The sequence below is a fragment of the Xenopus laevis genome, chromosome 4L (genome assembly GCF_017654675.1).
Source record: "Xenopus laevis strain J_2021 chromosome 4L, Xenopus_laevis_v10.1, whole genome shotgun sequence".
NCBI classification, from domain to species: Eukaryota; Metazoa; Chordata; class Amphibia; order Anura; family Pipidae; genus Xenopus; species Xenopus laevis.
Genome location: NC_054377.1, coordinates 130,432,031 through 130,492,876, shown reverse-complemented (window position 1 = coordinate 130,492,876; position 60,846 = coordinate 130,432,031). Strand labels below are relative to the sequence as shown.

General features: G+C 41.3%; 1 protein-coding gene across 2 annotated transcripts; it reads left to right on the top strand.

The window, feature by feature from the left end:
• The first annotated feature begins 4,645 nt into the window (after window positions 1-4,645).
• On the top strand, window positions 4,646-36,157 carry LOC108714628 (protein SSUH2 homolog). Of its 2 annotated transcripts, XM_018259021.2 has the most exons (12): window positions 4,646-4,763; window positions 9,091-9,167; window positions 12,595-12,646; window positions 13,673-13,802; window positions 14,738-14,798; window positions 18,444-18,565; window positions 18,665-18,727; window positions 22,258-22,334; window positions 22,953-23,039; window positions 26,181-26,286; window positions 27,323-27,433; window positions 35,659-36,157. In XM_018259021.2, exons 2-12 carry the CDS (start codon window positions 9,113-9,115, stop codon window positions 35,797-35,799), a joined length of 1,005 nt encoding a protein of 334 aa, XP_018114510.1. In that variant the 5' UTR covers window positions 4,646-4,763; window positions 9,091-9,112; the 3' UTR covers window positions 35,800-36,157. The 2 variants fall into 2 exon arrangements, with proteins under 2 accessions (XP_018114510.1, XP_041446739.1); XM_041590805.1 differs by lacking the exon at window positions 4,646-4,763 and having other exon boundaries at window positions 8,731-9,167.
• The last annotated feature ends 24,689 nt before the right edge of the window (window positions 36,158-60,846 follow it).

The window sequence follows — 60,846 nt, the reverse complement described above, 5'->3', positions numbered from 1 at the left end:
GAATACCAGGAAAACTCCCGGTGGGCCCAGGTGTCAGTGGCCCCTCATGCTGCTAAACTTTTGGCCTATTTCATGGCCATTCCCTATTTCTGTGAGAACAAAGAGGCTAAATATAGGGAATAATTGATTATAGTATAAAGAGAACAGATTAGGAGAATAGAGGTTGATTGAGGAGATGAAGAATATTAGTACTGAGAGTGGGCCCCTGGTCTAAGGTTTTTGGGTGGGCCCCTGGTGTCCCAGTCCGACACTGATCCGTCATGTAAATCTTCATGTCCTAGTTTGAATGAAAACATGTGTGGAATTTAAAGGTGGGTACTAAATATGGCACCCCAGAACTCCTCCAGGCTTTTATGTTTGATCTCCAGATGCAGTGGATTCTACTAATATGTATGTCATTTTAAAGTAGGGTATTTCCAGTGTAAAAGCTTTTTCCTTGACTGGTGTCTCAAAATGACATTGCTTATTTTCTTAAATATTACTTGTCCTGTTACAATCATAATGTGCCTAAGTTTCTGCAAAAATTCACTAGCGTATACAATTTTAGTAGGGACAATTTGCTCAAATGCCATATGGGGGATATTAGCATGGAGGGGATTATGTACTGTAGATAACAGGCCCGGACTGGGAATTTATGGGTTCTGGCAAATGCCAGAGGGGTTAATATAAGATGCCATAGACAGTCCCTATTTAGTGGGTTGGTGGGAACAGGTATGGGACCTGTTACCCAGAATGCTTGGGACCTGGGGTTTCCCAGATAATGAAGCTTTCTGTTATTTGCGTCTTCATACTGTACATCTACAAGGAAATCATGTAAACAATGAATAAACCCAATAGGCTGGTTTTGCTTCCAATTAGGATTAAAGGGCATGTAAAGTCTAAAATAGAATAAGGCTAGAAATGCTGTATTTTGTATATTAAATATAAACATGAACTTACTGCACCACAAGCCTAATCAAACAAATTATTTATGCTTTCAAAGTTGGCTACAGGGGGTCACCATCTTGGAACTTTGTTAAACATCTTTGCAAGACTAAGACTGTGCACATGCTCAATGTGGTCTGGGCTGCTTAGGGATCGTCATAAACAAAGCTGCTTGAGTTCTGCATGGCTGGGAAGTAAGGCGGGGGCTCCCCCTGCTGTTCATAAGTATGATTGTTTCCCTGCTCAGCAGTTAGGGACCATCTGACAATTCCTATCCACAGCAGTAAATGAAGGGAGAATTTCACTGCATACAGTCAGGTTTCTTATAAAAATGGTACACATTTTCTTATTAAAGTATATTGGAGATAGGTTTCTTTTTCATTAAAGAAAGTAAAAATGGGATTTTAATTTTTTTGCCTTTACATGCCCTTTAAGGGTTTCAACCCTGGTTGTTACCAGGACAAAGTGTCGCATATCAAACTTTGTGCCATAAATAAGTCGTGGCCTCGAAAAGTATTTTTGGACTAAAAAGTCCTGTTCATAAGGAAGGTCTTCTACCAGCTTGAGTATGTCCTCGAAGTGATTCATGCAAGTTATATCTGTGGAAATAAATGTTTAATAAGAATCAAACTCAAGCTCAAGTTAGTTACAGGTTTTGGTAGGTCTCTTACATATTCAGGTAAAAAAAAGCAAAGAACACAAGCAAGCATTGGAAATACAGTACCTTAAAGGGCATGTAAAGCCAAAAAAATAAAATCCCATTTTTACCTATCTCCAATATACTTTAATTAAAAAATGTGTAGTGTTTTTATAAGAAACCTGACTGTATGCAGTGAAATTCTCCCTTCATTTACTGCTGTGGATAGGAATTGTCAGATGGTCCCTAACTGCTGAGCAGGGAAACAATCATACTTATGAACAGCAGGGGGAGCCCCCGCCTTACTTCCCAGCCATTCAGAACTCAAGCAGCTTTGTTTATGATGATCCCTAAGCAGCCCAGACCACACTGAGCATGTGCACAGTCTTAGTCTTGCAAAGATGTTTAACAAAGTTACAAGATGGTGACCCCCTGTAGCCAACTTTGAAAGCATAAATTATTTGTTTGATTAGGCTTGTGGTGCAGTAAGTTCATGTTTATATTTAGTATACAAAATACAGCATTTCTAGCCTTATTCTATTTAGACTTTACATGCCCTTTAAAACAGAAAAATATTATTTCTACTTGATCCACTGCAACTACCTTGTTTAATGCTATTCTGCATGGCTGCACATAAGACAACAAAGTCTACAGCAGGCATTCCAAAAGTAATTTGCTATGAAGAACACACATTTAGGGCCTTATTTATCAAAATCTTATTTTTTCTGAGTATTTAAATAAAAAAACTCAGACCAAACTAGAATCCACGATGTAAACGTATTTATTAATTAAAAAAGCACGATTTAATCTGAGCGGGGACAAATTTGATAAAATCAAGCAAAAATCCTTATAGCATGAGTTTTTTTCTGAATTGCTTGATTTTTTTCCTGAAAAGTCGGAAATAGTTGGATTTTCAGGCTAATTTCAGAGCAGACCACAGAAACTTTCAAATAGGATTGGGACCTCTCCCATTGACTTATATGCAACCTCAGCAGATCCGAGATGCCGGATTTTCAGATTCAGACTTTTTACATCCTCAAGTTATAAAAATCTCGAAAGAGTTTTTTTTTCCCCACTAAAAATCGGGATTTTATAGTAAAAAAAAACCTCACATTTTTCGAGTTTTTGGCATTTAGACTTTAGTAAATAATTCCTTCATATGTGTCCAGATTAATGTGGCCAACCATCTAGGACCTGCACAGCTTAAGCTTCACTGGAGCTTAACTTTTCACACGTTACTTGTTGTGTGTTTGTTCCAGAAAGTTCCAGGGAGTTTGAAAGTTCAAGGGGTTGGGCTCATAGCTTTTTCTTTGTCTGGTTTGTTTGTCTTCAGTATTTTGTTCTGCCTTGCTGTAGTAGTTGCAGTAGTCAGACAATCTTTGCACAGTATGATACAGCTGTCAGCTTTTCTGGCTGTGAAATCACTGATTGCATTGATTTTCTTTTTGTCATTGATTGTGAGCTCTTTAGTTGTCTTCGTTTTGTCGGCAACATGGCAAAAAAAGGTTTTATTCTGTTGAAGAGGCTGCTGCACATTGTATGGCCTCTAACGCAGAGGAGTTTAGTGACTCTGATTCTGAGTATGTGCCTCCTGAATCAGAAAGTGACTCCTCTACCGACTCCTGGGGTGGTAGTAGTAGCCCTGTTACTGCCCTTGAGGAACCCATGGAAGATGTGGAAGATCAGGAAGAGGGCCATACGGTTGATACTGCAACTGGAGGAGAGGCTGCGTGGGGGGCTTCTAGTAATTACCCCATAGAGATCACCCCATTTACTGTAGTCTCTGGCATTAAGGTGCACACCAGTAATTTTGAGCCAATACATATTTTTCAGTTATTTTTGACTGAGTCCATCCTACAGGATATGATATCCAATACACAAATTTGTATGCCAAGCAATATCTTGCCCCAGATCCCCTCCCTAGATATGCTCAAGCTCATGCGTGGCATCCCACTGATATTGCCGAAATTAAGAGGTTTGTGGGACTCGAAAAAAGCCAATTATTTGGATTCCTACTGGGATACCACTGCAGTGCTATCCATTCATGTCTTTTCTGCCATGGTGCCTACAAACCAGTATCAGTTACTGCTGCAGTTTCTGCATTTCAATGACAATGCTATGGGTGTACCCCCTAATGATCCTTCCCATGACAGGCTGCATAAATTTAGACCCCTTTTAGATAGCCTGTCTATCAGTGTGCACCCTCTCCCAGAACATCTGCATTGACGAGTCTCTTCTCCTCTACAAATCGCATCTACACTTCCATCAATACATCCCAAGCAATCATGCCACTATGGGATCAAATTTTATAAACTTTGCGAAAGCAGCTCGGGGTACACCAGCTACTTTTTCATTTATGAAGGAAAGAAATCACAATTAGACCCTCCTGTTGTCCCATTGTCTTGACTGTTAGTGGCAAAATTGTATGGGAACTCATCTCTCCACAACTGGGCCAAGTTTTCCAGACGAGATACACAGTTGTATTGCCCAAAGGGCCCTTGCAACCCCTGGGTTTTGTTTCAAACCATGTTTTGAAATATAACATATTCACTGAACTGCTGAAAAGGTTTTAGATTGTTGTGTATTGATCAGATTTATAATAAGAATTGGCATCCCACTTTGTGCAAAATTTATATTCAGGGCACTCCTAGTATTTTATGTTGTGGTTAATTTGGGATTTTCTTTAAACTAAAATGTTTCTAAGGTTATAGATAGCACTATAGATGGCATAGATAACTCATAAACCACAAATAATAAAGAAAGACAACCAATTGCAAATTGTATCAGAATATCACTCACTACGTCATACTAAACATGAACTCAGATGCTCCTTGGGTTTCTATTCAATGCCCGACAAAAGATTTTAAAAACCTGAGAATAAAATGATAGAACCTATATGAGCTCACGTATCTGCAGGATGGTTGTCCCGTGTATCTTTCAACCTGTCTGTAAAGCTGTCCATGGCATATAAGGGTTAAGTGAAACACTATAACTTATACATAGTTATATTCACTCATGTGTTTCCAGTGTGAAGCTAACAAAACATATAAAGGGACACCCGTCTGTCTTGTTTATTTAGCCAAACCTTCCCTGGGGGGCGAGGTTAAAGGTATGTACAGTAAATGCGTGGGAGTCAAAAAAGTCTTATTCAGTGTTTAAGGTAGAAGCAAAGGTGCTGCACGGGAGTCTATCCCCGAAAAGTGTAAGTATTGTTAATATTCTCCCGTTTGCTTCCCCTGCTTTGCCAGTAATAGACAGCATTGCTCAATCATCTTTACTCGATCATCTTTATTTCCCTGAACTATAAGAAATGAATTATCTGCTGGTTGTAGGAAATCATAGGCACATAAAGGAGTAGGTGGGAATACAGTACATAAAGAGAGAGAAGGGAAAAACTGAAGGTGAAAAACAATGTGGAGTTAACTTTTAATATGTTACAGAATTGCTAATTCTAAGCAACTTTTCAATTGGCCTTCATTTTTTATTTTTTTTATTTTTATAGTATTTAAATGATTTGTCTTCTCCTTCTTCCAGCTTTCAAACGGGGGTCACTGACCCCATCTAAAAACAACTGCTCTGTAAGGCTACAAATTTATTGTCATTGCTACTTTTTAAGGATGCACCGAATCCAGGTTTCGGTTAGGGATTCGGCCTTTTTCAGCAGGAGCCGGCCAAACCGAATCCGAATACTAATTTGCATATGCAAATTATGGAAGGGGGGACATTGTGTGACTTTTTGTGACAAAACAAGGAAGTAAAAAATAATTTCCCCTTCCCACCCCTAATTTGCATCTGAAAATTAGGATTCGGTTTGGTATTCGGGCGAATCTTTAGCCAAGTATTCGGGGGTTCGGCCGAATCCAAAATAGTGGATTCGGTGCATCCCCACTACTTTTTATTTCTCATCTTTCTATTCAGTCCCTCTCCTATTCATATTGCAGTCTCTTATTCAAATCAGTGCATGGTTACTAGGGTAATTTGGACCTTAGCAACCAGACTGCTGAAACTGCAATCTGTTTGATAGGGGTCCAAATGACCCTAGCAACCATACATTGATTTGTATAGGAGACTGGAATATGAATAGGAGAGGCCTGAATAGAAAGATGAGTAAAAACAAATAGCAATAACAATAAATTTGTTTTTTTGAGAGGGTCAGTGACCCCCATTTAAAAGCTCGAAAGAGTCAGAAGAAGAAGAAGGCAAATATTTTAAAAATCTATATAAAAAAATTAAGACCGATTGAAAAGTTGCTTAGAATTGGCCATTCTATAATGAAATAGTTAACTGAAACCACCCTTTTGAGGCAGAAACAACAAGGTTGCAAGGGAGGGAGAAAAATGGAAATAACATAATTAGAACCTTATGAGATTTCTGGAATGTGGGAGTGTAACGGAGAGGGAATTAATTCCCAGCATTGTCAGATTTACCAAAGCCAATGAAGTCATTTACAGGGGAAATTCTCTATTATATATATACACTGAATATGTTATAAATTGACCAATTCTAAGCAACATCTCAACTACTTTTCATTTATAATGGATCCTGAACTGCTGTGATTTAGGCTTTTTGGGTTTGATCTGCTGGACAAGCCACAAATGGGTTTAACATCACAGACAACTCTAGGTTTTCTCAGAGCCTCATTTTGCTTAAGAAGATATTGATGCCCCTATTAAAGTCATTAAGGAAATCTGCTGTCATGACTTTACCAGGCAGAGCAATATACAACCTTGACTCCTCAGTGTAGGAAAGGTATTTATAACTTTAAGCAAGGCAAATGGTTATTTACATTCCGTTACATATAAATACCTTGTCTCCACTCTGGTCTCTTGTCCTCTGTTCATAAATGTATTAAAGGGTTTGTTTTCCTTTGAATTAACTTCTAGGGGGAAATTTACTAAAATTCGCCAGCATGATGTCATTTCGGCACTTCCCTGATTTACTAACAGTCGCTGGTGTAATTTCGCCAAGGAGATAGAATCTGGCGCAACTTCACACTCTAATGGCAGGCGAATATTCACTCTGGCAAAAGAGACTTACTACGCAAATTCACAAAGTTTTTTATTTTACTGACCGTTGCCTTTATCGACAGACTTGCCTTCGCCACCTCAGACCAGACGAAGTGCAATAGAGTAAATAGGAATTCCTCAAAAAAAAGTCCAAAAAACACTGGCGTCTTTTCCTTTTTACAGGGTGATAGGCTGAAAAAGATTTACATTTTTTTTTGGGGTACCCTCCTTCCCCCCTACATTTGATAACATATGGCAGCTAAAGTATATTTTGGGTACATGTGTAGGGTAATATAACACCTCTATTTTATTTTATTAAGTTTCCCTGGCCTTGAGTAGTGTAATGTATTTGCTGCAACATAGCCAACGCTAGAGCAACTTCGAACTGCTGAGCGTATCTTCGCCAGCTCAACTTCGCCAGCGTTCTGTACCCTGTGCGCAACTTCTTATCTATCCTGGAGAATTGTGCGATGTGCGCGAAGCCAGCGCTGGCGAATTTTCGCCGGTTAGTGAATTTGCCCCTTAGTATGACGTAGACCAGTGTTATCCAAATGGCTGCCCGCAACCCACTCTTGTGTGCCCCCCACCTGAAAGTCAGCCTGCTGTGTCGGTTTACATTGTGTGAGCTTTAAAAGAAATCAGTACTGAGATTAACTGGCCCCTACATTGTTCACACCTTTAACACCTCTATTTTTCACACCCTAAAACCCTGTATTGTTTACACCTCAGACCCAAGATTGTGACCACATTGTTCACCTGTTCACATCTCATACAAACTACTGGAGGGGCACCAGCATTGTGTCACTGTATGTAGCACAGTATAAACTGTTCATCTTAGAGTGGTCCTGATAGGTTTCCCTGTCTCCTGCTGTTTTCTGCCCTATGCTCCCTGTGTGTGTGTGTCATACTCTGCCTGCCCTGAGCTCCCTGTGTGTGCCATACTCTGTCTCACCTACACTACCTCTGGGATGTGAGCCTGGTAGGGGTTTGTTCTTGGGGGTTGTTAGAATCTGGAAATTGATGTTAGGCCGCCATTAGCACCATCCATTTGTTTTTTTTGGTACCATTAATGTTGGTATGGTCTTAACATTTATTGTGGTAACATGGGAGTGGTTCCACTAAAGCTAAGCCAAATGGGTGAAATAGATAAAGCATATTGTCCTAAATGCAAAGAACATAGGGCCTCCTTCATTCATATGATGTGGTCTTGCCCCAAAATAGCTAAATTCTGGGATAAAGTCACCAGCTATATACAGGACAAATAGCACTTCCCAAAATTCTGTCCCCACAAGTTTGCCTACTAGGCATAATAGACAAACTCACTGCCAAACGGAATCTCTGGAGATCCTTACTCTACTACACAAGGAAAGCATTGATAATGACATGTACGTGTGCAACCACCCCTCCCCTTCCAAAAAGAGATGGCTCGGCCTCATAAACAAGAACCTACCACTTATTCAACTAACTTATCTAGCCTGGGGCTGCCCAGATAAATACAACAAAAAGAATGGAATAAGGCATTCTCTTCAGACAGAGGTAGAAATGCCTAAAGTATAATATGTGTAATGCCTACCACTAATAGTGGGAACAAAGCAAGAACACATTGAAATTGAACTGCTAATTTGAGTATTTGCCAGAGCATTGCATATGAATGAACCCGTTCATCCCCCCTCTCTCCCCCTCTTTTTTCTGTACCCCAACCCAAGCAAAAGTTTAAATAAAAACTGTTAAAATGGGTGTGGTTCAAAAACAGGGAGTTATCAACACTGGCTTCCATTATCCACCTGGTAGGCCAGAAAAATTATCAATATCCATTTGTTTTTAATTTTTAATTTGATTTTATTTTGCTTTTTATTCAGCAGTTTGCAATTTCAGCAATCTGGTCACAAGGGTTAAAATTACCCTAGCAACCATGCATTGATTTGAAAAAGAGACTGGAATATTAATGGAAGAGGAATATGCGTAATAAAAAGTAGCAATAACTATACATTTGTAGCCTTACAGAGCATTTTTTTTCGATGAGGCTCCCATTTGAAAGCTGGAAAGAGTCAGAAGCAAAAGGCAAATAATTCAAAACTTAAGAAAAAATTAAGGCAAATTGAAAAGTTGCTTAGAATTTGCTATTCTATAACATACTAAAAGTTAACTTAAAGGTGAATCTCCCCTTTAAGTTCCCCACTATTTGTCTGTAATGTCCTTTATCTTGTCTCTGCACTAATCTGAGCTCTTTAATATTCTTTTGATGGATTGGTGACCACTACCGCACTACGTATTTAAGATAAAGTGTAACATGTATGCATCGGGAGGCAAATGTAGGCTTTCATGCCTTTAAATCAAATTTATTTTTATACGAGAGAGCACATTATAATAATCACATGCCTGTTTATTAAACAAAAAACATCTCTATACCCTCTACACATTATATAACCCCTTTATAAGGTCAATGCAAAGCAAATTGATATCTCTTGTTACTATGTAATATTTTCCTTATTTCAATTGCTTTTTTTAAATGTTATTTCCCAGAATTCTGGATCAGTCGTCCAAGATGAGTCAGCCACCCCAGTTGATGGTTGATCCAAGCGATGCTCTTACTAATCCAGGTGATTTCTTTTATTAACTAGTATCTACCGTATATCTGATACAGGTATGGGACCTGTTATCCAGAATGTTCGGAACCTGAGGTTTTCCACATAAGGAATCTTTCCATAAGTTCAATATTCATACCTTTAGTCTACTAATAAATCATTTAAAAATTAGATGAACCCACCAGGATTGTTTTGCCTCCAATGAGAATTAATTATATCTTAGTTGGGATCAAGTACAAGGGACGGTTTTATTATTACAGAGAAAAAGGAAATCATTTTAAAAAATTTGAATTATTTGATTAAAATGGAGTCTATAGGAAATGGCCTTCCCGTTATTCAGAGCTTTCTGGATAACGCGTTTCTGGATAACTGATCCTATACCTGTACCACTTGCCAAAACTTTATTAACTTTTTGACAATATTCACAATTATATGCAAAGTACATTGCTTTATTACATGCACTGGCCTAACTATAGAGGAAGCAGACCTCATGGTCGCACGGGGCCCGGCAAGTGCAATTATAAGGACAATGGCCGACGGGGAGATTTGTTGCCCGCGATTATTTATGCACGACTGTGAGCGACTCCCAAAATCCCAAAACCCGCAGTCGAGCATAAATAATCGCAGGCGACAAATCTCCCTGTCGGCCATTGCCCTTATAATTGCTCTTGTTTATATGATGAGTGTATAGTCATGTAGAATAGTGATACAGAATTCCCCCTATGATTTATGTCTATGACCTGACTAGGCTAGTAAAATGAACCCCACATTTCCTTGCAGAATGCCCAAATTCTTGAAAAATTTTGAAGCAAATCTAGTTTTTAGGTTTATGTTTCACAGTTGCCTTTTTATTGAACCCAAAAGTCCATCTGTCTGCCATTCTTTTTATAAATAGACATGCACCAAGGTACGTATATATGAATACCTTCATAAAAAGATATTAGAGGACCATCCATTGGATAAACTACGTTCGCCAAAAAGTGCCAATAACACAATGAAACATTTTTTTTTTTTAAAGGTTAATTTTCATTGAATTTTAACAACAGAAAATTAGAAGGAAGAAAAGCAAGTTAGAAAGGAAAGAAAAGAAGGGGAAAGTGGGGAGAAGGGGATACGGCTGAAAAAGTATCTATTAATAGTTGGTCGAGGTGGCTGGCGACTCGAGCCAAGGGTTCCAAATATTCTCAAACTTCTTTGGGCATCCACGTGCTAAGTACGTGAGCTTGTACAGTTCCAGTTGCGAATTAACCAGTCCAATCCATCTACTCAGAGATGGTGGGGATGGGCCCATCCAGTGCAGGGCAACGACCTTCTTCGCGTAAAAGAGGAGCAACCGCATCATGCATCTGGTGTTTACTCTAGGTATCACGGAGTCAAGGAGATCCAGAAGACAAGTAGCAGGGTTAAGTATCTGGGGAAGTTCCAGTTCGGTAGCCATGAAGTTCAAAATTGCCTTCCAAAATCTGAGTATCACTGGGCAATCCCACATTAAATGTATGAAAGTAGCTACAGGAGCACCACATCTCAGACAGCTGGGTGAGGCCACTTTTCCCATAGTAAATAGTTTCTGAGGGGTGAGGTACGTTTGATGACAATGAAACATTTTATCAGAATATTTGTTTTAGAATTTTAGAGTTCTTTGGAAATCCACAAATGAAAGGTGACCCCTGTTTATCTCCTGACTTGCATACACAAAGAAAAATAAATGCAAAAACAATGGTACATAGCAAAAATATTTTAAATTTAAAATTCAACAAATTTTCATTGAAAATATACTTACCGTATATACTCGAGTATAAGCCGAGTTTTTCAGCACTAAAAATGTGCTGAAAAAGTCTACCTCGGCTTATACTCGAGTCAGTATAAAACAGGCATTGTCAAAGTGTGGTCTGCGGGCCAATTGCGGCCCGTGTTTAAATTTAAACCGGCCCGCAGTATCTCTAAGAAGATTAACAATAATGCGGCGTCCAGCCGTCCACAGAACAGAGCAGCCGCATACTCACAGCGCTTCTGGGGCCCCTGGCATAATTATCCCCCATTAGTGTGCGACGCTAAGCTTTAGGCATATCAATGAAGCCAAGGCAGACCCAGTGACAACCGGCAGCGCATACAGGGAAAAAGCCGGAAACGCATTGCCGCCGAAGCGCCAAACCATGTTGCAGCCTACCAGAGTTGCGGAAGCCGGGGACTCGCGTAAACGCGAGCCTGATCCGCTGCCACACCGGAACCACAAGGTGCCCAATCCTATGCACTAGGAACGCTGGGACTTCCCTGGAGGGTGCTACATAGGGTAAGTGAACCCTGAACCCTGGGGGTGCCCCGTTTCAGGCCCTGGGAATCTTGCAACCCTACCCTGCAGCCCAGTACCTGGTGCGGTAAGTCTATTGTGCACCCTCACACACATCACCCAGACCTCTGTCGCCCAAGTTGATCTAACACAGTGACTTAAGGAGCAGCAGGAGGGCCCCAAGCAGGAAGGTCCCCTGCTGCTGAAACCCAGGGGGCACTCCTGCCAATTTACCCCCTGCAGCCTCAGGCCCTCACACAAACGGGCTGAGAGGGAGTTGAAGGCCCAAGGTGTGAACACAAACAAGGCCATCAGCCCTGGCAGCTTCTAACAGCCCTGCATTGCTCCACAATAGCCCTACACTACAACCTAGACTGGCAGGAAGGGAGCTTGGGGCCTCCATTAAACTGCACAGCAACCCGGAGGGATTACTGGACAGACAACATATGGCACCCTGGGCAGACTGCTAAACCATCTAGTATAGGTATGCAATGGAACAGGTTTATCTGGCATTTTATCTAAAACTGGAGCTTTTTGTGGTGTGGAATTGTGTCTAGAATAGAATTTGCATACCGTATATGGGAAAGAATTTAATAACATGCTATAGTCTTGACTTGTAGATTCTAACACTGAAACACTGAACCATTTTATATGTGTTTTACAGCATGTTCTTAGATACTTTCCTATGTGGGCGGTTTCTATTTTGGTTGCAATTTTGCATTGTACACCACAGTAGGCTTTAGTTACCAGTGACTGCTGCATATCTCACCCTAGGCTTATACTCGAGTCAATAAGTTTTCCCACTTTTCATAGGTAAAATTAGGTACCTCGGCTTATACTCGGGTCGGCTTATACTCGAGTATATACGGTATCACAGTTTTCTAAATATGCTTCTTAGTTGAGTTAATCGAGGTATAGTAGTTGTCATATTCCATTTGTAGTCAGGAAGGACTGAAGTTTAAAAGAAAATGTTTTATTTTCTGCAGCTTAACTAGAATTTAAGTAGGAAAAATGGCTCAATGAACTTGTGCTATTTTTTAAACTTTAACCATTATGCAACTACTACTAGTGTATATGTAACAAAAGATTAAAAGATACAGATTAGGTAAGAATACATCAGTTTTGTTGTATTTAGCTTTTTTTTTGCTTTTGCAGAGGGTAAGTTCATGTCTAAAGCTGTGGTTCCTCCCGTAAACCCTAACTGGAGGTGAGATTTCATTTAATTATGTTGCCCTTTAATTGTCATTTACATCTCTGCTTTATCTGCCACCCACCATTCTGCATTTTGGCCATTGAGATTACTATGATTAACCTGAAGTTATTTAGGTCTCATACAGATTTAACTGCCAGTATTTTAATGGTAAAGGAGCTTTGTGTAAATTGTATTGTTGTCAGTATTAGGTACGGAATCGGATGCACTGAATCCACTAATTTAAGATTTGGCCGAATACCGAATCCTTTGTAAAAGATTCAGCCAAATACTGAACCAAATGCATTTGGTGCATCCCTAGTATTAGGAAGGGTTATGTTTGCCTCCTGTGCTCTCAGCCATTCATAACCATCAATTCCCCGCTTGAAACTTAGGGGCAGTGGTTCCCAAACTGTAGGGATGGTCCAAGTGAGAGGTTTGGAGCATTTGTTAGTGATGGGCGAATTTATTTGCCAGGTGCGAATTCACGACAAATTTGCGAGATTCGCCGGCGTCAAAAAAACCTATTTTTGACCCATCACTAGCATTTGTATGTGGTAGGTTCAACCTGAAGGTGAAAATTGGGGAGAATGACCATTTGCTTTCTTTGATACACCTGAAAGTTCAACTTGAAGTCTGTGAGAATTGGGGCAATTATATCTTTGCTGTGCTAATCCTAAATATTCTTAGAACTATGGCAAAATGACAGATGCAGCAATATTCTCCTATATCTGTACTCATTTCATGAGATAAGGGATCTAAGAGGGGGGGTTGGGGGTTCAGGTTAGGCATGCAATTTCCTAATCGCATAAAAAATAGTGCATATGGGGACACGACTTTCCTGTATTTAACAACTGGTGAGGGGTTTTGGCATACAGAAGTTTTGGGGGATTTTGCAGCTAGAGCTGAGCATGCTACAAACAGTTGAGGTGTCTGTACCCTAATAATTCTATGTAGGCATCCATGTAACATACAGTAACACGATAAGAATAAGATTTAACACTGCAGGACACAAAACATAATTATTTTTACTACCTTTTGCAGCCTCCCAGCTATCACCGAAGATATTGCAAAAGAAGCCTTACTGGAATATGCCTCAGATAAATTATGCTATGGCACTTCCCCAGCAAGAAATCTCGAAGTCAAGGAGCTCAGGCACTTTAATACCTATAGGGTGCGTATTTCTCTTCGTCTGACTTAAAGGAGAAGGAAACCCAGTCGGCGCAAAAACCCTCCCCCCCTCCCCTGTGTTGCTTCCCCTCCCTCCTCCCCCTGGCCTACCTGTCCCGCTGGGCAATTGCCCCTAACTTGTTACTTACCCTTCTGTGCAGGTCCAGTCTACGGAGTTCACCGACACCATCTTCTTCCAAGCGATCTTCTTCCTGCTTTGACCGGCGCATGCGCAGTAGGAGCATTTCGCCGGTACGGATCTACTGCGCATGCGCCAAAAGTCACAAAGTTTTCCGATTTCACTTCGTGAATTTTGGCTCATGAGCAGTAGATCCGTACCGGCGAAATGCTCCTACTGCGCATGCGCCAAAACGTCGGTCAAAGCAGGAAGAAGATGGCGTCTGTGAACTCCGTGGACTGGACCTGCGCAGAAGGGTAAGTAACAAGTTTGGGGAATTTGCCCAGCGGGACAGGTAGGCCAGGGGGGAGGAGGGAGGGGAAGCAACACAGGGGAGGGGGGGGGGTTTGCACTGACTGGGTTTCCTTGTCCTTTAAGGTGGCCGTGTAAGGGGCCCTCCAACGAACTTCCCCGATCGTTATCTGTCCGAAAGTCGGCCAGATGTCTATTGGACGGGACTAAAAATCCCATCGGATCGCGGCCCCATCTGTTTGTTGATGTGGTCCCGCGATCGGATCAGCCCGATATTGCCAACCTCAAGGTGGGCATATCGGGGAGAGATCCCGTGTATGGCCACCTTTAGACCCACAGTACTAATGATCTCTTGTCAGTGGCAAATCCTTTCTAACATGCGACATTGCTGATTAAACACTGTTCTGCATACAGACAGATACAGATACAATCTATCTTACATTTTATTTATATGTGCATGAGTGTGGTTCAATTTCAAAATGATCACTTCTCCCTTGGTTATCTTTTAGTACCGTCTGGAAACCTTCACTGAATCACGGGTTTTTGAGAAGCAGATTAAACCTTACGAAGGTTGGTAGATTCTAATATGTTTTTGTGGATTGTGTCTCCTGTTGAGTTGGAAGACCGATCCAAGTGTGTGATGTAGATTCCATGCTGAATATTCAGTCCACTCCTCCAATCATATTTGTTTCTACAGTAAATATGATAGGCTAAACTGGTATCTATGGTGGAGCCAATAGGACATCTTTCTTATTAATAATTATTATTATTAATAATAATGAAAAAGTGTCACCTTGGAGTCATATGATCTGTATAAACTATGAAGAAAGAGGCTACAGCCCTTTGCACAGTTTGTTAAAACATCACTATAAATATTTCTAACTGACTTTGATGTAGTTGGCCAGCTTAAATAAATTGCAATATATGGACAAACAATCCCTGTTTTGTTTAAAGGGTAAGGCATTTTTTAGTATCTTAATGCACAAAATGTCTCAATGTCTTAAATATATTCATATGGGTTGAGTGCAGAGGACTCTTGTATTTGTCTATAAATATTTCTAATTGTATTAATAAAGATGATAGACACCTGCTAGCCTAGAAGATCAATGAACCAACTCTGACACTTGTTCTCAAGTTAGGAAGTCTGAACTGAATAGGTGTCAATTTCTGGACAAGTTTCTCAATTTCCTGGCATCCCAGCTTAGTGCCTACCTATTGTTACTATAAACCTGCATATTGCACAATGAGCAGTTACTGAGATATTGCATTCATAGGAATGACTCTATAATGATAAAAAGTGTATATATATATATATATATATATATATATATATATATATATATATATATATATATATATATATATATATATATATATATATATAGTGCCTTGCAAAAGTCTTCACCCCTTGGCATTTTACATGTTTTGTTGCCTCACAACCTGGAATTAAAATGGATTGTTTGAGAGTTTGCACCATTTCATTTACAGAACATACCTACAACTTTGAAGATGTTTTGTTTGTTTTTTTTATTGTGAAGCAAACAACAAATAGGACAAAATAACAGAAATCTTCAGTGTGCATAACTGTCACCCCCCCCCTAAAATCAGTACTTTGTAGAGCCCCCTTTTGCGGCAATTACAGCTGCATGTCACTTTGGATAAGTCTCTATGAGCTTGCCACATCTTGCCACTGGGATTTTTGACATTCCTCATGGCAAAACTGCTCCAGCTCCTTCATGTTTGGATGATTTTTGTTTGTGAACAAAAATCTTCAAGTCTGACCACAGATTCTCAATTGGATTGAGGTCTGGACTTTGACTTGGCCACTCCAACACATTTAAATGTTTCCCCTTAAACCACTCGAGTGTTGCAGTTTAGCAGTATGGCTCGGGTCATTGTTCTGCTGGAAGGTGAACCTCTGTCCCAGGCTCAAATCACAGGCAGACTGACAAAGGTTTTGCTCAAAAATATTCCATCATCCATCTTTCCCTTTCTTCTGCTGAAAAACATCCCCACAGCATAATGCTGCCACCACCATGTTTCACTGTGGCGATGGTGTTCTTGGGGTGATGGGATGTTTTGGGTTTGCACCAGACATAGCATTTTCCTTGGTGGCCGAAAAGTTCAATTTTAGTCTCATCTGACCAGTGCTCCTTCCTCCATACATTTGGGGAGTCACCCACATGCCTTTTGGCAAACTCAAAACGTGCCTTCTTATTTTTAGCTTTTAGTAATGGCGTTTTTTCTGGCCACTCTTCCATAAAGCCCATCTCTATGGAGTGTATGGCTTATTGTGGTCCTATGGACCGTTACTCCAGTCTCTGCTGTGGAACTCTGAAACTCTCTCAGGGTTACATTTGGTCTCCGTGCTGCCTCTCTCAATTAATGCCCTCCTTGCCCAGTCTGTGGGGGGTCATTTATAAACTTTGCGCAAGGTAGATTGGTTCGCAAAGTGAATATATTTGCCATGTGCATGGTTATATTTATAAAGCTGAATAAGTGTGGTGCAAACAGAATTTTCTTTCACAATGCGAATGTCTATAAGAGCTTTTTAAATATGCGCCCAATGTGCAACAACCTTGCACATTGGGCGCAAACTCAGTGCGCCATTTGCGAAAATGTATTCACAATGTGAATTCACAAAATACGGAAAGACGGGCACAGCAGTGCAATTTTTTAGCGTTCAGGAAAAAACATGGGCAATACAACCATTTGCTAAAAAATATGCGCTGCGCAAACTTTATAAATGACCCCCTGTGAGTTTTGGTGGGTGGCCCCCTCTTGGCAGGTTTGTTGTGGTATCATGTCAGAAAACGTATGTTTATACTGACAGATCATGTGACACTTAGATTGCACACAGGTGGACTTCATTTCACTAATTATGTGACTTTTGAAGGTAATTGGTTGCACCAGGATTTTTTAGGGACTTCACTGCAAAGGGGGTGAATACATACGCACATGCCAATTTTCATTTTTTATTTTTTTTATTCTTTTTTATATACATTTTTCTTGTACTTCACTGCAAAGGGGGTGAATACATACGCACATGCCAATTTTCATTTTTTATTTTTTTTATTCTTTTTTATATACATTTTTCTCATTTCACTTCACCAACTTAAACTATTTTGTGCAGATCCATCACATAAAATAAGATTAAGAAACATTTAGGGCTAGTCCACACGGGGAGATAGCCCTGCGTTTGCGGTCGCGGCGACAAAGCGCCGCGCCAGTCGCCGCGACCGGCGCAGGCGACAGTTTTGTATGGGCGCCTATGTAAAAACGCCTGTGCTAACCACACGAGGCGATGCGCTTTTCAACAGTCGCCTGAAAAAGCCTGGCGAGGCATTTTCAGGCGACTGTTGAAAAGCGCATCGCCTCGTGTGGTTAGCACAGGCGTTTTTACATAGGCGCCCATACAAAACTGTCGCCTGCGCCGGTCGCGGCGACTGGCGCGGCGCTTTGTCGCCGCGACCGCAAACGCAAGGCTATCTCCCCGTGTGGAATAGCCCTTAAATTACAGGTTGGAATGTAACAAAATAGGTAAAAAGCCAAGGGGGTGAATACTTTTGCAAGACAGTGTATATCCAGTATGCAGACACATATGGACATCTACTGGCTTATACAGGTTTTATGTCAGATATAATTCAGTTAAATGATATGGGTGCTTGGATACATCATCATCATCATTTATTTATATAGCGCCGACAAGATACGCAGTGCTTTACCTTAGTTATAACAAACAGGGACCACATATATTGAAATATATGTAACAGCATTCATAAACTTTGTGCGTTGTACTTACTGTAAATGGTCACAAGGTGGTGCTGTGAATATTGTTAAAGGAACAGTAACACCAAAAAATGAAAGTGTTTATAAGTAATTAAAATATAATGTACTGTTGACTTGCTTTGGAAATACTGTATTGTAGAAAGACTACAATAGTTTATATCTAATATAAGTAATTCTAAAACACCCTCTATATGATGCTGGAGTTACTTAGCTTTCTTCTTACAGACCCCATCTTCATTTCAGTTGGTGGTTGTTGTCCCTTATTTATATATAGACTATTTGGTCCATATGGGAAAATAAACCACCAAAAACATGTACAGATAGATCAAAAGCTAATGTTGAAGGGTATAATTATGAAAGGTAGAATATGACATTGGAGTCTGGGTGTAGGAATATTTATTTTGCTGTCCATTTTACCCCACCCAGGTGAGAAAGATGACAAAGGAGCCAAAGTTCCTAAATCAGCTTGGGAAATCCAAGTACAGCGTCCAGTTTTCTTTAAGGATGATGTGAAGAAAATGCCAGTTGTTGGCACAACCTCTATAAAGGTAACTCAGTGCTGGTAAACAGCTGCTACAAGGGGCAGTTGTATAGCTGGGATCAGTTCTAGCTTCTTCATGGCGGTTGACTTCTTCTTTATGTTATAGACCTGTGACCATTGTAATGGGAAAGGCACAATCAAATGCGAAGTGTGCTCTGGATCTGGCAAGGTGAGTTTCTATAAATAGGTGCAGTACAAATACATTCCCATTGGTAGGGCTATTAGGGCCCCTGATTTTCTTAGCGTGATATAAAACATTAATAATGGTGCACACATACCTTTATACAGGGTTGGACTGGACATTGGGGGCCCACCGGGTTACAAACCTACAGAGTGCTGCAAATTGTTTTTTTTTTATGGGGATAGAAGGTTTTTTCCTGGTGTCCCGCTGGCTAGGGCCGGATTGGGGGTAAAAAGCAGCCCGGGCAAAAAAATCAAAGCAGCCCACATGTAAACACGCAATGGTCTTGTACACATCCACTCATATATTGGGGTAAAACTGCAAAAAAATATTTACATAAAGAGCTGCCTTTTTGACTCAAGTGTAATTCATGTAAAATATGTTAAAGATCCTGCAGCCTTGTGCCTTTATATGGTCACAGAACCCCTCAGACTTCTATTATCCCTATATTACAGTAAAGCAACATTAACACTATAGTCTAATTTATAATTAATGGAATTAAATGCAATGTCTCAAATGACCCTGCCTCACAAAACACAAAAATAAACTGAACAAAGCCCACCTGTGTCCACTTACAGGTGCCAACCTACGTTTATCAGAGTCACCTCAAAAATGGGGAATTACTATGCCATAATGTTATGGTACATTTTAGGGGACTGTTCCTGCTGAATTGTGCATAGTACTGGGGAATACCTATGCTGTCATAGTTTTATAGGATATCTCTGTACAGACTATGAGCAAACATAGGGGACTGTTCCTGCTGAATTGTGCTTAGTACAGGGGAATACTTATGCTGCCATAGTTTATGGGATCTTTCTGTACATTTTGCTGAACTAAGCTTCACAACTCTGCAATAATTTTAGTCTGAAGTAATAATCCCTATCAAATTGCTTCGTTTGGTCAACTACAAAAACACTGCTGCCCACAACTAGTGCTTATCCTTTCCAAAACATATACAAATGGTTAAAGGAACAGTAACACCAAAAAATTAAAGTGTTGTATAGTAATGAAAATATCATGTAGTGTTGCCCTGCACTGGTAAAACTGATCTGTTTGCTGCAGAAACACTACTATAGTTCATATAAAGAAGCTGCTGTCTAGCAATGGCGGAAATTGAAAAAAGTCTATATGGCACAGGTTAAATAGTGGATAACAGATAACATTATGTTCTACAGAGCTTATCTGCTATCTGCTTGAGCCTTTTCTCATTTAAATGGCTGCCCCCATTGCTACACAGCAGCTTATTTATATAAACAATAGTAGTGTTTCTGAAGCAAACACAGAAGTTTTTCTAGTGCAGGGCAACATTGCATTATATTTTAATTACTTTAAAAAAGTTTCATTTTTTCGTGTTACTGTTCCTTTAAGCACAATAGATAAATGAAACAACCTTTCACGAATGTGCACACAATTAAAGTAAGTATAAGTACAGTGTAGGTCTAAAAGATTATCAATAGATAGAAGTTGGGAAACTCTAGTACCTAACACTATTTCATTGCCAGAGTTCTGGATCTCTATACTGAAATGTCAGGGAGATGCTACACTTTATCTACTGGAAGAGCACTGTTTGTGGGGCATATAGAGGCACAAAGGGATGTAGCACAATCAGGGCAGGTAGAGAGCTCACGTGTAGTGAATCTCCTCTGTGTATTCCAGCAGCCCCATGTCCTCAACAGCACAGCTTAGCCCCGCCCCCACTGTACAATGGGACCAAATGACACTGTCCCCAACTCATCTGACACCCACCAGCACATTGCACCAACCCTACTGATTTCCCACTCGATAGAGGAAGTCAACTCACACAAACTCAATGCTGACTGTGCTGGGACACACACACGGCACGGCAGCAGCAGCAGCAGCAGCAGCAGCAGCAGCAGCAGCAGCAGCAGCAGCAGCAGCAGCAGCAGCAGCAGCAGCACGAGAGCAGTGGGAGGGGCGGAGCCACAGTGGGACATAGACTGGAGGAGCGGTCCTAGAGCCCGCTGTGTATGCAGTGAAAAGAAGGTTTTAGAAGGCCCAGTCCGACCCTGCCTTTATATCATATGCTGCATAGCAAATTGGAAGAGCTAAAGGCATACCTCCCAACATTTTGGAAGTAAAAAGAGGGACAAAAAATTTTTTTCTGCACGTAGCGCAGCAAATTTTTTGACCACACCCCTTTCTGTGGCCACACCCCCTAATTACCATGTTTGTTTTACAAAATTTGGCAGGTTATGAAAGTTTGAAAATATTTCTCCTTATCTAAACTGTGTTTTTGTGTCTCAAAATTGTTACAAAGTATCTTATTTGCACCTGTTAGCTGTTCTGGGCTCTCTGCTAAAAGCCAATTAAGTGAGAAACTTTGTTTCTTTTTCTGGCTGTTCAGTGCAGAGAAAAGAGGGACTTTCCAGTACAAATGAGGGACTGCGGGTTGAGCTATCAAAAGAGGGACTGTCCCTCCGAAAAAGGGACAGTTGGGAGGTATGGCTAAAGGTCAGTGGTTAACCTGACCAGCTACACATCACATTGCATTGGAAATCAAACGCTTTGTTTAGGGTGATGACCGTTTCTAACATATATCAACAAAAATTCCACGGGAAAAAAGAAGTTGAGTATCTTGGAATACTATATAAAAGTATATGCATTCACGGAGCTTTGTATTAAGCAGATGCTCAGATGTTAGGTACAGGGGCAGTTTCACTCATGTTGGACCTTATCACTACTACTTATTTAAAGGGCATGTAAAGGCAAAAAAATAAAATCCCATTTTTACTTTCTTTAATGAAAAAGAAACCTATCTCCAGTATACTTTAATTAAAAAATGTGTTCTGTTTTTATAAGAAACCTGACTGTATGCAGTGAAATTCTCCCTTCATTTACTGCTGTGGATAGGAATTGTCAGATGGTCCCTAACTGCTGAGCAGGGAAACAATCATACTTATGAACAGCAGGGGGAGCCCCCGCCTTACTTCCCAGCCATGCAGAACTCAAGCAGCTTTGTTTATGACGTTCCCTAAGCAGCCCAGACCACACTGAGCATGTGCACAGTCTTAGTCTTGCAAAGATGTTTAACAAAGTTACAAGATGGTGACCCCCTGTAGCCAACTTTGAAAGCATAAATTATTTGTTTGATTAGGCTTGTGGTGCAGTAAGTTCATGTTTATGTTTAGTATACAAAATACAGCATTTCTAGCCTTATCCTATTTTAGACTTTACATGCCCTTTAATGAGGAAATCACAATGACTAAAGCCAGTGGAGTAACTAGATGTTACTGGGCCCACAGCAAATTCATTTTATGGCCCAAACATATCCAGAGGTTGTCCTGTTTTACCAATATTTATTGAAATTGTATATGAATTAGGGCCTCATGCGGCCTCTCTGCAGCCGCAGGGTCTGTTTCCTTTGTAGTTACACCCTCGACTAAAGCATATCAAATGTAGCAAGAATTCTTACAGTACTCTATCAACTGATACATATCCAACCATTTTAATAATTGCTAGTGAACTGTACCAATATAATATCTCTGTGCAACTGACAGGTCAGGTGTGTAGCATGTTATGGCATAACGCGTTGTGATGAGGTATGCACCAGCTGCGGTGACTTTGGGACCCAAAGGTAAGGCATTATCATGGCACCATATAAATGCCCCATCTAGGATAACTGATTACTGAATGTAGAATGCTATGGAGATGTACACCTACAACTGCTAGCTGAAACAATTTAATTGGCCAGTCTCTGGTTTTGACAGAATGTGCCCGACCTGTCTCCTTATGTGGGTACCAGAATTCTATTGGGGGAAAGTAATAAAAGTCGCAAAGAGCAAAACAAAAATAAAAATCCACATCTCAAATGTAATATTGTTCCTTAAACTGTTATTACATTGCAAATTTTAATTGCGCACTCGTAAGAAGGGCTTGAAGGTGTCGTAATCTTTTGGAGCAAACATAGCGACTTTTTCAGTAAGAAGTTTTATTACATTTACTATTTACTCAAGCTATAAAATTCGCAAACGGTCTTCCACTGTCGGAAGTGGTCGCTAAACAGTTTCCGGGTTCATTAAAGCTATATTAAATTCGCACAAAGCAAAATTTGGTCGAGCAAAGGCATAACTTTTTGCATTGCGAATAGTTTTTCCGTTACTGACTTTTATTACATTCCCCCTAATGTCACTAAATTGTGGAGCAACCAATGGAGAGCCACAGGCTAGTTATCCTTATACTCTTTCCCCCACAGCTGTGTGTGCTACGACGGGACTCTTGTTTGCAATGTCTGCTCTGGTAAAAAGCAACTTGTGTCCTTTACTCAGCTGGTCGTCACATGGTAAGAACATTTTATATGACTTTTTGAATCTTTAGGGTGATTTGGCAATTGTGTAGACAGGCAGGGTGCCAGAGAGTAAGTAACACAAGATTATCCTTGAGGCATCAGCCAATACTGTACATGCAGTTGAAGCAACTTCTGTACAGCTTTGCTGAGATGACATATTGATCGGATCATACTTGATTCTGCCTCTAAGGATAGATCATGGAATATAAGAAACATACAGGGGGTTCATGTACCATTGCTGGAGTTGAATGCAAATTGCAAAAAGATGCAAATCATATGTTTTTACTGTTTTGCACCCTGCCCTGCTTATAACACAGCTTCCCACAGGAATAAAGTGCTGCCTGCATTTTGCAGCACTGTATTCATAAGGCAGTACTGTAGGTATCCTCCCTACCCTTATCTGCCCTAAAATGTGTATCATTCACATGTGCAAGTTCAGAAGCTCTGGCACAAGGTGCAGGGTTTAGAGCCCCCCGGGTACAGGTGCTTATTGAATGAGTTTAAACAGTTTATTAGTATTCAGAATTACTGATGTTATACAATCATTAAAAATTGGCCGGCCTACCTTCCTATAAACCTTTCTTCATAAAACAATTAATAGCTGTATTCAAAAAGTTGCATTAAAAAATTAAAACCATTAATCAGGAAGGAATTCATAAACTATATTAGTCCATTGCTTGTATTTAGTTTAAAATTCATGCGTAGAGGTTGATCATTTAATAGTCTAGTACCAGTAAAGTTTATAACTGGAATTTATGCAGATTTTACGTTGATTAAGGGTAGGACTCCACGAGCGATTTTGTCGCGATCCAACGTGCTGCAGCGTCTGTATCCGACAGTCGTGTCGCGTTCGATCAACGTTGCAACACCATGTGACAATTCTATCTTGTACCTTATTTTTGTCGCAGCGCGTCAGATCGCGGCAAAATCGCTCGTGGAGTCCTACCCTAATAGAGCTACACAGTCTCAGGTCATGTATTACTTAAGCCTTTTTAGGAGCTGAATTCAGGGCAAGATGTTTAGCCCAAAATAAAGTCACATCACACTTTGTAAATATTCAATAGCACCAGCGACCCCTCACGGGGCTTCCCCCTGACGCTATATCCGTGCAAACAATTCAGGGTAAATTAGAAACAATATCTCCCACATCCAAGGTTAGAATTGTGCTCCTTCTCCTATATATTTAGTGGCCTTTCTCCACTCTGCACTCCGTTCTGCCGATCCGCAATCCGCACAATTAGATATCAGCCTCCTCCCTTCTGATACCTTCCGCACTATGGCGTCTTGCTTGCTTTCTGCATGTGTTCCACCTTGAAATGTATACGCAGTTTATAATAAACTTTTATACAGTTGTGCTACGCTCTATAATGAGCTTCCTCCGGCACTTTACCAATTGAAAATTATAAAGACATTCCCCTTGCAACCTACAAAACATTAATAAGGTGGTACAACTGATCATTGGTTGGAATGTTTGTGGGGGCATCTTAACCAACTAGTCTGGACTCCATTAACCTTAGCAACAAATTACCTTCTCTTCAAGAAGGGGGCCAGCTCGAATCCTTCATTCAACCCATAAGGATATATATTTTGCCATTCAGATATAATTTGTTGTTCCCACTTCAATAATAAATTCTCCATATCACCCCCCTTCCTTCGGTCACTATCCAGAATACCTTTAATAACCATTATCCATGTACCCTCAAATTTTCCCCCTTCTTCTGCAAAATGCTTATAAAGAGCTGGTATCTGACATTTCCTATCCAACATAGATATTGATCTTGTAATAGCTCCTTTATGTTCACATACGCTCACTGTAAATGGTCCTATGGTTTTCCCTATATAATACAGGTTACAAATCACACCGTAAACCATATATTACATATCATGACTTGCAGTTATAAAATTCACCAATATTGTATTCCCCATGTCCAAAGTTGATTGTTCTGCCCTTCTAAACATATTTACAATAAATACATATGAACATGCCTAATAAAAGTGGAAAATCAAAACTTTTCTTTGTTTTAATCTTATTTTCTCTTAGACAGTGCCAACATTTTTTTTCAAACTGTTGGTCCTTCTATAGACTATTTTGGGTTTATCCAGAATAAAAAGGTGCTAATTCCTTGTCTTATTTCCACATTTCCCAATTTCTTTTAATTCGTTTTTTTTTTTTACTTTATAGCTATCTGCATTAAAATCTAATACTATAGGGACAGCCTTACCCTTTCTATTCTCTTTTTCTCTAGAGATTAGGGGGCCCATTCATTAAATTAGAGTGAAGGAATAGAAGAAAAAAAAACTTTGAATTTCGATGTGTTTTTTTGGCTACTTCGACCATCGAATGGGCTACTTCGACCTTCGACTACGACTTAGACTTCGAATAGAATGATTCGAACTATAAATCGTTCAAAGTACTCTCTCTTTAAGAAAAAACTTCGACCCCCTAGTTCGCCACCTAAAAGCTACCGAGCTCAATGTTAGCCTATGGGGAAGGTCGAAGGATAATCCTTCGATCGTTGGATTAAAATTCTTCGAATCGTTCGATTCAAAGGATTTAATCGTCGAAGTATTTGCGCAAAATCCTTCGACTTCAATATTCGAAGTCGAAGGATTTTCATTCCCCAGTCGAATATCGAGGGTTAATTAACCCTCGATATTCGACCCTTGATGAATTTGCACCTAGGAGTTATGACCTATCTCTATTCTCTGCTTTTGTTCTCGATTTCTTAATACATTGTTCAGGATATCCCCTTTCCCTCAATCTTCCACTCAAAACAACAGATTGTCTCTTGTGCAGTTCCTCTTAATTCTGAGGAACTGGCCAAGGGGCATATTATCCAACCAGGGGCAATAATGACAACTCCCATAATTGAAATATGAGTTTGCATCTACTTCCTTAAAAGTGGAAGTGACAATTGAATAAGCACTAAGGGGTGCAAACACTTCCAGGGTCAATGACCCCTTTCTTTAAGCTGCAGAGCAAGTTTAGCTTGTGCTAAGAGTGGAATGTTGACAGGCATTTCAGTTGGGTTTAGTAAGCAGTGATGGTCTGTTTAAAAACTCAGCATGATAAAACAGATTAGATAACTGGCAAATTTAATGTGGAGTTTTTTACTAATTGTTTCTCTTTTGCAGGAAAACTATCCTGTATGAGTATGTAGATGATCACAACACAGATTTCCCTACGGATAAGTTCAAGAAGGTGAAGGGAGAGAAGATCTTTACAGATGAGCAGCTGTTGGTGAGAATAGTTTCTTGATTGAGGGTAGAACTCCACGAGCGATTTTGTGGTGATCCGACGCGCTGCAACAAAACGCATGCGACTTGATCCGACGCGCTACAGCAAAACGCATGCGACTTGATCCGACGCGACACGACTGTCGGATGCAGATGCAGCGTTAAGAAAATTGGAAATAGTCTTTATTTTTTGTTGAACTATCTGAAACCAACTGAACTGAAAAAAGTTTTCATCTTGAAAAAAAAATCGAATTATGAGCTAGGGAATAGTCCAAATTCGATTTGAATTTGAAAAAAAAATAGAATATCGAAATTTATCATGTACTGTCTCTTTAAAAATTCGTCCGACCATTTGCCATCAAAAACCTGCCAAATTTTTGTTTTAGCCTATGGGGGACCTCCTAGAACCTGGTTGGACATTGAAAAATCAAAGTTTTTTTTAGGGAAAAACTTTGAATTGAATTCGATCTAATGCGATATCCCTTCGATTGGAACGATTCGAATTCAGCCGAATACGGGCCTATTCGATCAAAAATGGACCTATTTAACCCAAAAATTTGGACTTGATTTCGGTTGGTCTTTTTGAATTCGAATTTTGAAGCTTTTCAAATTCGAAATTTGACCCTTGATAAATATGCCCCTTAGTTGATACATTTCTCAGCAGCATCTCTGGAGCAACTATTTTATCAATTCTAACAGCTGCCTTTAATGAAACCCAGGGATTCTGCTCAGCAGGGACAAAGATAAGAAATGTATCAATTAAATGTAAAAATTTTAAACAGTTTATAAGGTCGGCGACCCCCTCCCAGAGCTGCTTAAGAAGATGAAAAATGGCACTTTACTTTTCAATATTAGAAAAATGGTCACACAAAAAATAGAAAGTAATTGAAAAACGTCTTTATTTCTGGCGATCTATCTGAAACCAACTGAACTGAAAAAAGTGTTGGAAGGTTAACAACCCATGTATTGGGTATAACACATGGCCTCACATTTTGGGCATGCACTGTGCAAATTAAGTGCTTTTTAATCTTGACTCTTAGGTACCGCCGATAGTTAATTTCCATAGACAGTCCATAAATACAACATCTCAGGAGGCTTTGGAATATCATCAGTCTGAGCTCTCTTCTTCTCCAGTCCTTAAACTGAGACAGGTAAGTGCTATGGAAACCAATCTTCCAACAATATTTTTGGGGTGAGAACTTTTTTTCCCTTTAGCTTTTGCCCTCTTCTTCTGACTCTTTGCAGCTTTTAAATAAGGGTCATTTACCCCATCAAAAACAAATTCTCTGTAAGGCTACACATTTATTGTTATTGCTATTTTTATTACTCATCTTTCTATTCAGGCCCTCTCCTATTCACATTCTAGTCCCTTATTCATAGCAATTTATGGTTGCTGGGGTAATTTGGACCCAAACAACCAAATTTCTAAAATTGCAAACTGGAGAGCTGCTGAATAAAAATTAAAAATCCTCAAAAATAATGAAAACCAATTGCAAATTGTCTCATAATATCATTCTCTACATCATACTAAAATCCAACTTAAAATACAATTGGTAACCATTTAAACTCCCAGTCTCTGGAAGACAGTCATATTTACCCATCCTGTAGGGCGGGCCCCCCTAACTTCCTTTGCTTGCCTTATCTGAGCTCTCGCTTAGGTCTCTAGGGGTCAGGGTACTCGAAATCTTTTTAGTTGAGTCCTGCCATAGTCTCTGTTGTAACGAGCCCCAGTCGATTTCACACGGTTCATCTATTATCCAGCCTGGTAAGTCCAAGTCCGGTAACTTCATCTTCTTCAAGAATCTCTCTGTGTCCTTTGGGAAACGAATCGTTGCTTGCTGTCCTTCCCTACTCGCACTTAGAGAGAAGGGGAAGCCCCATCTGTACTGTATGTCCCTTTCCTTAAGGGCTGCTGTCACCGGCTTCAGTAATCTGCGTTTGTTTAATGTACTCCATGAAATATCTTGGAAGAGTTTCAATGAGGAATTCTCAAAGATAATTGTACCTCTCTCCCTTGCCTTCTTTAGTATCTCTTCCTTTAGTGTAAAGCTTTTGATGTAACATACAATGTCTCTGGTTGCATTTAATGGTGCTGACTTCGATTTTTGAACCCTATGGGCTCTCTCAATGTCCATTTCTTGCACCGGTTTGCCTTCCAGAATACCTGTGAACAGTTTACTTAAGACTTCTCTCAATTCCTCATCTTTGTCCTGTTCTTTCATTCCTCTTACTCTTATATTGTTTCTCCTTCCTCTGTTTTCTTGATCTTCCATTTGTCGCTGTAGGTCCTCTATCCGAGAGTTGTGTAGTATCACCGTCTTGTGTATTGTTTTCTGATTTATAATTATCTTGCTTTGTATTTTTTCAACCTCCTCCATTCTATTTGCCAAGGTTTCGAAGTCCTTCTTCAGGTCCTTTAGTTCTTCCTTTATTGTGGTGGTTACTTCCTGCAGCATTAATCTTATATCGGCTTTAGAGGGCAGCCTAGTCAGGTATGAGGCTATATCAGTTTCCCCCTCGCTTTCACTTTCGTGATCAGAGGATTCCTGCAGTGTATCGGTAGATTCCTCTAGCTGGACTTTTACAGGTGTCTTTCTCCTTTGTGTCACTGCTGCTTTCCCTTTTATGAACATTGGGGCTACTTCCGCTTGCCCAGGGATTTGTTGTTTCTCTTTGGCTTTCTCCTTTTCACCTTTGGCTTTATGTAGTTTCCCCATCCTCCTTTACCTCTGTTGATTTCCTGCTAATGCTGCCCTGTAATTGGTTTGTGCCTTAATAACAAGGCCTTCTTCGCCTTTGAGGAGGTTATTTTTTTAAATGCCTTTGTGGGATCTTTCCTCTCCCCCCTCCTTTCCCAGAGAGTTACTTGCAAACTGGAAGTGAGGGCTGTGGATGATTCTCCAAATAATAGTGGGGGTCTGGTAATCCAATACGATAATTGTTGTCAATATTTCAAGTGGCTGCCGGTTAGAGCATACAGTCAATGGTGAAATATAATACTGTCCATCTTACAGACAAACCCCACTTTATAACAATATAGGTTATGATTATGTTGTAGAAATAAAAGTGGATTTTATGCAGAGATAATGCTGAATGGTGTGCAAGCGTATGACCAGGTATTTTGCGCATAGAACAAATGGTGGGTTATGATGCAGTCCTTCTTACAGGCAAACCCCTCTTTATTTCAATATGGGTTAAAGTTGTACTTTAATAGAAAAAGCAGGATATATGCAGAGAGAGTGTTGGGTAGTGTGCAGGGGTTGGGCGAGATGATTTTCAAGCGAGTGTGGCGTTCGAGACCCAATATAGGCAGGGGATTGTAGACTGTACCCTGCTTTTATGCAGATGTCCCACTTTCATAACAGTCTCCACCCGCTTACTCAGACTTGAGGGGCCTTGAGAGCCTATGGCGCTTGCCTTCCCACCGCCTCCCCCAATCTTCTCTGCCCAGATATCGTGGAACCTGCGGTGCCGTCTGTCTGGCCCCCTATTAGCCTTCTTCCCCCGCTTACTTGGCTTTTAGGTGTATTGGTGCCGCCTGTAGGAGTGCCTGACTGTGAGAGCCCTGCTTACTTGCTTTTCTTGGCTCGCTGGCGTGTGGGAGCCACGTGTGAGGACCTCCCCTCTTCCAGCCAGGTAGTGAGAGCGCTCCTCTCCCGGCCTTCTCTCCTCCTTTCTCCCTTTCCTCGCCGCACGGCTGGCACTGTGTATGGGGCTGGCGCTGTGATTCTCCTCCTCCTCTCTCGCGGGACCTCGCAGGGTTCGCCTCGGCACCCGGACTTCAACGAGCGCTTGCCTACTCCAGCTGCCTCGTCCGTTCCCCTCGCTAGGGTCCTCCGAAACACAGCCTGCCACCTCGTCACCTCCTCGACTCGCTCCAAGTAAAAACTTTTTTATTTATTTGTTTAAGGGTACTTCATTCAGCTATCCAAAGCCCTGGCTTGCTCCCATCGTAGTTTAGGTGCGTGCAGCCATCTTGCTGACGTCAACCCCGCAACCCCGGTGTATGCATACATGGAGGGGTGGTAAAGAAATGTCACAAGGGAAGTTTTGTATGTTGCTGCTGTTCTTTTCCTTTATGCTTATAAACAAAGCCTCTATTAATACACAATAAAGGGAGGGGGAGCAGTTCAACCAGGCGGGTGGGCGAATGGGCAGGCCCTCAAGGGGAATTACCACTGCATGTTAATTTAAGGGGGCCACTGTGATATAGACACAGGGAAGTGTGTGGGAAGGAGGATTATTCATAGAGGGATTACTGAGGGGTCAGACAAGCACTTAAAAGCACTACACAAAGACAGTAAGTCGGGCACAGGACAGGCACATAAAGAAGGTTGGAATAAATAAGATTCACTACATCAACACAGGGTTATTCAGGCGAGGGAAGTAACACAGCACGGGCTATATTATTTCACAGGATAAATCACCTCAATTAAGCGAGGTAGGGAAATGGTCACCTTGATCTCCATACACCAAAGGGAATAAACACAGGGGAGGGAAGGAGCGGGACACGGATATAGTTAACCACTAAAAACCCTGGAGGGCCGCTACTCGCTGAACTCGCCCGAGAGGCCCCCAAGAGTTGAGGACTTCTTGTAAAGGTTAAAGAGTAACGCAGATACGCAATGCAAAGTTTTAGAGGTTTTTTTTTGTACTTCCCCTTTTCAGGAGGGGGGGAAGGTAACAGCGAGGCAGTTCAGCAATAAGATTAAAGGATAAGGATAAGCTGGAATATCATGGATAAATAGGAGAGGGGGAAGGTAAGGAAGTAAAAAAAAAAAAAAAAAGGGTAGAAAAAGGTTAAGCTCTGGCAAGCAACCCATCTAGGTTTAGGCTTAAGTGGAAGAAGATCTCAGCTTTCTCTGGAAGGAGACAGCTTAATTGCAGCTATCATTCCCCACAAAAATTGCGCCTAGGCGCACCCTGCCGCCCTTGGGGAACAGCAAGAGGACATCTCCTCTATAAGTCTGAGGCGGCAATTGGATCTCCCACCATGCAAGTGGGATTTCTCACTTTTCTTAACTTTTTTATGTGCTTTTCTTATATCTTATTTTTTGTTTTTTCTGTATGGGGCCCCAAGCTTAATTCCTTTTTCCGGATGGATCACAATTTTTTCAGAGCTGTTGCTACAGGACAAGAGAGAAAAAATATTAGGGTACAGGACAAAGCAAAGCACTTCGTAAGGGAATGTGCTCAGTAGTATGTTATAATGTAAATGGGCTGAACGAACCGGTTAAGAGAAGCCAAATTCTCAATATGTGCAAAAAACTCCAAGCACATATAATATTGCTGCAAGAAACACACTTTAAGGAGGGACACACCCCAAGGATAATGGATAAACAGTACACACAGGTTTATTACAGCAATAATCCCGAGAAAAAAGCAACTGGGGTTTTGACAATGATCCATAAAGATCTTCCATTTGTAATCCATGATAGGAAAACAGATAAGGAGGGCAGATACATCATATTAAAGGGCAATTTAGGAGCCTCCAAACTCACGATAGCCAACGTGTATGCGCCTAACACAGCACAGGTAAAATTCTTAAAAAAGTTTTTAGACGATTTAAATAATTTTAAAGAAGGGACAGTAATAATGGCAGGGGACCTTAACCTGGTGCTTAACCCATTATTGGACTCTTCCAATGGGAAAAGCCACTTATCCCACAAGGGGATTAAAAGCCTAAAAAAAAATTGGAAGAGGCATGTTTGGTTGATACGTGGAGAGTCCAACACCCTAAAGACAAGGACTATTCACACTTTTCAAAAAAGTACAGGGTCTACACGCGGATAGACTATTTATTCGTCTCCCAAGGGGGGCTCCATTGGGTCACGGAGGCTAAAATCACAACAAACTTGTTTTCAGACCACTACCCAATCTTGCTAAAGCTGAATATACCTCAAATAAACGACAAAGATTACACATGGAGGTTCAACGATTTATTGTTACATAATAAAGACACAAAGGGTAAAATAAGGACAATGTTGCAACAAATATTAAGGGAGAATTCAGGGCCAGAGGTGGGGATGGCGACATTGTGGGAAACCAAAAAGTGCGTGCTTAGAGGACAATTGATTGCTCTAGGTAGCAACCTAAAGAAAGAAAAAGAGAAACATATTAATAACCTACTTAAAGAGATATCGCATTTGGAGCAGACACATAAGAGAAGCGCAACAGAAGACATATTAGAGCAATTGGAAAGGAAAAGAATTCAATTGAAAGCAATATTAGATCAGGGCACATATAAAGCATATATGAATAGCAAACAAAAAGGGTACGAATTGGGGGATAAATGTAATAAATACTTCGCTCAAAAGCTAAAAAAAATGAATAGTACAATTCATATCACAGCAATAAAAGGCAAGGAACAAAATTTGTCTTACTACGACACAAAAAGCATAGTCAAAATATTTCAGCAGTACTACCAAACATTATATAGACTACAGGGTGGGGCCGACTATAACGATAAATCGAATCTAATAGACAAATTTATAGAGGAAGCGCACTTACCAACTCTTGACGTAAAGGAGAGAAATATATTGGACTCACCCTTCACACCACAAGAAATAAGCGACACCATAGACTCGCTGGCTGTGGAAAAGAGTCCTGGACCGGATGGTTTCAGCGCTCTGTATTATAAAACGTATAAAATAGAATTAATACCCCTGCTGTGTTCATACTATAATACAATAGATGGAGTTTGCGGGTTCCACAAAGAAGCCAACATTATAATTATCCCAAAAGAGGGGAAAGACCCCCAGCTCTGTGAAAGTTACAGACCAATCTCCCTAATAAATATAGATTTAAAGATATATGCGAAAATAATAGCAAACATATTGAAAAAATACTTACCAGATTTAATACATGAGGACCAGGCCGGGTTTATACCTAAAAGGGAGGGAAAAGACAATATTTATAAAATTTTATCATTACTGAGAATCGGGCAAAAGAATGGGCACAAAGCAGATACTCCAACTATAATTCTTACAACTGACGCTGAAAAAGCATTTGATAGAGTGGGGTGGCTATATTTGGAAAAAGTATTGAGGGGATTTGGAATAGGGGAGATTACAATAAATCGCATCCTAGCTTTATATAAAGACCCATACGCTAGAGTCAAAGTGAATGGTAAACTATCCGACCCAATACATATCTGTAATGGTACTAGGCAAGGTTGCCCACTATCTCCTTTGCTATTTGTTCTGGTAATTGAGACACTCCTCTCACATATCAGATTGGAGGCAAAGATAGAGGGTATGTGGTATGAAAAGAAAGAATACAAGACAATAGCATTCGCGGACGACATGCTAATCTTAGTCTCAAATCCGTTGCCCTCCCTACCTAGCCTCTTATCACTTTTAGAACATTTTGGATCCCTTTCTAATTTTAAGGTGAACCTCACAAAATCGAATATAATGAATGTTAATACCCCAGAAAGCATGATGGACAGCCTAATAGATAACTTTCCTTTTAAAAAAGCAAATGGTTATATCAAATATTTGGGTGTTCACTTAACTCCAAATTTGTCTGACTTATATAATAGTAATTTTGCCCCCCTAATGCTATCATTACAGGAAAAGGTAATTAAATGGAATAAAATAAATTTATCATGGATGGGAAGGGTACAAGCTTTGAAAATGTTCTTGATGCCCAAATTGAACTACTATCTACAAGCTCTCCCAATTAGCCTACCAGCCGCCTTTTTTAAAAAAATCAAATCTATATTTATAAAATTCATTTGGAAGGGCAAACAAGCTAGGATTAAGTATAAACAACTAATTCTACCACTATATCGTGGGGGGCTAGCTGTTCCAGACCCCTGGTTTTTCTATATCTCAACCCATCTTACTCGTATTAAACAATGGGCAAGAGAAGAAGGGAAGAAAGAGTGGGCAGAGATAGAAAATCAGTGGGCAGGGATACCCCTATCAAATTATTTATGGTGTGAGCCAAAAGAAATATCAGATAAGGTGAAAACCCACCCTTTAATATTTACCACACTCTGGTATGGCAATAGAATTAGGCTAAAGTTGACAAGGAGGCCCTATATATTACAATCCTTGACAAATAACATTTCTTTCCCACCTAGCCTGGAGAGGGGTGCATTTGGGAATTGGCGGACCTTCGAGGGGAGAAAAACGAGGATTAGCGATCTTTTGGAAAAAAAGAAATTGGTTCCTTTAGCTGTAATTCAGAAGAAATGGGGGAAACAGGCTAGGGATGTATGGAATTATCGCCAACTGCAAAACTACATCTATAAATGCAGAGAGGAAGAATGGGACAGGGAAATGACTAATTGGGAACTATCATTGGAAAGTAAAGAGGTCCCCAACAAAGTAACATCAAACACATATAAACTTTTAATATCAAATATCTCTCCGGGCAAAGATACAGCTCTTAGCGAATGGGAAAAGGACTTGGGTATCGAGATTCCCTATGCGATGTGGAAAAAGATTGTGATACAAGCCCATAAATCATCTAAAGCTGTGAGAGTAAGGGAAATGAATTTTAAATTAGTCTCTAGATGGCATCTTACTCCAACTAGGCTGAATAAGATGTTTCCTGCACAAACAGATCTCTGCTGGAGATGTGGGAAGGAGAAGGGGACACATAAGCACTTATGGTGCAAGTGTAACGAACTGCAAGATTATTGGGGCAAAATCCTTAATGTAATAAAAGAAATAACTAATAATGATCTGTCAGTGGATAATGCCCCCCTGATCTTGCTAAGTTATGATATGGGCAAAAAGAGTCTATTAAGGGACCCACTTACCTTACACCTGCTGGAGGCGGCTAGGTCAATAATTCCAAGACACTGGAAGCAGAGGGGCCCTTTAAGTAGTATGGAATGGCAGCAAGAGGTAGAGCATATCAGAAAAATGGAAGAAATAACACATATTATCCACAATAAGAGTAACAGGTACTGGGAAGTCTGGGGTCCATGGGTTAGGTATCTTAACAAACCAAGCTAAAAGGGATGCTGTTTAAAACAGAAAGACAGGGAGACTCCTTAGTAGCAAGGTAAGGAACGCACCGGGGAGGGGGCAAGGGAGGTATTTAAAATATTTTGGTTTATAACCGGTTTTAGCAACCTTAAAAGGTTAGACACATGGCCTGAGGGAGTGACAGCGAAGGCAGAGGTACCCAGGGGTGAGCTAATCAGGGTCCCATATACCCCTATATATCTTTATATACTATTACTTTACATTTTTGTATTTCTTTTTTCTCTTCTTTTTTCTTTTCTCTTTTTTTTGTTTATCTGTTTATGTTTGTGGTATTGTAATGCACTGTAATGTATTTGAAAAATTTGTTAAAATAAAAACTTAAAAAAAAAAAAAATCCAACTTAAACGTGCCACATACCTTTTCCCCCACAGAGGCAAAGCATTGAGTGGCTGCCCCTTACACGAGTGCATTACAATTGGAAGGAGAAGGAGTACACGTACTATGTGTATGGGATAGAGAACAAAGTGTACTTGGAGAACTATCCACAGAAGTTTCACTGCACAGTCATGTAAACTGCATGGAGATCAACTGGAACGGATTTTTATTCATAGAATTCTGTTTTAGCAGAGTGCCTTAATACTGGCTGTATTCTCCTGGGTGTAAGGGCTTGTAGTGATGAAATCCATTATATGTAGTATCCTAGGTTTCAATTTCCTTTGGTTAGGCGCAAATGCTGCTGCAATAAGGAACGCAAAATATGCATCTAGTTTGTTGTAAAATGCCCTGGTTGTACCTTTGTCGGCACATGCAGAATATAGAACAGCTCTCAGATGCACAAGAAAAACCAGCGCTGAGCAAGCATTAAAGGGCATGTAAAGTCTAAAATAGAATAAGGCTAGAAATGCTGTGTTTTGTATACTAAATATAAACATGAACTTACTGCACCACAAGCCTAATCAAACAAATGATTTATGCTTTCAAAGTTGGCTACAGGGGGTCACCATCTTGTAACTTTGTTAAACATCTTTGCAAGACTAAGACTGTGCACATGCTCAGTGTGGTCTGGGCTGCTTAGGGATCGTCATAAACAAAGCTGCTTGAGTTCTGCATGGCTAGGAAGTAAGGTGGGGGCCCCTCCTGCTGTTCATAAGTATGATTGTTTCCCTGCTCAGCAGTTAGGGATCAGCTGACAATTCCTATCCACAGCAGTAAATGAAGGGAGAATTTCACTGCATACAGTCAGGTTTCTTATAAAAACGGTACACATTTTTTAATAAAAGTATATTGAAGATAGGTTTCTTTTTCATTAAAGAAAGTAAAAATGGGATTTAATTTTTTTTCCTTTACATGCCCTTTAACTCTACAGAGCGCTCTGCTTTGGATTTTCATTCCTGCGCTGCCATCTAGAGGAAAACAACTGCATCCCTCCAACTCAACACAGCTTTCTCAGTTTTCCATTAGCAAAATACTGGATTGTCTGTGACCTCACATGGGCCTGATGCACTCACTCAACACAAGCTGGTGTTTTGTACCTAACAGTATTATTATATGCTAAAAGCCGGGTGTGCTTATTGGAAGTTGTAAGTATATGGACTGTCATGTGCAGCACTCAAAAATAGACACAAGATGGCGGTGGAGCCCCATTTTAACAGAACACACACTAACATTCAATGATTATTTTTATATTTTGTATATATTGCCCCTTTAATATTAGCACATATATCCATATATCTGCAAACAAGCAGAAGTGCCTCCTGTTCCCTGCCTAGCTGTTGAGATGAATAGTCTGATGGATTCATGTGCGGGATGATCAATATAAATGAAAGGAATGTCTGCTTCACTACAGTTAACTCCTGGTGATATTGACCCTAGTGATGTATATAGAGGTCACAGGATAATCTTTACCGGGGAGTGCAATTTGGGTGTATTTTATAGGTTTCACCCTTTAAGCAGTTGTTTCATTCACATTAGTACAGTAGGACCAGGGCAGCCTTTGGTTGTGATGGGACCCCTGGGCAAAACAGACTGGACAAATCTTGCATTAAGAGGTCCTATTATTCATATTAAGGAGGACTGTCCAACCAATGATTATTCATTTGATTTTGTCTTACTCTCAACATACTGCGCTATTAATGCCATCTTTTTCCTACTATTTCTGTAATCCCTCCACTCTTTCTTGCTTCACTTGCCCTAACTAAAATCTCATAAATCTCATCTGGGGTCATTTAGTAACACTAGGCAATAATTCACTCGGGCAGTAATCCATAGCAACCAATCTTTTGGGGTTTTTTTTCAGTTTAAATTATCTAGGGAACAAAGCTTGGGACAGAAATATTGAATATATAATCGGACCATCTTAAGGAATCGCTTGAATCTGTTTGCAAGATAAATACTGTCCATCCAGTATTAACCATCAGACAATGAAATCAGATGTTTTTCTGCTGAGTAAAGAGCTGGGAGGAGCCGAGAGACAGACACACAGATCTGCATGTTGCACAGAAAAAAAAATAAAGAAATGATATAGACAGTTTACAGATACCAGGAGGCCTGGTTTTAGAGAAAAAGGGGTAATGCTGAAGGCGGGAACTTGTGCAAATAAACATGTTCATTTTAGGTATTGGATTGGAATCCCCGGATGCTGCTGAACTGCAACTGGCACCAATCCCAGAGAGCTAATGTTGTCAGTTGCAGTTAAACAACAGCTTAAAAGTCAAAGGTTAAACATTCCTAAAATATCTTGTAATGTATATTAATATTACTGTTGTCTAATCACTCGTCGTCTCCTGGGCAAAGGCACAAATGCACCAACCTCCCATAACCTTCCTTTTCTTCCATAAACCCTTTACAAACAGTGTCGGACTGGCCCACCAGGATACCAGGAAAACTCCCGGTGGGCCAAGGTGTCAGTGGGTCCTCCTGCTTCTAAACATTTCATGGCCATTCCCTATTTCTATGAGAATAAAGAGGCTAAATAGATGGAATAATGGGTTATAGTATGTAAAGAAAAGAGACTAGGAGAATAGGGGTTGAGCAAGGAAAGGAAGAAAATAATACTCTCAAGGTCTCAAGGTTTTTGGGTGGGTCCCTGGTCTAAGGGTTTTTGGTGGGCCCCTTGTGTCCCAGTCCGACACTGTTTACAAGATTCAAGCTGGGACACCCCTGCTCCACCTTCCCCAATCTCTCTCCCACATTTGCTCCCTGATAGCTTGTTATCCTGTCTACGAAGCTGCAATATGGCTCTGTTCAGGAATAAATCAAGATCAGCAGAAATATCAGACTAAATTTTGCAACTGCAGCCGTTCAGTCTCCCCCTTTACACAGAGAATGTGAGCGTTTGCTGCGGCTGCCAAGGAAGCCCATCAATGCCTGCGTGTTCCCCCTGTGCTTGTGTTCCTGCTAATGTGAGTTTCTGTCTGAAGGCACCTAATTATTTCTGTCAGTGACCCCACTTTCATCTGTGAGTTCATGCGTGCACACATTTGCACCACAGCTTGATTTGGGAGGTGGTGGCTTGCCTGTCAGGGCTTCATGCTCGAGAGTTGAATAACATGTGACTGGGCCCAATTTGGAACAGATTTAAATTAGGAAATGAATGTAACGTGTGTTGGGAAGTTGATAAAAACAATGGGAAAAGATTCCCAGCTTCAGTTGTATTTCTATGAGTCAGAGATTGGGGAAGCTGGGAGGTTCCGCAGTGAAGAGAATTTCTGGGAATACTCGAATTTCTTGAAAGAATAGTATTTCATATGTGAGATTTAAAGTTGTAACTGGATCTGTAGGTTTATAGGTTTAATAGAGCCGTGTGCACTAAGCATAGAAGAAAGCACTTTTGGGTACGTTATTACTGTCTGTCTGCAGTACTCACTAATATTTAGGGCTCTGTTTGCTATTTTAAGGTTTTCCCAGATATTATTGACCAAAGCCTATGAATTAAAATTTCGTCCTTCATTTTAAACTAGCTGACAGCACAGTAAGACAGTGCTAAATCAACTTTTACATTGTAACAAAGTAAGTTAGGTTGAAAAAAGACACACATCCGTCAAATGCAACCTTTTAAGTCTACTGTATATATATATATATATATATATATATATATATATATATATATATATATATATATATATATAACTTGCCTAACTGCTAGTTGATCCAGAGGAAGGGAAAAAAAACCCATTTGAAGTCTCTCCAATTTGCTTCAGAGGGGAATAGAAATTCCTTCCTGACTCCAAGATGGCAATCGGACCAGTGCCTGGATCAACTTTTACTATGAGGGATCTTCCATAACCCTCACTTGCTAAACACCAAAACTATAACTCTCAGAAGTCAATAAAGCAATGGACACCAGTGGTTCTTACAGCCAAAAGCAACCCTTTATAGATAGACATAAATCATACAGTAGCATTACTCACAGATGGTAGCTTCAGAAGTGGTTAGTAATCAATATGTGGATAGTCAACCACAAGTATCAGGCCCTCCGAGTAGAGCTTAGGCAGGAAAGTCTGTACACTTAGGTCCCTGTACTGAGGGTGGCACACCCATACCTCTAATCATTCTGCTTTCTTGGTAGGAGCATCAGGCTGCTCACTAACTACCCTAGCTCTCAATCCTATGGTGAGCTATTATAGACATATCTTCACACTAGATTCTACTGGGCCTGCCTCCACACAGGTGCTAACCTTCATCCACCTTCCTGCTCAGTTGGAATTTAAAGAGAGAGTGAGCACATATGTGCTTCCACTGCATGTAGAATAGAACAATCACCCCTCCTGACCAGTTATGGAACTGCGAGGAGAATACTGTAACACCCAATACGGAAACAGCTTCCCCTACCAACTGTAATTTAGTAATAGGATTGCCACATTTTGCCTACACGCAGCCTGGGCAGGGGTTGAGCTTGGTGAGGTCAGGTGACAGTCTGGGGGGCAGAGTATGACATGGTGATCACTGATTGGCTGATCGAAGCGCCATTCATTTTAAAGCTCTGTCTGGATTTCCTAATACACATATAATATTTAGCACATCTACATCTGATTGTTATGTGGACCCTTGTGTCAGGTTCTCTAGTGGGGTCCAAAGAGGCATTCAATTGTAGTAAGAGGTCATCCTGTAGCAGCCAAAAACATTTTTATAAAAAAAAGTAAAAATCTTTATTAGAACATATGTAAGCCTGACGTGTTTTGTGCCTGAAGTGCGCACTTTCTCATAGAGGCTTAGTCATACCCTGCATTGCCTATGGACACCTGTAGACTTTTTCTGTGGTCTCATAAACCAGATGGATCTTTGGCTTTCTGTATAATCACCTTCCTACCATAGTCTTCTAAACAACAGGAAAGTCTATTTTAAAAAGCAGCCAGTTGACTCTAGAAAGCTTAAAGGGGTTGTTCACCTTCCAAACACTTTTTTCAATTTAGTTGTTTTTAGATTGTTCCCTAGAAATAATGACTTTTTCCAATTACTTTCCATTATTTATTTTTTACGTTTTTTCCAAAATCTAAGTTTAAAGTTGAATGTTCCTGTCTCTGGTGTTTCAGTCTGGCAGCTCAGTAATCCAGGTGCAGATTCTGAACTGTTACAATTTTGCAACATTTAGTTGATACATTTCTCAGCAGCATCTCTGGAGTATTAGCAACAATTGTATCAATTCTAACAGCTGCCTGTAATGAAACCCAGAGATTCTGCTCAGCAGGGACAAAGATAAGAAATGTATCAACTAAATGTATCAATTTAGAACTGTTTACAGGATCGGCGACCCCCCCTCCCAGAGCTGCTTCAGAAGGAGAGAAATGACACTTTATACTTCAATATTAGAAAAACCGTGACACATAGAAAATAGAAAGTCATTGGAAAAAGTCGTTATTTCTGGTGATCTATCTGATAACAACTAGTTGTTTGAAGGTGAACAACCCCTTTAACTCCTGCATATAAACTGTTTGCATGTGTCATTGTGTTCATGCTTTTAGCTTAGAAGAACAGTTGGCTTTAACGCTTTGCAAACACAATGGATTACCCTGAGCTGAGGATGCCATATTAGCAGTGAATCTAGCTACTTTGTTTGGAATAAATGTGAATCAATTTATTTACAAATCGAATTTTCTGCAAGAAACTGCCAGTTGAATGTGTAGAAGGAAAACCTAATTTGCACTCCCTCAGATGTAGACTGCCCCTCTTTGTAATATCTTCTGCTAAGTGGAGCTTCTGAAGTGCAGGGGCAAGCTGGCAAGCGTTTCTCTTGGGGGATGTATAAAGCACAAGCATTTAGCTAAAAATGAATCAGTAGCTTTTTCTCAGGCAGTTAGTTCATTTGTTGAGTTGGTTGCTATGCTTAAAGGGGAAGTAAACCCCTTATTGATGTTTGTTTCTCTTTATTGCTTTTATGGTCCTTTGTCCCCATTCACATTGCCAGCAGCCCTATGCCACTAAAGATGGAGCCCTCTTCCATCAGGATCTCCATGAAAACCAAAACTTACCTTCAGGGTTCCTCTGCTACAGTCTATGGGGTATATTTATCAGAGTTAGAGATTGCAACAGTCCTCTAGAGTGAAATTCCACCTATCTCCATTCATTTCTATGGGATTTTTAAAGGTGTATTTATCAAATGGTGAATTTTCACGTTCACCCTTTGATAAATACCTTTTTTTTTGCAACTTACTGCATTTTTTCTGTTCCAAAGCCAACCCTCTGTTCTGTTGATAGCTGAAATCTTTTCAAGTGGAATATGCTGAGCTTGTGTGAAAATGCAACATGTTGCACCTAGGGATGCACCGAATCCAGGATTCGGTTCGGGATTTGGGCAGGATTCAGCCTTTTTCAGCAGGATTCGGCCGAATCCTTCTGCCCGGCCGAACCAAATCTGAATCCTAATTTGCATATGCAAATTAGGGGTGGGGAGGGAAATCGCGTGACTTTTTGTCAGAAAACAAGGAAGTAAAAAATGTTTTCCCCTTCCCACCCCTAATTTGCATATGCATTTGCATATGTTCGGATTCGGTTCGGTATTCAGCCGAATCTTTCACGAAGGATTCGGGGGTTCGGCCGAATCCAAAATAGTGGATTCGGTGCATCCCTAGTTGCACCTAAACAAACACAATAATAAACTACACGGTGCGTCTTCTTCAGATCCGACGCGCTGAGAGGATGCTCATGCGAGGAGACAGATGCGCTGAATATAATATAAGTAATAGAAATGTTGCACCTACAAACTGCGTGCATCTGACACGTCATGACTGTCGGATTTGAACACCGCACGTTGCGTCTTCATCCGACAGTCATGTCGTGTTCGACGCAAGCAGTTTGTATTACTTACATTATATTCGGCACATCCGTCTTGTCACATCCGCTTCCTCTCATAGCGTCAGAACTGAAGAACGTGCATCGTGTGGTTAAGCCATAACAACCCTTAGTCTCCATCTTAGGGGTAAATTTACTTAGTGGGGAAAATTTGCTAGGTGAAAATTCCACGGCACCAAATGCTGGCGAATTTTCACTAGCGTTACTTTGGCAATCAAAGCGAAGACGCGCTAGAGTTCCATATGTTAGAAAATGTATGGGGGAACCCGGTTACCCAAACATTTTTTAAATGGACTTTTGCAGGCTGAGAAAAAGGAAAAGATACCAGCATTTTTTGGAAACTTTTTCCACTAAAAATATGATATAAGATCTAGAAGAATGAGAAACATCTGTGCACTCCAATGCACTTTGCCTGGTCTGAGCTGGTGAAGGCAAGCCTGCCGAAAGAGGTAACGTTCAGTAAAATCCGCATCTCAATGAATTTGCGGAGTAACGTCCATTAGCCAGAGCAAAAATTCGCCTGTGCGAATGACCACTAGCGTCTGTCTCTTTCACTAGCGAAGTTCCGCCTGTGCCCGTTAGTAAATTGGCAAAGTGCCTGAAAGTGGTAATGCTGGCGAATCTTCGCCAGCGTTACTTACTTCGCCCTTTAGTGAATCTGCCCCTTAGAGGAAGGTAGGAGTGCACAGGGTCCAGGAGCTGAACCTCATCCTCAGGATTAAACAAGGATTAGTAACTAGTATTCATGATAAACCCCATTTGTGTAAAACATGATCACTGACCAAGGGCAGTTCAGTGCCTCAATTTAGGATAATTAGTGTGTGTGTTCACATCTAGACAGGATTAACTTGTGGAACTCTATCCACTGAATGTGAGCTATATTGTTTTATTTCTGCATTGTTATCTGTGACTGCACCTGGGCCTGCCTCACCAAAGGGTCTCTGGAGTCACACCGGTCCCCCAGGGGCAATTTAGGTTGGCACCAAATACTTTACAGGATATATCAAATAGCTTGAGAGACAACCTCTTGGTATTGTGGAAGTGCAAGCTCCTATCTAGAGTGTCCTCAATACAGTCCTTCAGGGGGAGTGGAATAGCATATATCTAGCACCCTGATATAAAGAGCCCACCTGGAAGCTGTACTGAGATCATCTACTTTGATATCCCATCTCCTCAAAGGCTTCAGCACAATGTCTGCCAAAGACAAAGTATGATGGAAGATGACTATATTGCACCTGCACCTGCTTTACCCTAACACCCTGCAAACAGTCACCTACAAAAGGGAATACACTGGACATCAGTTCTTTGAACCAGATGAAGCAATAGGTTTAGGGCCTCGATGTGGGCTGTGCCTCCTTCTGCTCCGACCTTGCACCACAGATAGGGGTGTAAGTACGGCTTTCATGTTTTTTATTGAAAACTAAAAAAAAATAGAACAAAATCTGAACATAATTTAGACATTACTTTCATACATGACCAAAAACAAGCCAACTGCAAGCAAAATAAGGGTGGCAAATGTGTGCAATCACGGTAATGTGAAGCTTGGTCAATTGCCCTTACTATACTGTGTACAAAAGTGTTTGGAAGACCCATAGTTTGCTTTCATTGGAACTTCCAAAAAAGTACTTAAAACCCGGCACAATGAGGTAGGTATGGTCAGCACTGTAGACAGAGTTGTCCAGGATTCCATAGGCCAGGTGAGAATATCCGGCCACCTTCAGAGGAAGGAAACTGCAACTCTGTAACTAGGGAACACCTGATGGTTTTTGACACTGGGCAATAACCAAAAAAATGGCTTTGAGTCACCTTAAAGGCACATCCCCAGGGGCACACCCTGTCTTGTCTAGGAAGTTGATGGTAGTTACCTCTCACCTTGAGCTTCCCATGCAGAGAGAGCCAATGAATGTCATACAGGTAAAGCTTAGTGGCCTTTTCTGCAGTGTGACCTATTTAAGGGGCAGGACAGGAGGAAGCTGGCATGCTGTCCCTCATCAGTCCCTCATTTATATAGTTCTGACTAATATGGCTAGCATTGTATTAGGACCTGCAGTTGGCAAGGTGCAAAAAAATGGCTGATAGCTGACTTTTCTTTTAACTTTCCTCTCTACATGGGGCGCTGTAAATGCGACCTATAGCACACACCTGCAATTGTACCTTGCTCCTGCTATTGACACAGAGCTTCTTTTGTTAACTGTTTGTACAATGTGGAAATGTAGCCTGCACACAATTTGAATTAAGTCCTGTGCTCAGTACCCATTGGTACGTAGCAACATACACAAATATTTATAGGTTTATATCAATGCAGTGGAATTCTGTCAAAAAAGATACTTTGTGGGTAAAAAAACATAACTTTGCCGTGTTAGTAGTATTGGCCTTACATGTTACATGGCAAATGAGTTATGGGGCGGGTGCCCTTATACCTTGTCTTTAATGCATTGCAAGAAAATGATCATACACAGTGGAAGAACAAAGTTTGTTTTTGCTAAATATATGTTTTCAGTGCTTAATAAACTTAGACTTATTTGTCCTTAAGCTAGACATTCCAAAGAACATAGTAAAGATGATTAATGAGGGATGTTAGATAGACAGTCTGTGGCTAAAACAACTGGAGACGGCATGGGCTTGGATGCAACAGAGAAAATATGTATCTGCTTTAGATATTACTGGGAAACTGTGTTCAGCACAGAGACTCTGTAATAATCAGGAGGTGCCTTGATTGTATTTGGCCTTTCATTTGCACAGAGCAGCTTGTCCTACTCCATGGCTGTATATATAAGGGTGAATACTCCATTGCAGGAATTAGGTTGTGAAAATAAGGGTGAATACTCCATGGCAGACATTAGGCTGTGTATATATGGGTGAATACTCCATGACAGACATAAGGCTGTGTATATAAGAGTGAATACTCCATTGCAGACTTTAGGTTGTGAATATAAGGGTGAATACTCCATGGCAGATATTAGGCTGTGTATATATGGGTGAATACTCCATTTCAGGCTTTAAGCTGTGAATATAAGAGTGAATACTTCATGGCAGTCATTAGGCTGTGTATAAAAGGGTGAATACTCCATTGCAGCCTTTAGGTTGTGAATATAAGAGTGAATACTCCATGACAGACTTTAGGCTGTGTATATAAGGGTGAATACTCCATTGCAGCCTTTAGGTTGTGAATATAAGGGTGAATACTCCATGACATATATTAGGCTGTGTATATAAGTGTGAATACTTCATTGTAGGCTTTAAGCTGTGAATATAAGAGTGAATACTTCATGGCAGTCATTAGGCTGTGTATATAAGGGTGAATACTCCATGACAGACTTTAGGCTGTGTATATAAGGGTGAATACTCCATTGCAGGCTTTAGGTTGTGAACGTAAGGGTGAATACTCCATTGCATTCATTAGGCTGTGTATATAAGGGTGAATACTCAATTGAGGGCATTAGGCTGTGTATATAAGGGTGAATACTCCATTGCAGGCTTTAGGTTGTGAATATAAGGATGAATAGTCCATAGCTGACATTAGGCTGTGTATATAAGGGTGAATATTCCATGACAGGCATTAGGCTGTGTACGTAAAGGTGAATACTCCATTGCAGGCTTTAAGCTGTCAGTATAAGGGCGAATAATTCATGGCAGTCAGGCTATGTATATAAGGGTGAATATAAGGGTGCTTTCTCACAAATGTTTAAACATGCATTGGTGTGAGTCTGTACCCACAGAAGCACAGAATTATCCTGTAGGCATTAAGATATGTTTGGGCATGGAACATGGAGTACTTTCAGGCACTTTAAGTAGCCTAAAAACATGGGGCCGCAGTCCCTGAAACCAACACCCATAGCCTTGCATTGAGTGAACAGAAAGCATAAGTAAATAGTAAATACCTATTATTCAGTCCTGAAAATGCCAGGACTGGGTCTTCCAGAACTTTTAGCTCCCACTGTGCCACGGTGTAGGTCTTTCTAATGTACAAACATATTATTTTTTGAAAGTCTACTGCGTGTGTGAATTTTGGGTTAAAATCTGCTAAAGAATTTAAATTGCTTTCATCTGGAGCCACAGCACATGGGGCAGGAGGAAGGAGGGCTGGGTGCCTTATTACACCGCCATACTGAGCAAGAGGCAATGAAACCGATTTCTCTGTCATGCAATTTAGTGCCAAGCACCCAGACCGTGTGGAGCTGCCCTCTGGCAGGGACCAGAAGTAGGGTAGGGAGCAGAGACACCTGCCTACGGCACAACCATTTTTGGTAATGGAAGAAGCTGGTGTAGTTCCAGAAAACTGAATATGGCTGCTGAATAAGTGTCACATACTTGGATAATCCAGCTAGATAAAGGTGGAGGGTTTCAATAGAAGAGCAAAGAGCAGAAAATGCTTTGCAGGAGCAGCCAAAAGGACACAGCAGAGATGATGGTAATCACAGTGGAACATTATGTGAGCTTCTATTCATCACCCCCAGCTCCTTGAGTCTCCTCACCATTGCAATGCAACCTCTCCAACTCTGCTACTCTCAGACAGGGGGTCATGGTGTGCTGGAACAGCGTGTCTGTGTTCTGGGGTTGGGGTGCAGGGTACCTATGTTTATTGGCCCTGCTTTGCTTGTGGGGGCTAGACCAGTGTCTGGGTGGTCCAGCTTGAATGCCATTGGGTAAGATTTAAGGAGAATGCCTGTTGCTCACCTTGGCAAAAAAATAGCATTTTATTTGCATACAGAAATAACAGCAGAATAGGAAACCTATTCATTTATAAACCATAAAAAATGAAAGAGAAGCTTAACTGAAAAGGTGCTTAGGACAGGTCTGATAACACATTTAAATTCCCCTGTGTGCATTCTGTATATAGAAGGAGAGAAGCAGAGGAGAGCTGTGAGAGTGGCAGCATATCCAAAGATAACATTGACACAGCTGGGCCAGAACTCAACCCAAAGCATTTCTAAGAGAAGCCTGGTTTGAATATAGTCATCAACACTGTGCAGAGCATGTTAGTGCCTTTATCAGCACCGGGCCAAGTCTATGCTTACGATCATATTCTGTTCAACGTTAGAAGCTGCCCAGAACTCCCCTGTAACACATGAGATTTCCAGAAATAAATTCTGCTTTATCTTACGGTTACACTGTCACTGCCCCCAGTGTAGCTTCCCAGAAAATCCTCATAGGAACACAGCTGTTAGCACATAACTCCACCTATAGGTTTTCCCAAAGTTCAGTCATTACACAACTTTTAATTAGAGATGGTCAGTTGTGGCTCCCATCAGTAGAGCACAGTAACCCAACCTTGAGGCCCATAGAGTCCCAGTTTCAGGTAGTAACATGAATAATTCTGCCATCAGCTGAAGATTGCCATGGGGATGCCTGTGCTGTAGCTTGATAAGTAGTTAAAGGGATACTTTCATGGGAAAACATGTTTTTTTCAAAACACATCAGTTAATAGTGCTGCTCCAGCAGAATTCTGAAATCTATTTCTCAAAAGAACAAACAGATTTTTTTATATTCAATTTTGAAATCTGACATGGGGCTAGACATATTGTCAGTTTCCCAGCTGCCCCAGTCATGTGACTTGTGCCTGCACTTTAGGATGGAACTACTTTCTGAATCAGTCTCAGTGGGACTTGGCTTTTACTATTGAGTGCTGTTCTTAGATCTTCCAGGCAGCTGTTATCTTGTGTTAGGGAGCTGCTATCTTGTAACCTTCCCGTTGTTCTGTTAGGCTGCTGGGGTGGGGGAAGGGAGGGGGTGATATCACTTCAACTTGCAGTACAGCAGTCAGGGCCTCTTCTGCCATGAGGCAAGGTGAAACCCTTGCCTCAAGCGGCAGGGAGCGGCCAGTTACAAGGGGCGTCAAAAATCCGCATCTTGTAACTTTAAGAGCTGAACTTCCGGGTTTTAAGCCGGAAATTCGGCTCCGCTAGTGCAAAGAGCGATATTGTGCTCAATGCACTAGTGATACAGCCCCCTGAAACCCGCTCCGACGCTAATTTCTAAGCCTCAGGCGGCAGCAGCCCCAGAATCGGCACTGACACCAGTAAAGAGTGACTGAAGTTTATCAGAGCACAAGTCACATGATTGGGGGCAGCTGGGAAACTGACAATATGTTTAGCCCCATGTCAGATTTCAAAATTGTATATAAAAAAATCTGTTTGCTCTTTTAAAAAATTGATTTTTTTTCCCATGACAGTATCCCTTTAAGATGCTCGTTCATCAGCCAACATTGCAGTGGCATAACTAGATATTACTGGGCCCCACATCAAATAATTTTTCAGGCCCCAAAAATGTCTAGAGATTGAACTGTATTTAGTGATCTGTGAATAAATTCGCCAGATGAGAATTCACGGCAAATTCCGCATTTCGCCAACGGCAAATAATAATAATAATTTGTGAAACTGCTTTGAAAATTCACCAGCGTCAAAAAAATTTGGACGAGCATCGGAATAGTCACTCGTGTTAAAACTGATGCACGTCAACATTATTTGGATGCCCATTGACTTTAATGCGGGTGTCAAAATTGACATGAATTGACGCGTGCGTCAAAATTCTTGTTTTGGGAATTTCACTGGAAATTTGTGAATTTTTCGGCGAAGCAAAATGAGACAAATTTGCCCATCACTGACTGTTTTACCAATATATATTGAAATTGTATATGAATTAGGGTCTTATAGGGCCCCTATACCTCCTGCCCCCCTGCAGCTGCAGGGTCTGCTTCCTCTGTAGTAACACCCCTGCAACATTGTCTAATGACTTGACCTCTCTCTACTGAGCCAGCAGCTTATTGTCTCCCTCCCATTTGTACTTGATCGAATATCTATTGGGAAAATATGGTGCACCATCCATCTCGGTGAAATGTTTACCCCCCCCCCAGTTGGCCCTGGAGGTACTTGCACATACAGTAGATTTAATAAAGGGCAGGATGGCTTTTTAATGACATATGACCACTAGCGCAGTTGAAGTTGTGAAATTGTTCCCACAGTCAGTTGTGTGAAATATCTCATTTATTAAAGGGGTGGTTCACCTTTAAGTTAACTTTTAGTATGTTATAGAATCGTCAATTCTAAGTAACTTTCAATTGGCTTTCATTTTTAGAATTTTTGAAATATTTGCCTTCTTGTTCTGACTCTTTCCAGCTTTAAAATAGGGGTCTTTGACCCCATCTAAAAAACAAAAGCTCTGGAAGGCTACAAATGTATTGTTATTGCTACTTTTTATTACTTATATTTCTATTCTGCTATTCATATTTCAGTCTCTTATTTAAAGAGGAGCATGGTTGCTGGGGTAATCAGGACCCTAGTAACCAGATTGCTGAAATTACAAACTGTAGAACCGCTGAATAAAAAAGCTAAGTAAGTTAAAAACCACAAATACTAGAAAATGAAAAACAATTGTAATTTGTCTCAGAATATTACTCTCTACATCATACTAAAATGGATTTAACGGTGAATAACCAGTTTAAAGGTGAAATCAAAAGGTTCTCTTGCACTTCTGTATAGTTGCACTTGGCACCTTTAAAGGGCATGTAAAGGCAAAAAAATAAAATCCCATTTTTACTTTCTTAAATGAAAAAGAAACCTATCTCCAATATACTTTAATTAAAAAATAAGAAACCTGACTGTATGCAGTGAAATTCTCCCTTCATTTACTGCTGTGGATAGGAATTGTCAGATGGTCCCTAACTGCTGAGCAGGGAAACAATCATACTTATGAACAGCAGGGGGAGCCCCGCCTTACTTCCCAGCCATGCAGAACTCAAGCAGCTTTGTTTATGATGATCCCTAAGCAGCCCAGACCACACTGAGCATGTGCACAGTCTTAATCTTGCAAAGATGTTTAACAAAGTTACAAGATGGTGACCCCCTGTAGCCAACTTTGAAAGAATAAATTATTTGTTTGATTAGGTTTGTGGTGCAGAAAGTTCATGTTAATATTTAGTATACAAAATACAGCATTTCTAGCATTATTCTATTTTAGACTTTACATGCCCTTTAAGTCCTTTCTGCATCCCGTTCTGAATTTAGCTCAACTGCGCCTGTTGATGCAGAGTAACCCTGGAGCTTCTGCCTCCTCTGAACCAAGTGGTGGCTTCAGGGTCCTCACAAAAGTCCACTTTACTCACACAAAAGATGCCAAAATGGTATGCAAACTGGACATAGAAATTTTTCATTTTAAATGGGTAAACTTTTAGTATGTTATAGACCAATTCTTCTTCTTCTGACTCTTCCCAGCTTTCGAATGGGGGTCACTGACCCCATCTAAAACTAAAAACTCTGCAAGGCTACACATTTATTGTTATTGCTACTATTAATACTCATATTGCCATTCAGGACCTCCCCTAATTATATTCTAGTTTTTTATTCAAATCAATGCATGGCTACTAGGGTAATTTGGACCCTAGCAACCAGATTGCTGAAACTGCAAACTTGAGAGTTCCTGAATAAAAATCTAAATAACTCAAAAATCACAGGTAATAAATACTGAAGACCAATTGCAACTTGTCTCAGACTATCACTCTCTACATCATATTAAAAGATAATTAAAAAATGAAAAACATTGGCATTGGCAAAGGCATTGTCTGCAAACAAAAGACACATTTGGTGACCCCCGATGACACTGGAATTATGGGGAAAATGCTTCACTGTGGGTAAAAATATGTTGATTGAGCTCAAAATTGCATTCTGCTCACTGCAGTTGTAAATGACACCTACTATGTCTGGTATTAATAATGAGAATACAGGGCTGAGACAATCCTTTGTTACATTGCCACTGGAATTCTCTTTCTGGGGTATATCAGACTCTACGGTATAAATCTAAAGGTTGATTTTGGTGGGTCTTTCTTCAGCCTCATTTGTACAACATCACAATGCATTATAACTGCAAACATTGGGGTACCAGTCTAAATGGAAGAAGAAGAATAACAATTGAAATGAAATGACTGTGGCACCCAAGTCACATGTGCAGCACCTCTCTGTCCTTGAGCAGGTACCCCACTTCTCCTGGCTATATCCCCAGTCCCAAATCCCCACTCCTTATAGGGGTTGTTCACCTTAGAGTTAACATTTAGGGGCCCATGCACTAAGCTCGAGTGAAGGAATAGAGGAAAATAGAGGAAAAATAGTTCCAATTTCGAATGTTTTTTTTGGCTACCATCGAATTGGCTACTTCGACCTTCGACTACGACCCTCGACTTCGAGTCGAACGATTCAAACTAAAAATCATATCGAATCGAAGTACTGTCTCTTTAAAAAATTTTTGACCCCCTAGTTCGCCACCTAAAACCTACCGAGGCCAATGTTAGCCTATGGGGAAGGTCCCCATAGTCTTTCCAAGGTTTTTCTGATTGAAGGATAATCCTTCGATCGATTGATTGAAATCCTTCGAATCGTTCGATTCGAACGAATTGCGCTAAATTCGATATTCAAAGTCGAAGGATTTCAATTCGGCAGTCGAATATCAAGGGTTAATTAACTCTCGATATTCGACCCTAAGTAAATGTGCCCCTTAGTATGATGTAGAGAGCAATATTCTAAGACAATTTTCAATAGGTTTTCATTTTTTAGTATTTGTGAGTTTTTTTTATGCTGCTTAGAATTGGCCATTCTATAACATACTAAAAGTTAATTTACATTAAAAGTGAACCACCCGTTAATGACTGATTCCTGTAGCATCTGATTGGTAGTTACATTGTGTTGGACAGAGGGAACACAGTTCATATGGGATAAAATGTCAGTGTGCATATGTACAACCAATTATACAGGGAACAGCCAAGAGACCTCTTTCTATGTATCCGTTCAGGGTTAAATAATTGAGTCAGCGGTTGGGGCCATGGCTTGTGGTTAAGACTGCAAGGGGCCCCCAAGACTTTCTTAAGTAAAATAATTCCTTCAGACTGATGAAGCAGAACACACAAACCACACATCAGTCTATGAGGCAGCTGATGACTGCTTGATGTTCACAGGGTCAGTGTTACTGGATCATATATTTTGTGTGCTTTTGCTCCTTTTATGGTATCAGACATATGCTTTGTGAACCTGCAGAGCTCCATGAGATTCAGCATAATAAAAATGTTAAAGCTTCCGAACGGGTTTATTTTGGCAGTTTCTTAGCAGTTCAGCCCTCTGGATTATGTGCGCAGTACAAGATATTTTATTGGGATCAGTTATCCAGAAACCGTCATAGTCAGTATATGTAGTGTGAAAAGACCTGTACAACCAGGGCCGCATTTACAAAGCGGGCACCCCTTAGGCATGCTTTCATTCGTTGCCCCCGTCCCCTCCCTTTTATTCGCTCAAATTTTCATCATCGGGACTGGAGAAATGGGGATTGGTGCACGGGAAATTTAAAAAACTAACATCTCCAGTGTTTCTGAACCAATGTGGGTATGGTTGGGCAGCATGCCGCCCCCTAAAATCTTGCGGCCCTAGGCTTGGGCCTTGGTGGCCTCTCCACTGTCCCAAGCCTTAGAGGACTTGTATCTGAGAACACAAATCAACTAGCTTGAGGCGTACAGACTGGGTAACGATTCACACATATATATAATATATATAATAATATAGGCAGCCATATACCAGGAAGAGTTGCCAGTGTCAAAAACTTAATGGGGCTAATTCAACAACATTCATTTGTGCAGTTACACATAACAACCAATCATTAGTTATTCTTTTCTCAATTGTAGTGAACATATTAAAATGGTGATTCTTTGATAGTGGTATATCCAGTAATGTGCTATAGCACCTCTGTTAGTAAACTAGCCCCTGTGTGTCAAAAATAATGTTAGAATTTGACCAAAGTCCAGCAGTGTCAGACTGGGCCTCCTAGTACCCACTGGAGCACTTGATATACAGGTCTATTGTCTCAAGAATTGGCAGTAGATTGTCCTGAATGGTAATGTTATTATATAAGCTTATGGTGAAAAGGGGTTGTCTGGGGTCCAACAGTGCCTAGTCCCACCAGGAAATACTCTGGTACTCTGATAGGCCAGTCTCAGTCCAAGATAAGATTGGGAGCTTCCATCGTCCTCGTCCAGTCTCATTGTTGGGAAAAGTTACATGTATGAGCATTTTAGGCATGCATATTTTACAGAAATACAATACAGGGAATATTATAAAGAACATATGAAAACATATTAAATCATCATATATGATCAAAAAGAATATCAGGGAATATATTAGGGAAAGGCCAAGTCTCTGGAATTGTGAGAAGCACTGTATTTTCTCATAGTGTGCTTAAGTAATGGAATTGTATTAAACTGCACTGTATACACAACTGACTGGACTAAAAGATAGGAGGGCCAAGCCTGGACATTAAACTTGCCTGGAAAGAAATTTAGAAAATCACGATGCACCCAACTTAACTGCATATATAAATGACAGGTGGGTAATATACTGTAAAGCAGTGGTCCCCAACCAGTGGCTCAGGAGCAACATGTCGCTCCCCAACGTCTTGAATGTTGCTCCCAGTGGCCTCAAAGCAAATGCTTATTTAGTGTCAGACTGGGGGGTCTGGGATGCCCCCCACACATACCCCCAGCCCCCCCTGTGAGGTCCATCCCAAACCACAACCCCCCCTCCACCCCCTCTCCCTTCAGCACATACTTGGTCGTGTGCCTTGTTTTCACTCTTTGCCTCCACAATCGGGCCAGAGGGAGGTGAGGGGACAGCACAGCAGAGGTGGGTCTGGGTTGGTGGGGGCCACAGGTTTTTCCCCAGAGTCCTGCCAGCCCAGTCCAACCTTGTGCTTATTTTTGAATTCCTGGTTCGGAGAAAAGGTTTGGTTGCATAAAAACCAGGTGTACTGTCAAACAGAGCCTCTTGTAGGCTGCCAGTCCACATATGGGCTATCAAATGGCCAATCACAGCACTTATTTTGAACCACCCAGGAACCTTTTTCACGCTTGCGTCACTCCACATCTCAGTTTTTTATACGACTGCTGCTCGTGGGCAAAAAAAAAAAGGTTGGGAAAGGCAGTAGGAAGCCCTAGTATTAGAACAAATAGACAGAATTGGCTCTTGAGGAATAGAGATGTCGCGAACTGTTCGCCGGCGAACTTGTTCGCGCGAACATCGGGTGTTCGCGCTCGCCGGAAGTTCGCGAACGTCGCGCGACGTTCGCCATTTTGGGTTCGCCATTGTTGGCGCTTTTTTTTGCCCTCTCACCCCAGACCAGCAGGTACATGGCAGCCAATCAGGAAGCTCTCCCCTGGACCACTCCCCTTCCCTATAAAAACCGAAGCCCTGCAGCGTTTTTTCACTCTGCCTGTGTGTGCTGAAGAGATAGTGTAGGGAGAGAGCTGCTGCCTGTTAGTGATTTCAGGGACAGTTGAAAGTTTGCTGGCTAGTAATCGTTTTGATACTGCTCTGTTATTGGAGGGACAGAAGTCTGCAGGGGTTTGAGGGACATTTAAGCTTAGGTAGCTTTGCTGGCTAGTAATCTACCTTCTACTGCAGTGCTCTGTATGTAGCTGCAGTGGGCAGCTGTCCTGCTTCTGATCTCATCTGCTGACTGCTGCAATAACAGTAGTCCTTGTAAGGACTGCTTTTATTTATTTTTTTGTTGTTTTACTACTACTACTACTACTACTACTATAAGAGCCCAGTGCTATTAGTCTAGCAGTGTTGGGGAGTGGGACTGGTGTGCTAATCTGCTGCTCCTAGTAGTTCAGCAGCACCAACTTTAATTTTTTTTTTTAATATTCATTTTTTTTTTATTTTACTTTTTTTTATTTTACTACCGCTGTAGTAGTGTATAAGTTGACCTTTTAGGCATTATTTGCCCTGTAGGCATTATTTGCACACTGTTTTCTTCAACCCGCCATCGAGCTGTGTGACCTTGTTCACATTCTGTCTAAATATCCATAATATTACCGTCTCCAGAAAAAACACCGGAGTCACTTTTTTCAAGCAGCCATAATATATTTTACGTAATCCGTATCCACCGCTGTAGTAGTGTATACGTTGGCCTTGTAGGCATTATTTGCACACTGTTTTCTTCAACCCGCCATCGAGCTGTGTGACCTTGTTCCCATTCTGTCTAAATATCCATAATATTACCGTCTCCAGAAAAAACACCGGAGTCACTTTTTTCAAGCAGCATTCATATATTTTACGTAATCCGTATCCACCGCTGTAGTAGTGTATACGTTGACCTTGTAGGCATTATTTGCACACTGTTTTCTTCAACCCGCCATCGAGCTGTGTGACCTTGTTCCCATTCTGTCTAAATATCCATAATATTACCGTCTCCAGAAAAAACACCGGAGTCACTTTTTTCAAGCAGCATTCATATATTTTACGTAATCCGTATCCACCGCTGTAGTAGTGTATACGTTGGCCTTGTAGGCATTATTTGCACACTGTTTTCTTCAACCCGCCATCGAGCTGTGTGACCTTGTTCCCATTCTGTCTAAATATCCATAATATTACCGTCTCCAGAAAAAACACCGGAGTCACTTTTTTCAAGCAGCATTCATATATTTTACGTAATCCGTATCCACCGCTGTAGTAGTGTATACGTTGGCCTTGTAGGCATTATTTGCACAGTGTTTTCTTCAACCCGCCATCGAGCTGTGTGAGCTTGTTCACATTTTGTCTAAATATTGATAATATTATCGTCTCTAGAAAAACCACTTGAGTTACTTTTTTTCAAGCAGCATTCATATATTTTACGTAATCCGTATCCACCGCTGTAGTAGTGTATACGTTGACCTTGTAGGCATTATTTGCACACTGTTTTCTTCAACCCGCCATCGAGCTGTGTGACCTTGTTCCCATTCTGTCTAAATATCCATAATATTACCGTCTCCAGAAAAAACACCGGAGTCACTTTTTTCAAGCAGCATTCATATATTTTACGTAATCCGTATCCACCGCTGTAGTAGTGTATACGTTGGCCTTGTAGGCATTATTTGCACACTGTTTTCTTCAACCCGCCATCGAGCTGTGTGACCTTGTTCCCATTCTGTCTAAATATCCATAATATTACCGTCTCCAGAAAAAACACCGGAGTCACTTTTTTCAAGCAGCATTCATATATTTTACGTAATCCGTATCCACCGCTGTAGTAGTGTATACGTTGGCCTTGTAGGCATTATTTGCACAGTGTTTTCTTCAACCCGCCATCTAGCTGTGTGTATTATCGTTTCCAGAAAAACCAACTGAGTTTTTGTTGTTGTTGTTGTTTTTTTAAAAATAATGCCAGGCAAAGGCAGGCCGCCACGCAGAGGCCGTGCTAGGGGCCGTGCTGCTATGCAATCCTGTGGCCCTAGCAAATTGCCCAGTTTTAAAAAGCCAATGACCCTGAACTCCCAAAAATGCTGAAGAGGTAGTTGACTGGCTTACACAGCACACCCCATCCTCTACCGTTTCTAACTTTACCACAACATCCTCCTCATCCTCCACTGCTATGGCCACCCCACGTAACACTTCCTCCACCACCGGTGCCCCTTCTTCACTGGGGTCAGAGGAGTTATTTTCCAATGAGTTTCTTGAACTGAGTAATGCGCAACCATTATTGCCAGAAGAAGATGAAGGAGATGAGGACCTTACACCAGATTTAATTCTGGCAGAGAACACGATAGAGATGGACATAATGAGTGATGAGGAGGAGGTCCCCGCTGCTGCTTCCTTCTGTGATGTGTCAGAAGAAATTGATGCATCTGAGGAGAATGATGATGAGGAGATTGATGTTTTGTGGGTGCCTAGTAGAAGAGAGCAAGAGGAGGGTAGTTCAGATGGAGAGACGGAGAGTCAGAGAGGCAGTAGGAGAATAAGACTTAGAAGAAGCAGGGAGGACAGCCCGCAGGGATCAGCAGGGCAACAACATGTATCGGCACCTGTGTTCAGCCGGCCAACGCACCCGCCATTGCCGCCAATACCGCCAACTCCGCCAACTTCTACTGTTACCGCCAGATCGCACACTTCCAAAAAGTCAGCAGTGTGGGATTTTTTTAATGTGTGTGCCTCTGACAAAAGCATTGTAATTTGCAATGAGTGCAGTCAGAAACTGAGCCTTGGTAAGCCCAACAGCCACATAGGTACAACTTCTATGCGAAGGCACATGAGCGGCAAGCACAAAGCACTTTGGGAGCAACACCTCAAAGGCAACAGGCAAACTAAAAGCCACACTCCTTCTGGTCCAGCATCTTACTGCTCTACCTCTGCTCTCCTTGACCCGTCTGAACCACCCTCCACTCCGCCTTCCACCTTGACCACCTGTTCCCATTCCCAGTCATCTGCCACCAGCCAAGTTTCTGTGAAGGCCATGTTTGAGCGTAAGAAGCCAATGTCTGACTGTCACCCCCTTGCCCGGCGTCTGACAGCTGGCTTGTCTGCACTCTTAGCCCGCCAGCTTTTACCATACCAGCTGGTGGACTCTGAGGCCTTCCGCAAATTTGTAGCAATTGGGACACCGCAGTGGAAGGTACCCAGCCGCAATTTTTTTTCTAAAAAGGGAATACCACACCTGTACCAACATGTGCAGAGCCAAGTTACCGCATCTCTGTCACTTAGTGTTGGGCCAAAGGTCCATATGACTACTGACGCATGGTCCTCCAAGCATGGTCAGGGCAGGTATGTCACCTACACTGCCCACTGGGTGAACTTGGTAATGGCTGGGAAGCAGGGAATGGGTAGCTCAACAACAACAGTGGAGTTGGTGTCACCGCCACGGATTGCACGCGGTTCTGCCACCACCTCTACTCCTCCATCGCTCTCTACCTCGTCTTCTTCTTCTTCTTACTCTGCTGCTGGGTCCTCCTTCTCCTCCTCCACACCTGTGCACCCCCAGCTCCCCCTAGGCTATTCGACGTGCCAGGTACGCCGTTGTCACGCTGTCTTGGGGATGACGTGCCTGGAAAGCAAAAACCATACCGGATCTGTACTCCTGTCATCTCTGCAGTCACAGGCCGATCGGTGGCTGACCCCACACCAACTGCAGATCGGAAAAGTGGTGTGTGACAATGGAAGCAATCTGTTGGCAGCGTTGAGACTAGGCAATTTAACACATGTGCCCTGCATGGCACATGTGTTAAATTTAATAGTCCAACGTTTTGTCTCCAAGTACCCAGGATTCCAGGACGTTCTCACCCAGTCCAGAAAGGTGTCGGCCCATTTCAGACGTTCCTACACAGCCATGGCACGCCTTGCTGACATTCAGCAGCGCTACAACATGCCAGTCAGGCGTTTGATTTCTGACAGCCAGACTCGCTGGAATTCAACGCTCCTTATGTTGGAACGTCTGCTGCAACAACAAAGGGCCGTCAACGAGTACCTTTTTGAACTGGGTGGTAGGACTGGATCTGCACAGCTGGGGATTTTTTTCCCCCGTTACTGGGTGCTTATGCGCGATGCCTGCAGGCTCATGCGACCTTTTGAAGAGGTGACAAATATGGTCAGTCGCACCGAAGGCACCATCAGCGACCTAATACCCTTCGCTTTCTTCCTGGAGCGTGCCGTGCGACGAGTGACAGATGAGGCTGTAGACCAGCGTGACGAGGAGCTGGAAGCGCACGATTTCTGGTCGGAATCACCAGAACGAACCCAGGCACCTGCTGCAACGCAGGGAGAGGTGCCAGAAGTGGAGTCAGAGGAGGAAGGTGGCTTTGTGGAGGAGGAGGAGGAGGACCAACAGGAGCAGGCTTCCCAGGGGGCTAGTGGTGACCTTTTGGGGACCCCTGGTCTTGTACGTGGCTGGGGGGAGGAGACCGTGGATGATGCAGTCCTTGATAATGAGGAAGCGGAGATGGATAGCTCTGCATCCAACCTTGTGAGAATGGGGTCTTTCATGCTGTCATGCCTGTTGAAGGACCCCCGTATCAAGAGGCTTAAGGAGAAGGACCTGTACTGGGTCGCAACGCTACTAGACCCTCGGTACAAGCATAAAGTGTCAGAAATGTTACCAACATACCACAAGTCCGAAAAGATGCGGCATTTACAAACCAGCCTGCAAAACATGTTGTACAATGCTTTTAAGGGTGATGTCACTTCAGGAACTCATCAACATTCCAGGGGCAGAGGTGCCAGTAATCCTGCCACGAGCACACCTGCAAGGACAAAGCCCTTTGGCCAGTCTGTAACGTCAGACATGCAAATGTTTTTCTGTCCAAGGCAGCGCCACAACCCTTCTGGATCCACCCTCAAAGAACGCCTCGACCGGCAGGTAGCGGACTACCTGGCATTAACTGCAGATATCGACACTCTGAGGAGCGATGAACCCCTGGACTACTGGGTGCGCAGGCTTGATCTGTGGCCAGAGCTGTCACAATTTGCCATGAACCTCTTGTCTTGCCCAGCCTCAAGTGTGCTCTCAGAAAGGACCTTCAGTGCAGCAGGAGGGATTGTAACTGAGAAGAGAACTCGCCTAGGTCACAAAAGTGTCGATTACCTGACCTTTATTAAAATGAATGAGGGGTGGATCTCGGAGGGTTACTGCACGCCGGAAGACTTGTTCTGACTTCTATGCAGCTGTCCTTCTCTTCAAGCCTCATGACTCCACACACAGCTGTCCTTTAGCGTCCTCCTCCTCCCTCCGCCACCGTTACAAACTAGGGTGCAAACCCTACTGGTTTAATTTTTTCTGGCCTCTGTGCTTCAGTGGCTGCAACCAAAAAAACTGGGCAAACAATGTCTACAAGGTCAACGTATGGCAAAAAATGACTATTTTCAGCATTTATATGGCATATTTTTTCTGGCAACTGTGCTTCAGTGGCTGCATCCAAAAAAATGCATATTTTCTGCATTTATATGGCATAATTTTTCTGGCCTCTGTGCTTCAGTGGCTGCAACCAAAAAAATGCATATTTTCTGCATTTATATGGCATAATTTTTCTGGCCTCTGTGCTTCAGTGGCTGCAACCAAAAAAATTTATATTTTCAGCATTTATATGGCATAATTTTTCTGGCAACTGTGCTTCAGTGGCTGCGACCAAAAAAATGACTATTTTCAGCATTTATATGGCATATTTTTTCTGGCCTCTGTGCTTCAGTGGCTGCGGCCAAAAAAACTGGGCAAACAATGCCTACAAGGTCAACGACGTTGACCTTGTAGGCATTGTTTGCCCAGTTTTTTTGGCCGCAGCCACTGAAGCACAGAGGCCAGAAAAAATATGCCATATAAATGCTGAAAATAGTCATTTTTTGCCATACGTTGACTCAACGTATATGGCAAAAAATGACTATTTTCAGCATTTATATGGCATATTTTTTCTGGCAACTGTGCTTCAGTGGCTGCGACCAAAAAAATGCATATTTTCTGCATTTATATGGCATAATTTTTCTGGCCTCTGTGCTTCAGTGGCTGCAACCAAAAAAATTTATATTTTCAGCATTTATATGGCATAATTTTTCTGTCAACTG

Coding starts and splice junctions, on each gene's coding strand:
- LOC108714628 (XM_041590805.1), top strand. CDS start 9,077: ATGTTATTTCCCAGAATTCTGGATCAGTCGTCCAAGATGAGTCAGCCA. Junction 12,647..13,672: donor CCCGTAAACCCTAACTGGAG/GTGAGATTTCAT, acceptor TACCTTTTGCAG/CCTCCCAGCTATCACCGAAG. Junction 18,728..22,257: donor TGTGCTCTGGATCTGGCAAG/GTGAGTTTCTAT, acceptor TGCAACTGACAG/GTCAGGTGTGTAGCATGTTA.